Below are 72,089 nucleotides of genomic sequence, written 5' to 3'. Positions count from 1 at the left end.
TCGGATAGGGGCCCATCTGTCCACCGGACAACAGGTCATCTGATCCGGGCCCGTTTGCCCACCTGAAAATAGGTAATCGGATCGGGGCGCATATGCCCACTGGACAACAGGTCATTGGATCCAGTCCGTTTTCCCACCGGAAAACAGGTCATCGGATCGGGGCCCATCTGTCCACCGGACAACAGTTTGTCGCATTTAAGCCCATCTGCCCACCGGACAATAGGTCATCGGATCCAGTCCCGTTTTCCCATCTAAAAACAGGTCATCGGATAGGGGCCCATCTGTCCACCGGACAACAGTTCATCGGATCCGGGCCCGTCTGCCCACTGGACAACAGGTCATCGAATCGGGACCCATCTGCCCACCGGACAACAGGTCATCGGATCGGGGCCCGTCTGCCCAACGGACTATAGGCCATCGGATCCAGTCCCGTTTTTCCACCGGAAAACAGGTCATCGGATCGGGGCCCATATGTCCGCCGGACAACAGGTCGTCGGATCCGTGCCCGTTTCCCTACCTGACAATAGGTCATCTTATCGGGGCTCATATGCCCACTGAACAACAGGTCATTGGATCCAGTCCCGTTCCCACCGGAAAACAGGTCATCGGATCGGGGCCCATCTGTCCACCGGACAACAGTTTGTCGCATTGAAGCCCATCTGCCCACCGGACAATAGGTCTTCGGATCCAGTCCCGTTTACCCACTGGACAACAGGTCATCGGATCGGGGCCCATCTGCCCACCGGACAACAGGTCATCGGATCGGGGCCCATCTGTCCACCGGACAACAGGTTATCGGATCCGGGCCCGTCTGCCCACCGGACAACAGAACATCGGATCAGGGCCCATCTGCTCACCGGACAACAGGTCATCGGATCGGGGACCGTCTGCCCACCGGACAATAGGTCATCGGATCCAGTCCCGTTTTCTCATCTGAAAACAGGTCATCGGATCGGGGCCCATCTGTCCACCGGACAAGAGGTCATCGGATCCGGATCCGTCTGCCCACTGGACAACAGGTCATCGGATCGGGGCCCATCTGCTCACCGGACAACAGGTGATCGGATCCAGTCCCGTTTTCCCACCGGAAAACAGGTCATCAGATCGGGGCCCACCTGTCCACCGGAGAACAGGTCATCGGATCCGGGCCCGTCTGCCCACCGGACAACAGGTCATCGGATCGGGGCCCGTCTGCCCAACGGACAATAGGCCATCGGATCCCGTTTTCCCACCGGAAAACAGGTCATCTGATCGGGGCCCATCTATCCACCGGACAACAGGTTGTCGGATTGAAGCCCATCTGCCCACCGGACAATAGGTCATCGGATCCAGTCCCGTTTTCCAACCGGACAACAGGTCATCGGATCGGGGCCTATCTGTCCACCGGACAACAGGTTATCGGATCCGGGCAAGTCTGCCCACCGGACAACAGGTCACTGGATCGGGGCCCATCTGCTCACCGGACAACAGGTCATCGGATCGGGGCCCGTCTGTCCACCGGACAATAGGTCATTGGATCGGGGCCCATCTGCTCACCGGACAACAGGTCATCGGATCGGGGCCCGTCTGTCCACCGGACAATAGGTCATCGGATCCAGTCCCGTTTTCCCATCTGAAAATAGGTCATCGGATCGGGGCCCATCTGTCCACCGGACAACAGGTCATCTGATCCGGGCCCGTCTGCCCACTGGACAACAGGTCATCGGATCGGGGCCCGTCTGCCCAACGGACAATAGGCCATCGGATCCAGTCCTGTTTTCCCACCGGACAACAGGTCATCGGATCGGGGCCCATATGTCCACCGGACAACAGGTCATCGAATCCGGGCCCGTTTGCCCACCTGACAATAGGTCATCGTATCGGGGCTCATATGCGCACTGGACAACAGGTCATCGGATCCAGTCCCTTTTTCCCACCTGAAAACAGGTCATCGGATCGGGGCCCATCTGTCCACCGGACAACAGGTCATCGGAACCGGGCCCGTCTGCCCACCGAACAACAGGTCATCGGATCCGGGCCCATCTGCCCACCGGACAACAGGTCATCGGATCGGGGCCTGTCTGCCCACCGGACAATAGGCCATCGGATCCAGTCCCGTTTACCCACCGGAAAACAGGTCATCGGATCAGGGCCCATCTGTCAACGTGAGAAGAGGTCATCGGATCTGGGCCGTTTGCCCACCTGACAATAGGTCATCGGATCGGGGCGCATATGCCCACTGGACAACAGGTCATCAGATCCAGTCCCGTTTTCCCACCGGACAACAGGTCATCGGAGCGGGACCCATCTGCCCGCCAGACAATAGGCCATCGGATCCAGTCCCGTTTTCCCATCGGAAAACAGGTCATCGGATCGGGGCCCATCTATCCACGGGACAACAGGTCATCGGATCCGGGCCCGTTTGCCCACCTGACAATAGGTCATCGGATCCGGGTGCATATGCCCACTGGACAACAGGTCATCGGATCCAGTCTCGTTTTCCCACCGGAAAACAGCTCATCGGATCGGGGTCCATCTGTCCACCGTACAACAGGTTGTCGGATTGAAGCCCATCTGCCCACCGGACAATAGGTCATCGGATACAGTCCCGTTTTCCAACCGGACAACAGGTCATCGGATCGGGGCCCATCTGTCCACCGGACAACTGGTTATCGGATCCGGCCCGTCTGCCCACCGGACAACAGAACATCGGATCAGGGCCCATCTGCTCACCGGACAACAGGTCATCGGATCGGGGCCCGTCTGCCCACCGGACAATAGGTCATCGGATCCAGTCCCGTTTTCCCACCTGAAAACAGGTCATCGGATCGGGGCCCATCTGTCCACCGGACAACAGGTCATCGGATCGGGGCCCATCTGCCCACCAGACAATAGGTCATCGGATCCAGTCCCGTTTTCGAACCGGAAAGCAGTTCATCGGATCGGGGCCCATCTGCCCACCGGACAACAGGTCATCGGAACCGGGCCCGTCTGCTCACCGGACAACAGGTCATCGGATCCAGTCCCGTTTTCCCACCGGAAAACAGGTCATCAGATCGGGGCCCATCTGTCCACCGGACAACAGGTCATCGGATCCGGGCCCGTCTGCCCACCGGACAACAGGTTATCGGATCGGGGCCCATCTGCCCACCGGACAACAGGTCATCGGACCGGCGCCCGTCTGCCCACCGGACAATAGGCCATCGGATCCAGTCCCGTTTTCCCATAGGAAAACAGGTCATCGGATCGGGCCCCATCTGTCCACGGGACAACCGGTCATCGGATCCAGTCCCGTTTTCCCACCGGAAAACAGGTCATCGGATCGGGGCCCATCTCTCCACCGGACAACAGGTCATCGGATCCGGGCCCGTTTGCCCACCTGACAATAGGTCATCGGATCTGGGCGCATATGCCCGCCAGACAATAGGCCATCGGATCCAGTCCCATTTTCCCATCGGAAAACAGGTCATCGGATCGGGGCCCATCTGTCCACGGGACAACAGGTCATCAGATCCGGGCCCGTTTGCCCACCTGACAATAGGTCATCGGATCGGGGTGCATATGCCCACTGGACAACAGGTAATCGGATCCAGTCTCGTTTTCCCACCGGAAAACAGCTCATCGGATCGGGGCCCATCTGTCCACCGTACAACAGGTCATCGGATACAGTCCCGTTTTCCAACCGGACAACAGGTCATCGGATCGGAGCCCATCTGTCCACCAGACAACAGGTTATCGTATCCGGGCCCGTCTGCCCACCGGACAACAGGTCATCGGATCGGGGCCCATCTGCCCACCGGACAACAGGTCATCGGACCGGGGCCCATCTGCCCACCGGACAATAGGCCATCGTATCCAGTCCCGTTTTCCCACCAGAAAACAGGTCATCGGATCGGGGCCCATCTGTCCACCGGACAACAGGTTGCCCGATAGAAGCCCATCTGCCCACCGGACAATAGGTCATCGGATCCAGTCCCGTTTTCCAACCGGACAACAGGTCATCGGATCGGGGCCCATCTGTCCACCAGACAACAGGTTATCGGATCCCGGCCCGTCTGCCCACCGGACAACAGGTCATTGGATCAGGGCCCATCTGCTCACCGGACAACAGGTCATCGGATCGGGGCCTGTCTGCCCACCGGACAATAGGTCATCGAATCCAGTCCCTTTTTCCCATCTAAAAACAGGTCATCGGATAGGGGCCCATCTGTCCACCGGACAACAGTTCATCGGATCCGGGCCCGTCTGCCCACCGGACAACAGGTCATCGGATCGGGGCCCATCTGCCCACCGGACAACAGGTCATCGGACCGGGGCCCATCTGCCCACCGGACAATAGGCCATCGTATCCAGTCCCGTTTTCCCACCAGAAAACAGGTCATCGGATCGGGGCCCATCTGTCCACCGGACAACAGGTTGCCCGATAGAAGCCCATCTGCCCACCGGACAATAGGTAATCGGATCCAGTCCCGTTTTCCAACCGGACAACAGGTCATCGGATCGGGGCCCATCTGTCCACCAGACAACAGGTTATCGGATCCCGGCCCGTCTGCCCACCGGACAACAGGTCATTGGATCAGGGCCCATCTGCTCACCGGACAACAGGTCATCGGATCGGGGCCTGTCTGCCCACCGGACAATAGGTCATCGAATCCAGTCCCTTTTTCCCATCTAAAAACAGGTCATCGGATAGGGGCCCATCTGTCCACCGGACAACAGTTCATCGGATCCGGGCCCGTCTGCCCACTGGACAACAGGTCATCGGATCGGGACCCATCTGCCCACCGGACAACAGGTCATCAGATCGGGGCCCGTCTGCCCAACGGACTATAGGCCATCGGATCCAGTCCCGTTTTCCCACCGGAAAACAGGTCATCGGATCGGGGCCCATATGTCCGCCGGACAACAGGTCATCGGATTCGGGCCCGTTTGCCCACCTGACAATAGGTCATCGTATCGGGGCTCATATGCCCACTGAACAACAGGTCATCGTATCCAGTCCCTTTTCCCCACCTGAAAACAGGTCATCGGATTGGGGCCCATCTGCCCATCGGACAACCGTTATCGGATCGGGGCCCGTCTGCCCACCGGACAATAGGCCATCGGATCCAGTCCCGTTTTCCCACCGGAAAACAGGTCATCGGATAGGGGCCCATCTGTCCACCGGACAACAGGTCATCGGATCCGGGCCCGTTTGCCCACCTGAAAATAGGTAATCGGATTGGGGCGCATATGCCCACTGGACAACAGGTCATTGGATCCAGTCCCGTTTTCCAACCGGACAACAGGTTATCGGATCCGGGCAAGTCTGCCCACCGGACAACAGGTCATTGGATCGGGGCCCATCTGCTCACCGGACAACAGGTCATCGGATCAGGGCCCGTCTGTCCACCGGACAATAGGTCATCGGATCCAGTCCCGTTTTCCCATCTGAAAATAGGTCATCGGATCGGGGCCCATCTGTCCACCAGACAACAGGTCATCTGATCCGGGCCCGTCTGCCCACTGGACAACAGGTCATCGGATCGGGACCCATCTGCCCACCGGACAACAGGTCATCGGATCGGGGCCCGTCTGCCCAACGGACAATAGGCCATCGGATCCAGTCCCGTTTTCCCACCGGACAACAGGTCATCGGATCGGGGCCCATATGTCCACCGGACAACAGGTCATCGAATCCAGGCCCGTTTGCCCACCTGACAATAGGTCATCGTATCGGGGCTCATATGCGCACTGGACAACAGGTCATCGGATCCAGTCCCTTTTTCCCACCTGAAAACAGGTCATCGGATCGGGGCCCATCTGTCCACCGGACAACAGGTCATCGGAACCGGGCCCGTCTGCCCACCGAACAACAGGTCATCGGATCGGGGCCTGTCTGCCCACCGGACAACAGGTCATCGGATCGGGGCCTGTCTACCCACCGGACAATAGGCCATCGGATCCAGTCCCGTTTACCCACCGGAAAACAGGTCATCGGATCAGGGCCCATCTGTCCACGTGACAACAGGTCATCGGATCCGGGCCGTTTGCCCACCTGACAATAGGTCATCGGATCGGGGCGCATATGCCCACTGGACAACAGGTCATCAGATCTAGTCCCGTTTTCCCACCGGACAACAGGTCATCGGATCGGGACCCATCTGCCCACCGGACAACAGGTCATCGGATCGGGGCCCGTCTGCCCGCCAGACAATCGGCCATCGGAACCAGTCCCGTTTTCCCATCGGAAAACAGGTCATCGGAACGGGGCCCATTTGTCCACGGGACAACAGGTCATCGGAACCGGGCCCCTTTGCCCACCTGACAATAGGTCATCGGATCCGGGTGCATATGCCCACTGGACAAGAGGTCATCGGATCCAGTCTCGTTTTCCCACCGGAAAACAGCTCATCGGATCGGGGCCCATCTGTCCACTGTACAACAGGTTGTCGGATTGAAGCCCATCTGCCCACCGGACAATAGGTCATCGGATACAGTCCCGTTTTCCAACCGGACAACAGGTCATCGGATTGGGGCCCATCTGTCCACCGGACAACTGGTTATCGGATCCGGCCCGTCTGCCCACCGGACAACAGAACATCGGATCAGGACCCATCTGCTCACCGGACAACAGGTCATCGGATCGGGGCCCGTCTGCCCACCGGACAATAGGTCATCGGATCCAGTCCCGTTTTCGTACCGGAAAGCAGTTCATCGGATCGGGGCCCATCTGCCCACCGGACAACAGGTCATCGGGACCGGGCCCGTCTGCCTACCGGACAACAGGTCATCGGATCCAGTCCCGTTTTCCCATAGGAAAACAGGTCATCGGATCGGGGCCCATCTGTCCACCGGACAACAGGTCATCGGATCCGGGCCCGTTTGCCCACCTGACAATAGGTCATCGGATCGGGGCGCATATGCCCGCCAGACAATAGGCCATCGCATCCAGTCCCGTTTTCCCATCGGAAAACAGGTCATCGGATCGGGGCCCATCTGTCCACGGGACAACAGGTCATCAGATCCGGGCCCGTTTGCCCACCTGACAATAGGTCATCGGATCCGGGTGCATATGCCCACTGGACAACAGGTAATCGGATCCAGTCTCGTTTTCCCACCGGAAAACAGCTCATCGGATCGGGACCCATCTGTCCACCGTACAACAGGTTGTCGGATTGAAGCCCATCTGCCCACGGGACAATAGGTCATCGGATACAGTCCCGTTTTCCAACCGGACAACAGGTCATCGGATCGGGGCCCGTCTGCCCACCGGACAACAGAACATCGGATCAGGGACCATCTGCTCACCGGACAACAGGTCATCGGATCGGGGCCCGTCTGCCCACCGGACAATAGGTCATCGGATCCAGTCCCGTTTTCTCATCTGAAAACAGGTCATCGGATCGGGGCCCATCTGTCCACCGGACAAGAGGTCATCGGATCCGGGCCCGTCTGCCCACTGGACAACAGGTCATCGGATCGGAGCTCATCTGCCCACCGGACAACAGGTCATCGGATACGGGCCCGTCTGCCCACCGGACAACAGGTCATCGGATCGGGGCCCATCTGAACACCGGACAACAGGTCATCGGACCGGGGCCCGTCTGCCAACCGGACAATAGGCCATCGGATCCAGTCCCGTTTTCCCATAGGAAAACAGGTAATCGGATAGGGGCCCATCTGTCCACGGGACAACAGGTCATCGGATCCAGTCCCGTTTTCCCACCGGAAAACAGGTCATCGGATCGGGGCCCATCTGTCCACCAGACAACAGGTTATCAGATCAGGGCCCGTCTGCCCACCGGACAACAGTTCATCGGATCAGGGCCCATCTGCTCACCGGACAACAGGTCATCGGATTGGGGCCCGTCTGCCCACCGGACAATAGGTCATCGGATCCAGTCCCGTTTTCCCACCTGAAAACAGGTCATCGGATCTGGGCCCATCTGTCCACCGGACAACAGGTCATCGGATCCGGTACCGTCTGCCCACTGGACAACAGGTCATCGGATCGGGGCCCGTCTGCCCACCGGACAACAGGTCATCGGATCCAGTCCTGTTTTCGAACCGGAAAGCAGTTAATCGGATCGGGGCCCATCTGCCCCCCGGACAACAGGTTATCGGAACCGGGCCCGTCTGCCCACTGGACAACAGGTCATCGGATCCAGTCCCGTTTTCTCACCTCAAAACAGGTCATCAGATCGGGGCCCATCTGTCCACCGGACAACAGGTCATCGGATTCGGGCCCATCTGCCCACCGGACAACAGGTCATCGGATCGGGGCCCATCTGCCCACCGGACAACAGGTCATCGGACCGGGGCCCGTCTGCCCACCGGACAATAGGCCATCGGATCCTGTACCGTTTTCCCATAGGAAAACAGGTCATCGGATTGGGCCCCATCTGTCCACGGGACAACAGGTTTTCGGATTGAAGCCCATCTGCCCACTTTACAATAGGTCATCGGATCCAGTCCCGTTTTCCAACCGGACAACAGGTCATCGGATCGGGGCCCATCTGTCCACCAGACAATAGGTTATCGGATCCGGGCCCTTCTGCACACCGGACAACAGGTCATCGGATCAGGGCCCATCTGCTCACCGGACAACAGGTCATCGGATCGGGGCCCGTCTGCACACCGGACAATAGGTCATCGGATCCAGTCCCGTTTTCCCACGTGAAAACAGGTCATCGGATCGGGGCCCATCTGTCCACCGGACAACAGGTCATCGGATCCGGTCCCGTCTGCCCACTGGACAACAGGTCATCGGATCGGGGTGCATATGCCCTCTGGACAACAGGTCATCGGATGCAGTCCCGTTTTCCCACCTGAAAACAGGTCATCGGATCGGAGCCCATCGGTACACCGGACAACAGGTTGTCAGATTGAAGCCCATCTACCCACCGGACAATAGGTCATCGGATCCAGTCCCGTTTTCCAACAGGACAACAGGTCATTGGATCGGGGCCCATCTGTCCAACGGACAACAGGCTATCGGTTCCGGGCCCGTCTGCCCACCGGACAACAGGACATCGGATCAGGGCCCATCTGCTCACCGGACAACAGGTCATCGGATCGGGGCCCGTCTGCCCACCGGACAATAGGTCATCGGATCCAGTCCCGTTTTCCCACCTGAAAACAGATCATCGGATCGGGGCCCATCTGTCCACCGGACAACAGGTCATCGGATCCGGTCCCGTCTGCCCACTGGACAACAGGTCATCGGATCGGGGCCCATCTGTCCACCGGACAACAGGCCATCGGATCCGTCCCGTTTGCACACCTGACAATAGGTCATCGGATCGGGGTGCATATGCCCACTGGACAACAGGTCATCGGATCCAGTCCCGTTTTCCCACCTGAAAACAGGTGATCGGATCGGGGCCCATCTGTCCACCGGACAACAGGTCATCGGAACCGGGCCCGTCTGCCCATCGGACAACAGGTCATCAGATCGGGGCCCATCTGCCCACCGGACAAAAGGTCATCGGATCGGGGCCCTTCTGCCCACCGGACAATAGACCATCGGATCCAGTCCCATTTATCCACCGGAAAACAGGTCATCGGATCGGGGCCCATCTGTCCACGGGACAAGAGGTCATCGGATCGGGGCGCATATGCCCACTGCACAACAGCTCATCGGATCCAGTCCCGCATTCCCACCGGAAAACAGGTCATCGGATTGGGGCCCATCTGCCCACTGGACAACAGGTCATCAGATCGGGGCCCATCTGCCCACCGGACAATAGGCCATTGGATCCAGTCCCGTTTTCCCACCGGAAAACAGGTCATCGGATTGGGACCCATCTGCCCACTGGACAACAGGTCATCGGATAGGGACCCATCTGTCCACCGGACAACAGGTCATCGGATCCGGGCCCGTTTGCCCACCTGACAATAGGTCATCGGACCGGGGCACATATGCTCACTGGACAACAGGTCATCGGATCCAGTCCCGTTTTCCCACCTGAAAACAGGTCATCGGATCGGGGCCCATCTCTCCACCGGACAACAGGTCATCGGATCCAGTCCCGTTTTCCCACCTGAAAACAGGTCATCGGATCGGGACCCATCTGCCCACAGGACAACAGGTCATCGGATCGGGGCCCGTCTGCCCGCAAGACAACAGGTCATCGGATCGGGGCCCATCTGTCCACCGGACAACAGGTTGTCGGATTGAAGCCCATCTGCCCACCGGACAATAGGTCATCGGATCCAGTCCGGTTTTCCAACCGGACAACAGGTCATCGGATCGGGGCCCATCTGTCCACCGGACAACAGGTTATCGGATCAGGGCCCGTCTGCCCACCGGACATCAGGTCATTGGATCAGGGCCCATCTGCTTACCGGACAACAGGTCATCGGATCGGGGTCCGTCTCCCCATCGGACAATAGGTCATTGGATCCAGTCCCGTTTTCCATCTGAAAACAGGTCATCGGATCGGGGCCCATCTGTCCACCGGACAACAGGTCATCGGATCCGGGCCCGTCTGCCCACTTGACAACAGGTCATCGGATCGGGACCCATCTGTCCACTGGACAACAGGTCATCGGATCGGGGCCCGTCTGCCCACCGGACAATAGGCCATCGGATCCAGTCCCGTTTTCCCACCGGAAAACAGGTCATCGGATCGGGGCCCATATGTCCACCGGACAACAGGTCATCGGATCCGGGCCCGTTTGCCCACCTGACAATAGGTCATCGGATCGGGGCCCGTCTGCCCACCGGACAAGAGGTCATCGGATCCAGTCCCGTTTTCCAACAGGAAAACAGGTCATCGGATCGGGGCCCATCTGTCCACCGGACAACGGGTTATCGGATCAGGGCCCGTCTGCCCACCGGACAACAGGTCATCGGATCGGGGCCCATCTGCCCACCGGACAACAGGTTATCGGATCGGGGCCCGTCTGCCCACCGGACAATAGGCCATCGGATCCAGTCCCGTTTTCCCATCGGAAAACAGGTCATCGGATCAGGGCCCATCTGTCCACCGGACAACAGGTCATCGGATCCGGGACCCATCTGTCCACTGGACAACAGGTCATCGGATCGGGGCCCGTCTGCCCACCGGACAATAGGCCATCGGATCCAGTCCCGTTTTCCCACCGGAAAACAGGTCATCGGATCGGGGCCCATATGTCCACCGGACAACAGGTCATCGGATCCGGGCCCGTTTGCCCACCTGACAATAGGTCATCGGATCGGGACTCATATGCCCACTGGACAATAGGTCATCGGATCCAGTCCCGTTTTCCAACCGGACAACAGGTCATCGGATCGGGGCCCATCTGTCCACCGGACAACGGGTTATCGGATCAGGGCCCATCTGCCCACCGAACAACAGGTCATCGGATCGGAGCCCGTCTGCCCACCGGACAATAGGCCATCAGATCCAGTCCCGTTTTCCCATCGGAAAACAGGTCATCGGATCGGGGCCCATCTGTCCACCGGACAACAGGTCATCGGATCCGGGCCCGTATGCCCACTGGACAACAGGTCATCGGATCGGGACCCATCTGTCCACTGGACAACAGGTCATCGGATCGGGGCCCGTCTGCCCACCGGACAATAGGTCATCGGATCGGGGCTCATATGCCCACTGGACAAGAGGTCATCGGATCCAGTCCCGTTTTCCAACCGGACAACAGGTCATCGGATCGGGGCCCATCTGTCCACCGGACAACGGGTCATCGGATCAGGGCCCATCTGCCCACCGGACAACAGGTCATCGGATCGGGGCCCGTCTGCCCCCCGGACAATAGGCCATCGGATCCAGTCCCGTTTTCCCATCGGAAAACAGGTCATCGGATCGGGGCCCATCTGTCCACCGGACAACAGGTCATCGGATCCAGTCCCGTTTTCCCACCGGAAAACAGGTCATCGGATCGGGGCCCATATGTCCACCTGACAACAGGTCATCGGATCCGGGCCCGTTTGCCCACCTGACAATAGGTCATCGGATCGGGGTTCATATGCCCACTGGACAATAGGTCATCGGATCCAGTCCCGTTTTCCAACCGGACAACAGGTCATCGGATCGGGGCCCATCTGCCCACCGGACAACAGGTTATCGGATCGGGGCCCGTCTGCCCACCGGACAATAGGCCATCGGATCCAGTCCCGTTTTCCCATCGGAAAACAGTTCATCGGATCGGGGCCCATCTGTCCACCGGATAACAGGCCATCGGATCCGTCCCATTTGCCCACCTGACAATAGGTCATCGGATCGGGGTGCATATGCCCACTGGACAACAGGTCATAGGATCCAGTCCCGTTTTCCCACCTGAAAACAGGTCATCGGATCGGGGCCCATCTGTCCACCGGACAACAGGTCATTAGATCGGGGCCCATCTGCCCACCGGACAAAAGGTCATCGGATCGGGGCCCTTCTACCCACCGGACAATAGGCCATCGGATCCAGTCCCGTTTATCCACCGGAAAACAGGTCATCGGATCTGGGCCCATCTGTCCACGGGACAACAGGTCATCGGATCGGGGCGCATATGCCCACTGCACAACAGGTCATCGGATCCAGTCCCGCTTTCCCACCGGAAAACAGGTCATCGGATCGGGGCCCATCTGCCCGCAAGACAACAGGTCATCGGATCGGGGCCCATTTGTCCACCGGACAAAAGGTTGTCGGATTGAAGCCCATCTGCCCACGGGACAATAGGTCATCGGATCCAGTCCCGTTTTCCAACCGGACAACAGGTCATCGGATCGGGGCCCATCTGTCCACCGGACAACGGGTTATCGGATCAGGGCCCGTCTGCCCACCGGACAACAGGTCATCGGATCGGGGCCCATCTGCCCACCGGACAACAGGTTATCGGATCTGGGCCCGTCTGCCCACCGGACAATAGGCCATCGGATCCAGTCCCGTTTTCCCATCGGAAAACAGTTCATCGGATCGGGGCCCATCTGTCCACCGGATAACAGGCCATCGGATCCGTCCCATTTGCCCACCTGACAATAGGTCATCGGATCGGGGTGCATATGCCCACTGGACAACAGGTCATCGGATCCAGTCCCGTTTTCCCACCTGAAAACAGGTCATCGGATCGGGGCCCATCTGTCCACCGGACAACAGGTCATTAGATCGGGGCCCATCTGCCCACCGGACAACAGGTTATCGGATCGGGGCCCGTCTGCCCACCGGACAATAGGCCATCGGATCCAGTCCCGTTTACCCACCGGAAAACAGGTCAATGGATCGGGGCCCATCTGTCCACGTGACAACAGGTCATCGGATCCGGGCCCGTTTGCCCACCTGACAATAGGTCATCGGATCGGGGCGCATATGCCCACTGGACAACAGGTCATCGAATCCAGTCCCGTTTACCCACTGGACAATAGATCATCGGATTGTGGCCCATCTGTCCACCGGACAACAGGTCATTGGATCCGGGCGCGTCTGCCCACTGGACAACAGGTCATCGGATCGGGGCCCATCTGTCCACCGGACAACAGGTCATTGGATCCGGGCGCGTCTGCCCACTGGACAACAGGTCATCGGATCGGGGCCCATCTGCCCACCGGACAACAGGTCATCGGATCCGGGCCCGTTTGCCCACCTGACAATAGGTCATCAGATCGGGGTGCATATGCCCACTGGACAACAGCTGAACGGATCCAGTCCCACTTTCCCACCGGACAACAGGTCATCGGATCGGGGCCAATCTGTCCACCGGACAACAGGTCATCGCATCCGGGCCCGTCTGCCCACCGGACAACAGGTCATCGGATCCGGGCCCATCTGCCCACCGGACAATAGGTCATCGGATCGGGGCCCGTCTGCCCATTAGCAATAGGCCATCGGATCTAGTCCCGTTTTCCCACCGGAAAACAGGTCATCGGATCGGGGCCCATCTGTCCACCGGACAACAGGTCATCGGATCCGGACCCGTTTGCACACCTGACAATAGGTCATCGGATCGGGGCGCATATACCCACTGGACAACAGGTCATCAGATCTGGGCCCTTCTGCCCACCGGACAACAGGTCATCGGATCCAGTCCCGTTTTCCCACCGGAAAACAGGTCATCGGATCGGGGCACATCTGTCCACCGGACAACAGGTCATCGGATCGGGGCACATTTGCCCACCTGACAATAGGTCATTGGATCGGGGCGCATATGCCCACTGGACATCAGGTCATCGGATCCAGTCCCTTTTTCCCACCTGAAAACAGGTCATCGGGTCGGGGCCCATCTGTCCACCGGACAACAGTTTGTCGGATTGGAGTCCATCTGCCCACCGGACAATAGGTCATCGGATCTAGTCCCATTTTCCAACCGGAAAACAGGTCATCGGATCGGGGCCCTTCTGTCCACCGGACAAAAGGTCATCGGATCCGGGCCTATTTGCCCACCTGACAATAGGTCATTGGATCGGGGCGCATATGCCCACTGGACATCAGGTCATCGGATCCAGTCCCATTTTCCCACCTGAAAACAGGTCATCGGATCGGGGCCCATCTGTCCACCGGACAACAGGTTGTCAGATTGAAGCCCATCTGCCCACCGGACAATAGGTCATCGGATCCAGTCCCGTTTTCCAACCGGACAACAGGTCATCGGATCGGGGACCATCTGTCCACCGGACAACAGGTTATCGCATCCGGGCCCGTCTGCCCTCCGGACAACAGGTCATCGGAACAGGGCCCATCTGCTAACCGGACAACAGGTCATCGTAACGGGGCCCGTCTCCCCACCGGACAATAGGTCATCGGATCCAGTCCCATTTTCCCACCGGAAAACAGGTCATCGGATCGGGGCCCATCTATCCACCGGACAACAGGTCATCGGATCCGGGCGCGTCTGCCCACTGGACAACAGGTCATCGGATCGGGGCCCATCTGCCCACCGGACAACAGGTCATCGGATCCAGTCCCATTTTCCCACCGGAAAACAGGTCATCGGATCGGGGCCCATCTATCCACCGGACAACAGGTCATCGGATCCGGGCCCGTCTGCCCACCGGACAATAGGTCATCGGATCGGGGTGCATATGCCAATTGGACAACAGCTGAAAGGATCCAGTCCCGTTTTCCCACCTGAAAACAGGTCATCGGATCGGGGCCCATCTATCCACCGGACAATAGGTCATCGGATCCGGACACGTTTGCACACCTGACAATAGGTCATCGGATCGGGGCGCATATGCCCACCGGACAACAGGTCATCAGATCAGGGCCCATCTGCTCACCGGACAACAGGTCATCGGATCGGGGCTCGTCTGCCCACCGGACAACAGGTCATCGGATCGGGGCCCATCTGCCCACCGGACAACAGGTCATCGGATCGGGGCCCGTCTGGCCACCGGACAATAGGCCATTGGATCCAGTCCCGTTTTTCCCCCGGAAAACAGGTCATCGGATCGGGGCCCATCTGTCCACCGGACAACAGGTCATCGGATCGGGGCACATTTGCCCACCTGACAATAGGTCATTGGATCGGGGCGCATATGCCCACTGGACATCAGGTCATCGGATCCAGTCCCTTTTTCCCACCTGAAAACAGGTCATCGGGTCGGGGCCCATCTGCCCACCGGACAATAGGTCATCGGATCCAGTCCCATTTTCCAACCGGAAAACAGGGCATTGGATCGGGGCCCTTCTGTCCACCGGACAAAAGGTCATCGGATCCGGGCCCATTTGCCCACCTGACAATAGGTCATTGGATCGGGGCGCATATGCCCACTGGACATCAGGTCATCGGATCCAGTCCCATTTTCCCACCTGAAAACAGGTCATCGGATCGGGGCCCATCTGTCCACCGGACAACAGGTTGTCGGATTGAAGCCCATCTGCCCACCGGACAATAGGTCATCGGATCCAGTCCCGTTTTCCAACCGGACAACAGGTCATCGGATCGGGGACCATCTGTCCACCGGACAACAGGTTATCGCATCCGGGCCCGTCTGCCCACCGGACAACAGGTCATCGGAACAGGGCCCATCTGCTAACCGGACAACAGGTCATCGTAACGGGGCCCGTCTCCCCACCGGACAATAGGTCATCGGATCCAGTCCCGTTTACCCATCTGAAAACAGGTCATCGGATCGGGGCCCATCTGTCCACCGGACAACAGGTCATCGGATCCAGTCCCATTTTCCCACCGGAAAACAGGTCATCGGATCGGGGCCCATCTATCCACCGGACAACAGGTCATCGGATCCGGGCGCGTCTGCCCACTGGACAACAGGTCATCGGATCGGGGCCCATTTGCCCACCGGACAACAGGTCATCGGATCCAGTCCCATTTTCCCACCGGAAAACAGGTCATCGGATCGGGGCCCATCTATCCACCGGACAACAGGTCATCGGATCCGGGCCCGTCTGCCCACCGGACAATAGGTCATCGGATCGGGGTGCATATGCCAATTGGACAACAGCTGAAAGGATCCAGTCCCGTTTTCCCACCTGAAAACAGGTCATCGGATCGGGGCCCATCTATCCACCGGACAATAGGTCATCGGATCCGGACACGTTTGCACACCTGACAATAGGTCATCGGATCGGGGCGCATATGCCCACTGGACAACAGGTCATCGCATCCAGTCCCGTTTTCCCACAGGAAAACAGGTCATCGGATCGGGGCCCATCTGTCCAACGGACAACAGGTCATCGGATATAGGCCCGTTTGCCCACCTGACAATAGGTCATCGGATCGGGGCGCATATGCCCACTGGACAACAGGTCATCGGATCCAGTTCCGTTTTTTCACCTGAATACAGGTCATCGGATCGGGGCCCATCTGTCCACCGGACAACAGGTTGTCGGATTGGAGTCCATCTGCCCACCGGACAATAGGTCATCGGATCCAGTCCCGTTTTCCAATCGGACAACAGGTCATCGTATCGGGGCCCATCTGTCCACCGGACAACAGGTAATCGGATCCGGGCCCGTCTGCCCACCGGACAACAGGTCATCGGATCGGGGCCCGTCTGCCCACCGGACAATAGGCCATCGGATCCAGTCCCGTTTTTTCACCGTAAAACAGGTCATCAGATCGTGGCTCATATACCCACTGACCAACAGGTCATCGGATCCTGGCCTGTTTGCCCACTGGACAACAGGTCATCGGATCGGCGCCCATCTGCCCACTGGACAACAGGTCATCTGATTGGGGACCGTCTGCCCACCGGACAATAGGACATCGGATCCAGTCCCGTTTTCCCACCGGACAAAAGGTCATCGGATCCTGGCCGGTTGACCACCGGAAAACAGGTCATCGGATCGGGGCCCATCTGCCCACCGGACAACAGGCCATCGGATCCGGGCCCGTCTGCCCACTGGACAACAGGTCATCGGATCGGCGCCCATCTGTCCACTGGACAACAGGTCATCTGATGGGGGACCGTCTGCCCACCGGACAATAGGTCATCGGAACCAGTCCCGTTTTCCCACCGGAAAACGGGTCATCGGATCCGGGCCCGTTTGCCCACCTGACAATAGGTCATCGGATCGGGGCCCGTCTGGCCACCGGACAATAGGCCATTGGATCCAGTCCCGTTTTCCCCCCGGAAAACAGGTCATCGGATCGGGGCCCACCTGTCCACCGGACAACAGGTCATCAGATCCGGGCCCATTTGCCCACCTGACAATAGGTCATTGGATCGGGGTGCATATGCCCATTGGACAACAGGTCATCGGATCCTGGCCTATTTGCCCACCGGACAACAGGTCATTGGATCGGGGCCCATCTGTCCACCGGACAACAGTTTGTTGGATTGAAGCCCCTCTGCCCATCGGACAATAGGTCATCGGATCCAGTCCCGTTTTCCAACCGGACAACAGGTCATCGGATCGGGGCCCATCTGTCCACCGGACAACAGGTTATCGGATCCAGGCCCGTCTGCCCACCCGACTACAGGTCATCGGATCAGGGCCCATCTGCTCACCGGACAATAGGTCATCGGATCCAGTCAAGTTTTCCCACCTGAAAACAGGTCATCGGATCGGGGCCCATCTGTCCACCGGACAACAGGTCATCAGATCCGGGCCCGTTTGCCCACCTGACAATAGGTCATCGGATCGGGGCGCATATGCCCACTGGCCAACAGGTCATCGGATCCGGGCCCGTCTGCCCACCGGACAACAGGTCATCGGATCCAGTCCCGTTTTCCCACCGGAAAACAGGTCATCGTATCGGGAACCATCTGTCCACCGGACAACAGGTCATCGGATCCGGGCCCGTTGGCCTACCTAACAATAGGTCATCGGATCGGGGCTCATATACCCACTGACCAACAGGTCATCGGATCCTGGCCTGTTTGCCCACTGGACAACAGGTCATCGGATCGGCGCCCATCTGCCCACTGGACAACAGGTCATCTGATTGGGGACCGTCTGCCCACCGGACAATAGGACATCGGATCCAGTCCCGTTTTCCCACCGGACAAAAGGTCATCGGATCCTGGCCGGTTGACCACCGGAAAACAGGTCATCGGATCGAGGCCCATCTGCCCACCGGACAACAGGCCATCGGATCCGGGCCCGTCTGCCCACTGGACAACAGGTCATCGGATCGGCGCCCATCTGTCCACTGGACAACAGGTCATCTGATGGGGGACCGTCTGCCCACCGGACAATAGGTCATCGGAACCAGTCCCGTTTTCCCACCGGAAAACGGGTCATCGGATCCGGGCCCGTTTGCCCACCTGACAATAGGTCATCGGATCGGGGCCCGTCTGGCCACCGGACAATAGGCCATTGGATCCAGTCCCGTTTTCCCCCCGGAAAACAGGTCATCGGATCGGGGCCCACCTGTCCACCGGACAACAGGTCATCAGATCCGGGCCCATTTGCCCACCTGACAATAGGTCATTGGATCGGGGTGCATATGCCCACTGGACAACAGGTCATCGGATCCTGGCCTATTTGCCCACCGGACAACAGGTCATTGGATCGGGGCCCATCTGTCCACCGGACAACAGTTTGTTGGATTGAAGCCCCTCTGCCCATCGGACAATAGGTCATCGGATCCAGTCCCGTTTTCCAACCGGACAACAGGTCATCGGATCGGGGCCCATCTGTCCACCGGACAACAGGTTATCGGATCCAGGCCCGTCTGCCCACCCGACTACAGGTCATCGGATCAGGGCCCATCTGCTCACCGGACAATAGGTCATCGGATCCAGTCAAGTTTTCCCACCTGAAAACAGGTCATCGGATCGGGGCCCATCTGTCCACCGGACAACAGGTCATCAGATCCGGGCCCGTTTGCCCACCTGACAATAGGTCATCGGATCGGGGCGCATATGCCCACTGGCCAACAGGTCATCGGATCCGGGCCCGTCTGCCCACCGGACAACAGGTCATCGGATCCAGTCCCGTTTTCCCACCGGAAAACAGGTCATCGTATCGGGAACCATCTGTCCACCGGACAACAGGTCATCGGATCCGGGCCCGTTGGCCTACCTAACAATAGGTCATCGGATCGGGGCTCATATGCCCACTGGACAACAGGTCATCGGATCGGGGCCCATCTGCCCACCGGACAACAGGTTAACGGATCGGGGCCCGTCTGCCCACCGGACAATAGGCCATCGGATCCCGTCCCGTTTTCCCACCGGAAAACAGGTCATCGGATCGGGGCCCATCTGTCCACCGGACAACAGGTCATCGGATCCGGGCCCGCTTGCCCACCTGACAATAGGTCATCAGATCGGGGCGCATATGCCACTGGACAACAGGTCATCGTATCCAGTCTCGTTTTCCCACAGAAAAACAGGTCATCAGATCGGGGCCCATCTGTCCACCGGACAACAGGTCATCGGATCCGGGCCCTTCTGCCCGCCGGACAACAGGTCATCGGATCGGGGCCCGTCTGCCTATTGGACAATAGGTCATCAGATCCAATTCCTTTTTCCCACCGGACAACAGGTCATCGGATCCGCGCCCGTCTGCCCACCAGAACACAGGTCATGGGATCCGGGCCCATCTGCCCACCGGACAAGAGGTCATCGGATCGGGGCCCGTCTGCCCACCGGACAATAGGCCATCGGATCCAGTCCCGTTTTCCCACCGGAAAACAGGTCATTGGATCTGGGCCCATCTGTCCACCGGACAACAGGTCATCGGATCGGGGCCCGTCTGCCTACCGGACAATAAGTCATCGGATCCAGTTCCTTTTTCCCACCGGACAACAGGTCATCGGATCCGCGCCTGTCTGCCCACCAGACAACAGGTCATGGGATCGGGGCCTGTCTGCCCACCGAACAATAGGTGAACGGATCCAGTCCCTTTTTCCCACCGGACAACAGCTCATCGGATCGGGGCCCATCTGTCCACCGGACAACAGGCCATCAGATCCTGGCCTGTTTGCCGACCGGGCAACAGGTCATCGGATCGGGGCCCATCTGCCCACCGGACAACAGGTTGTCGGATTGGATCCCATCTGCCCACCGGACAATAGGTCATTGGATCCAGTCCCGTTTTCCATCCGGACAACAGGTCATCGGATCGGGGCCCATCTGTCCACCGGACAACAGGTCATTGGATCCGGGCCCGTTTGCCCACCTGACAATAGGTCATCGGATCGGGGCGCATATGCCCACTGGACAACAGGTCTTCGGATCCAGTCCCGTTTTCCCACCTGAAAACACTTTATCGGAGCGGGGCCCGTCAGCTCACAGGACAACAGGATCCGATGACCTGTTGTCAGGTGGGCAGGTGGCCTGATCTGGTGACCTTTTGTCCGATGGGCAAACGAGCCTGGATCTGATGACCTCTTGTCCAGTGGGCAGAAAGGCCCCGATCAGATCAGATGACCTGTTGTCCAGGGAGCAGACGGGCGCCGATCCGATGGCCTGTTGTCCGGTGGGCAGACGAGCCCCGATTCGATGACCTATTGTCCGGTGGGCAGATGGCCCCGATCCGATGACCTGTTGTCCTGTGAGGAGACGGGCCCGGATCCGATGACCTGTTGTCCGGTGGGCACATCGGCACCTGTTGTCCGGTGGGCATAGAGGCCCCGATCCGATGAGCTATTGTCCGGTGGGTATAAGGGCCTCGATCCGATGAGCTATTGTCAGGTGAGTAGATGGGCCCCGATCCATTGACCTGTTGTCTGGTGGGTATTCCGGCCCCGATCCGATGACCTGTTGTCCTGTGGGCATAAGGGCCCCGATCCGATGAGCTATTGTCCGGTGGCTATAAGGGCCTCGGTCCGATGAGCTGTTGTCTGGAGGGCAGATGGGCCCCAATCCGATGACCTATTGTCAGGTGGGCAAACGGGCCTGGATCCGATGATCTGTTGTCCGGTGGGCAGATAGGCCCCGATCCGATGACCTGTTGTCAAGTGGGCAAACAAGCCTGGATTCGATGATCTGTTGTCCAGTGGGCAGGCGGGCCCCGATCCCATGACCTTTTGTCCGGTGGGCAGACGGGCCCCGATCCCATGACCTGTTGTCCGGTGGGCAGACTGGATCCAATGACCCATTTCAACAAAAATGTCTGCGATGCCCCTATAAACCTATGGAAGGGGGAGCTGGAGGGAGAAAAAGCAGAGCACCGAAAAGGTAAATGCTGAGGCTTATAATGCAGAGAAAAAATGCAGGATACCCATCATATAATGTACACTCCCCATACATTCATGTACACTCAGGAGTGTATAATGAGTGGCAATTATTCCTTATATAGTACTCCTTATTCTAAAAAGTCATCTGAAAGTGCTGTTAAATCGTAAGGGAATCTGCCACCCGGTTTTAGATGCCCCATCTGAGAGCAGCATGATATAAGGGGTGACACCCTGATTACAGTGATATCTCACGCTTTTTGCTGCTTACTGCTAGTCTGTTGGGGCAGACGGGCCCCGATCCAATGACCTGTTGTCCGGTGGGCAGACGGGCTCAGATCCGATGACCTGTTGTCCGGTGGGCAGACCGGCCCCGATCCCATGACCTGTTGTCCGGTTGACAGACGGGCCCGGATCCGATGACCTGTTGTCAGGTGGGCATAAGGTCCTGGATCCGATGACCTGTTGTCCGGTGGGCAGATGGCCCGATCCGGTGACCTTTTGTCCGATGGGCAAACGAGCCTGGATCTGATGACCTCTTGTCCAGTGGGCAGAAAGGCCCCGATCAGATCAGATGACCTGTTGTCCAGGGAGCAGATGGGCCCCGATCCGATGACCTGTTGTCCGGTGGGCAGACGAGCCCCGATTCGATGACCTGTTGTCCGGTGGGCAGATGGGCCCCGATCCAATGACCTGTTGTCCGGTGAGCAGATGGGCCCCGATCCAATGACCTGTTGTCCGGTTAGCAGATGGCCCCGATCCGATGACCTGTCGTCCGGTGAGGAGACGGGCCCGGATTTGATGACCTGTTGTCCGGTGGGTGGCCCCGATCCGATGACCTGTTGTCCGGTGAGGAGACGGGCCCGGATCCGATGAGATATTGTCCGGTGGGTATAAGGGCCTCGATCCGATGAGCTATTGTCAGGTGGGCAGATGGGCCCCGATCCGATGACCTGTTGTCTGGTGGGTAGTCCGGCCCTGATCCGATGACCTGTTGTCCTGTGGGCATAAGGGCCCCGATCCGATGAGCTATTGTCCGGTGGCTATAAGGGCCTCGGTCCGATGAGCTGTTGTCCGGTGGGCAGATGGGCCCCGATCCGATGACCTATTGTCAGGTGGGCAAACGGGCCGGGATCCGATGACCTGTTGTCAAGTGGGCAAACAAGCCTGGATTCGATGATCTGTTGTCCAGTGGGCAGCCGGGCCCCGATCCCATGACCTTTTGTCCGGTGGGCAGACGGGCCCCGATCCCATGACCTGTTGTCCGGTGGGCAGACGGGCCCCGATCCGATGACCTGTTGTCCGGTGAGCAGACCGGCCACAATCCTATGACCTGTTGTCCTGTGGGCAAACGGGCCTCGATCCGATGACCTTTTGTCCGGTGGGCAGATCGGCCCCGATCCAATGACCTGTTGTTCGGTGGGCAAACAGACCTGGCCAGATCCGATGACTTGTTGTCCGGTGGACAAATGGGCCCCGATCCTATGATTTGTTGTCCGGTGGGCAAACGAGCCTGGATCCGATGACCTGTGTTCCGGTGGGCAGATGGGCCCCGATCCGATGACCTGTTGATCCAATGACGTGTTGTCCGGTGGGCAGAAAGGCCCCAATCCGATGGATGATCTGTTGTCCGGTGGGCAAACGAGCCTGGATCCGATGACCTGTTGTTCTGTGGGCAGATGGGCCCGGATCCGATGACCTGTTGTCCGGTGGGCAAACATGCCTGGATCCACCTGTTGTCCGGTGGGCAGATGGGCCCCGGATCCAATGACCTGTTATCCGGTGGGCAAACGGGCCTGGATCCCATTACCTGTTGTTCGGTGAAATGGGCCCCGATCCAAAGACCTGTTCTCCGGTGGGCAAACGTGCCTGGATTCGATGACCTGTGTCCGGTGGGCAGATGGGCCCCGATCCGATGACCTGTTTTCCGGTGGGCAAACGAGCCTGGATCCAATGACCAACTGTTGTCTGGTGGGCAGATGGGCCCCGGGATCCGATGACCTGTTGTCCGGTGGGCAAATGGGCCCGGATCACATCTTTTATCCGGTGGGCAAACGGGCCTGGATCCGATGACCTGTTATCCGGTGGGCAAATGGGCCCAGATCCAATGACCATGTTGTCCGGTGGGCAAAAATGCCTGGATCCGATGACCTGTTGTCCGGTGGGCAGATGGGCCCCGATCCGATGACCTGTTTGTTGTACGGTGGGCAAACGGGCCTGGATCCGATGAGCTGTTGTTCGTTCAGTGGGCAAATGGGCCCCGATCCAAAGACCTGTTCTCCAGTGGGCAAACGTGCCTGTATCCGACGGTGACCTGATGTCCGGTGGGCAGATGCGCCCTGATCCCATGACCTGTTTTCCGGTGGGTATAAGGGCCTCGATCCGATGAGCTATTGTCAGGTGGGCAGATGGGCCCCGATCCGATGACCTGTTGTCTTGTGGGCAGTCCGGCCCCGATCTGATGAACTGTTGTCCTGTGGGCATAAGGGCCCCGATCCGATGAGCTATTGTCCGGTGGCTATAAGGGCCTCGGTCCGATGAGCTGTTGTCCGGTGGGCAGATGGGCCCCGATCCAATGACCTGTTGTCCAGTGGGCAAACGAGCCTGGATCCGATGACCTGTTCTCCGGTGGGAAGATGGGCCCCGATCCAATGACCTGTTTTCCGGTGAGCAAACTGCCCTGTTCCGATGACCTGTTGTCCGGTGGGCAGACAATGACCTGTTGTCCGGTGGGCAAACGAGCCTGGATCCGATGACCTGTTGTCCGTTGGGCCGATGGGCCCCTATTCGATGACCTGTTGTCCAGTGGGCAAAAATCCCTGGATCCGATGACCTGTTGTTCGGTGGGCAAATGGGCCCCGATCCAAAGACCTGTTCTCCGGTGGGCAAACGTTCCTGGATCCGATGACCTGATGTCCAGTGGGCAGATGCGCCCTGATCCGATGACCTGTTTTCCGGTGTGCAAACGAGCCTGGATCCGATGACCTGTTGTCTGATGGGCCCCGATCCGATGACCTGTTGTCCAGTGGGCAAATGGGCCGGATCCGATGACCTGTTGTCCGGTGGACAGATGGGCCCCGATCCGATGACCTGTTGTCCGGTGGAAAAAGTGGACTGGATCCGATGACCTATAATATAGTCTGTTGGGGCAGACGGGCCCCGATCCGATGATCTGTTGTCCGGTGGGCAGACGGGCTCAGATCCGATGACCTGTTGTCCGGTGGGCAGACCGGCCCTGATCCCATGACCTGTTGTCCGGTGGACAGATGGGCCCCGATCCGATGACCTGTTGTCCGGTGGGCAGATGGGCCCCGATCCGATGACCTGTTGTCTGGTGGGCAGTCCGGCCCCGATCCGATGAACTGTTGTCCTGTGGGCATAAGGGCCCCGATCCGATGAGCTATTGTCCGGTGGCTATAAGGGCCTCGGTCCGATGAGCTGTTGTCCGGTGGGCAGATGGGCCCCGATCCAATGACCTGTTGTCCAGTGGGCAAACGAGCCTGGATCCGATGACCTGTTCTCCGGTGGGAAGATGGGCCCCGATCCAATGACCTGTTTTCCGGTGAGCAAACTGCCCTGTTCCGATGACCTGTTGTCCGGTGGGCAGACAATGACCTGTTGTCCGGTGGGCAAACGAGCCTGGATCCGATGACCTGTTGTCCGTTGGGCAGATGGGCCTCTATTCGATGACCTGTTGTCCAGTGGGCAAAAATGCCTGGATCCGATGACCTTTTGTCCGGTGGGCAGATGGGCCCCGATCCGATGACCTGTTTGTTGTCCAGTGGGCAAACAGGCCTGGATGCGATGACCTGTTGTTCGGTGGGCAAATGGGCCCCGATCCAAAGACCTGTTCTCCGGTGGGCAAACGTGCCTGGATCCGATGACCTGATGTCCGGTGGGCAGATGCGCCCTGATCCGATGACCTGTTTTCCGGTGTGCAAACGAGCCTGGATCCGATGACCTGTTGTCTGATGGGCTCCGATCCGATGACCTGTTGTCCAGTGGGCAAATGGGCCGGATCCGATGACCTGTTGTCCGGTGGACAGATGGGCCCCGATCCGATGACCTGTTGTCCGGTGGAAAAAGTGGACTGGATCCGATGACCTATAATATAGTCTGTTGGGGCAGACGGGCCCCGATCCGATGATCTGTTGTCCGGTGGGCAGACGGGCTCAGATCCGATGACCTGTTGTCCGGTGGGCAGACCGGCCCTGATCCCATGACCTGTTGTCCGGTGGACAGATGGGCCCCGATCCGATGACCTGTTGTCCGGTGGGCAGATGGCCCCGATCCGATGACCTGTTGTCCAGTGAGGAGACGGGCCCGGATCCGATGACCTGTTGTCCGATGGGCAGATCGGCACCTGTTGTCCGGTGGGCATAGGGGCCCCGATCCAATGAGCTATTTATTGTCCGGTGGGTATAAGGGCCTCGATCCGATGAGCTAAGTCAGGTGGGCAGATGGGCCCCGATCCGATGTGTTGTCTGGTGGGCAGTCCGGCCCCGATCCGATGACCTGTTGTCCTGTGGGCATAAGGGCCCCGATCCGATGAGCTATTGTCCGGTGGCTATAAGGGCCTCGGTCCGATGAGCTGTTGTCCGGTGGGCAGATGGGCCGGATCCGATTACCTATTGTCAGGTGGGCAAATGGGCCTGGATCCGATGATCTGTTGTCCGTCCGGTGGGCAGATAGGCCCCGATCCCATGACCTTTTGTCCGGTGGGCAGACGGGCCCCGATCCCATGACCTGTTGTCCGGTGGGCAGAAGGGCCCCGATCCCATGACCTTTTGTCCGGTGAGCAGACCGGCCACAATCCTATGACCTGTTGTCCTGTGGGCAAACGGGCCTCGATCCGATGACCTTTTGTCCGGTGGGCAGATAGATGGGCCCTGATCCGATGACCTGTTGTTCGGTGGGCAAACAGACCTGGCCAGATCCGATGACTTGTTGTCCGGTGGACAGTTGGGCCCCGATCCTATGATCTGTTGTTCGGTGGGCAAACGAGCCTGGATCCGATGACCTGTGTCGGAGTGGGCAGATGGGCCCCGATCTGATGACCTGTTGATCCAATGACCTGTTGTCCGGTGGGCAGACAGGCCCCAATCCGATGGATGACCTGTTGTCCGGTGGGCAAACGAGCCTGGATCCGAGATCAGTGATGTTCAGCTCCTCCACACTGTTTACATCTGACCTCTGCCGAAGCTGCAAACAGCTGATTAGTGGAGGTGCCGTGTGCTGGACCCCCACAAATCTGATATTAATGACCTAACCAAGGGATAGGCCATCAATATGTTTGTCCAGGAAAATCCCTTTAAGGCCCACCTGCCCATACTCTATGTATATAATATATATATATGGCAGATGGGCCCCGATTCGATGACCTGTTGTCCGGTGGGCAAATCGGCCCGGATCCGATGACCTGTTGTCCGGTGGGCAAACATGCCTCGATCCAGCTGTTGTCCGGTGGGCAGATGGGCCCCGGATCCAATGACCTGTTATCCGGTGGGCAAACGGGCCTGGATCCGATGACCTGTTGTTCGGTGAAATGGGCCCCGATCCAAAGACCTGTTCTCCGGTGGGCAAACGTGCCTGGATTCGATGGTGGGCAGATGGGCCCCGATCCGATGACCTGTTTTCCGGTGGGCAAACGAGCCTGGATCCAATGACCTGTTGTCTGGTGGGCAGATGGGCCCGGGGATCTGATGACCTGTTGTCCGGTGGGCAAATGGGCCCGGATCCGATGACCTGTTATCCGGTGGGCAAATGGGCCCAGATGTCCAATGACCTGTTGTCCGGTGGGCAAACGAGCCTGGATCTGATGATGACCTGTTGTCCGGTGGGCAGATGGGCCCCGATCCAATGACCTGTTTTCCGGTGGGCAAACGGGCCTGGATCCGATGACCAACATGTTGTCCGGTGGGCAGACGGGCCTGGAACTGATGACCTGTTGTCCGGTGGGCAGATGGGCCCCGATTCAATGATCTGTTTTCCGGTGGGCAAATGGGCCCGGATCCGATGACCTGGTGGGCAAACATGCCTGGATCCAATGACCTGTTGTCCGGTGGGCAGATGGGCCCCGATCCGATGACCTGTTGTCCGGTGTGCAAACGGGCCTGGATCCGATGACCTGTTTGTTGTTCGGTGGGCAAATGGGCCCTGATCCAAAGACCTGTTCTCAGGTGGGCAAACGTGCTTGGATGCGATGACCTGATGTCCGGTGGGCAGATGGGCCCCGATCCGATGACCTGTTTTCCGGTGGGCAAACGAGCCTGGATCCCATGACCTGTGTGACATGACTGTGCTCATTCCTCCTGTACTGACATTGCTGTGTTCATTACTCCTGTACTGTGACATCACTGTACAGACGTGCTCATTACTCCTGTACTGACATCATTGTGCTCAATACTCCTCCTGTACAACATGTGACATCACTGTGCTCATTACTCCTGTACTGTGACATCACTGTGCTCATTCCTCCTGTACTGACATCATTGTGCTCATTACTCCTGTACTGTGACATGACTGTGCTCATCTGTGACATCACTGTGCTCATTATGTTGTCTGGTAGGCATGGGCCCCGGGATCTGATGACCTGCTTTCCGGTGGGCAAACGGGTCTGGATCTGATGACCTATTGTCCGGTGGGCAGAAGACGGGTTTTAATCCGATGGCCTGTTGTAAGGTGGGTAGACAGGCCCAGATCCGATGACCTTTTGTCCGGACGGTGGGCAAACGGGTCTGGATCAGATGACCTGTTGTCCGGTGGGCAGATGGTCCCCGATCCAATGACTTGTTGTCCGGTGGGCAAACGTGCCTGGATCCGATGACCTGTCCTCCAGAGAGAGACTCTTTTTATAACTCCCCATTGATGATGGGACCTGAATGGGGAGACCCCTCTATTAACTCAGAATTGCCAAAGAGGGTATTTGAAAACATTTTTTCCAAACCAGACAAGAAATTGTACTAGAGGAACTTGGGGTAAAAATCTGTCACTTTGGTATTTGTAGATCATGTATGAGACCAAATGATTTATTTTCACTGGAAAATATAATCTTCAGGGTCATGTTCTAAAGATGACCTCCTAATTGTACTTTTGTACTTTTTTTCATATGTTGTTGTAGCTATCCATGTAATGAATGACATGAAAGTACTGCACTGGCTTTACGAGCCATTGTATAAAAGCCCCCTGCCCATGTTACAGCAGCCCCCTCATAAGTATTGACAGCCCCAGCTTTACAACCTGCACTAGGGATTGTCAGTGTGAAATTATCACTTTTACACAGTATGTGTGGGCCGTCTTTAGCTGTTTTGTGGTCAAGGGTGGGCAAACGGGTCTGGATCAGATGCACTCAAGAAAGAAGGAATTCTGCGGTGTTAGTGAAGCGCTAGAACAACTAGACAGTGGATTAGGTTATAACACACAAACCTTTTATTGTTTAGTACGCTCTCTAACGCCACGACGCGTTTCGATAGCAGACGCTATCTTCCTGGATCAGATGCACTGCTGTTGAGTGGGCTAACTAACGGGCCTATCCGATGACCAAATGTTGTCCGGTGGGCAGATGGGCCCGGATCTGATGAACTGGTGTCCGGTGGGCAGATGGGCCCGGATCCGATGACCTGTTGTCCGGTGGGCAGATGGGCCCCGATCCGATGACCTGTTGTCCGGTGGGCAGATGGGCCCCGATCCGATGACCTGTTGTCCGGTGGGCAAACATGCCTGGATCCGATGACCTGTTGTCTGGTGGGCAGTTGGGCCCCGATCCAAAGACCTGTTCTCAGGTGGGCAAACGGGCCTGGATCCGATGACCTGTTGTCCGGTGGGCAGATGGGCCCCGATCCAATGACCTGTTGTCCGGTGGGAAAAAGGGCCTAGATCCAGACAACAGGTCATCGGATCAGGGCCCATCTGCCCACCGGACAACAGGTCATCGGACCCGCCCGTCTGCCCACTGGACAACAGGTCATCGGATCAGGGCCCGTTTGCCCACTGGACAACAGGTCATCGGATCGGGGCCCGTCAGCCCACCGGACAACAGGTCATCGGATCGGGGCCCGTCAGCCCACCGGACAACAGGTCATCAGATCGGGGCCCATCTGCCCACCGGACTACAGGTCATCGGATCCAGGCCCGTTTGCCCACCGGATAACAGGTCATCGGATCGGGACCCATCTGCCCACCGGACAACAGGTCATCGGATCCAGGCCCCTTTGACCTGTTGTCCGGTGGGCAGATGGGCCCATTGTCCAGTGGGCAAACAGGCCTGCATCCGATGGTCTGTTGTCTGGTGGACAGATGGACCCCGATCCGATGACCTGTTGTCCAGTAGGAAAACTGGTTTGGATCCGATAACCTATTGTCTGTTGGGGCAGACAGGCCCCGATCGAATGATTTGTTGTCCGGTGGGCACACAGACCCCGATCCGATGACCTGCTGTCCAGTGGGCAGACGGGCCCCGATCCGATGACCTGTTGTCTGGTGGGCAGACCGGCCCCGATCCGACGACCTGCTGTCCGGTGGGCATAAGGGCCCCGATCCGATGACCTGTTGTCCAGTGGGCAAATGGGCCTGGATCCGAAGACCTGTTAGATAGGCCCTGGATGACTTGTCCAGTGGGCAAACAGGCCTGGATCGGATGACCTGTTGTCCGTGGGCTGACGGGCCCCGATCCTTTGACCTGTTGTCCGGTTGGCAAATGGGCGACCTGTTGCCGGGGGACAGACGGGCCCCGATCCGATGACCTGTTGTCCGGTGGGCAAATGGGCCTGGATCTAATGACCTGTTGTCTGGTGGGCAGAAGGGCCCTGATCCGATCGATGACCTGTTGTCCTTTGGGCAGATGGGCCCCGATCCGATGACCTGCTGTCCGGTGGGCATAAGGGCCCTGATCTGATGACCTGTTGTCCGGTGGGCATAAGGGCCCCGATCCGATGAGCTATTGTCCGGTGGGTATAAGGGACTCGATCCGATAACCTGTTGTCCAGTGGGCAAAAGGGCCTGGATCCGATGGCCTTTTGCCCCGGTGGACAGATGGGCCCTGATCCGATGACCTGTTGTCCGGTGAGCAAAAGGACCTGGATCCGATGACATTGGGTCTGGTGGGCAGATGGGCCCCGATACGATGACCTGTTGTCTAAGGGGCAGATGGGCCCCGATCCAAAGACCTGTTCTCCGGTGGGCAAACGGGCCTGGATCCGATGACCTATTGTCCAGTAGGCAGATGGGGCCCCATCCGATGACCTGTTGTCCGGTTTGCAAACAGGCCTGGATCCGATGACCTGTTGTCCAGTGGGTGGGAAGATGGGCCCCGATCCAATGACCTGTTCTCTGGTGGGTAAACGGGCCTGGTTCCGATGGCCAACATGTTGTCCAGTGGGCAGATGGGCCCAATCAGATGACCTGTTGTCCGGTGGGCAAACGGGCCTGGATCAGATAACCTGCTGTCGAGTGGGCTAACTAACGGGCCTCGATCCGATGACCTGTTGTCTTGTGGGCAGACAGGCCTGGATCCGATGACCTGTTGTCCAGTGGGCAGATGGGCCCCGATCCGATGACCTGTTGTCCGGGGGGCAGATGGGCCCCGATACGATGACCTGTTGTCCGGAGGGCAGACAGGCCCGGATCCGATTGTTTGTTGTCTGTCCGGTGCACAGATGGGCCCCGGGATCCGATGACCTGTTGTTTGGTGGGCAGACAGGCCCCGATCCGATGACCTGTTGTTTGGTGGGCAGACGGGCCCCGATCCGCAGACCTGTTGTCCGGTGGGCAGACGGGCCCCGATCCGATGACCTGTTGTCCGGTGGGTAGACGGGCCCCGATCCGATGACGTGTTTTCCGGTGGACAGACCGGCCTCACTGTATGTAGTGCTCATCAGTCACTGTATATAGTGCTCATCAGTCACTGTATATAGTGCTCTGCACTCACTGTATATAGTGCTCATCTGGTATATAGTGCTCTGCACTCACTGTATATAGTTAGTGCTCATCTGTCACTGTATATAGTGCTCAGCAGTCACTAGCTCATCAGTCACTATGTACAGCACGATCCGATGACCGACTAGTCGTCCGGTGGACAGACCGGCCATGATCCGAACAACAGCATCGGATCGGGGCCCATCTGCCCACCGGACAACAGGTCATCGGATCGGGGGCCATCTGCCCACCGGACAACAGGTCATCGGATCCGGGCCCATCTGCCCACCGGACAACAGTTCATCGGATCCAGGCCCATCTGCCCACCGGACAACAGGTCATCGGATCCAGAACCGTTTGCCCACCGGACAACATTTGGTCATCGGATCCAGGCCCGTTAGTTAGCCCACTCAACAGCAGTGCATCTGATCCAGGCCCGTTTGCCCACCCTTGACCACAAAACAGCTAAGGACGGCCCACACATACTGTGTAAAAGTGATAATTTCACACTGACAATCCCTAGTGCAGGTTGTAAAGCTGGGGCTGTCAATACTTATGAGGGGGCTGCTGTAACATGGGCAGGGGGCTTTTATACAATGGCTCGTAAAGCCAGTGCAGTGCTTTCATGTCATTTATTACATGGATAGCTACAACAACATATGAAAAAAAGTACAAAAGTACAATTAGGAGGTCATCTTTAGAACATGACCCTGAAGATTATATTTTCCAGTGAAAATAAATCATTTGGTCTCATACATGATCTACAAATACCAAAGTGACAGATTTTTACCCCAAGTTCCTCTAGCACAATTTCTTGTCTGGTTTGGAAAAAATGTTTTCAAATACCCTCTTGGGCAATTCTGAGTTAATAGAGGGGTCTCCCCATTCAGGTCCCATCATCTATTGGCTGGCAGGGGAGCTATAAAAAGAGTCTCTCTCTGGAGGACAGGTCATCGGATCCAGACCCGTTTGCCCACTGTCCGGACAAAAGGTCATCGGATCAGGGCCCGTCTGCCCACCTTACAACAGGCCATCGGATTAAAGCCCGTCTGACGCCCACCGGACAATAGGTCATCGGATCCAGGCCCGTTTGCCCACCGGAAAACAGGTCATCAGATCCCGGGGCCCATCTGCCTACCAGACAACATAATGAGCACAGTAATGTCACAGAGTAATGAGCACAGTCATGTCACAGTACAGGAGTAATGAGCACAATGATGTGAGTACAGGAGGAATGAGCACAGTGATGTCACAGTACAGGAGTAATGAGCACAGTGATGTCACAGTACAGGAGTAATGAGCACAGTGATGTCACAGTACAGGAGTAATGAAAACAGCGTTGTCGGTACAGGAGGAATGAGCACAGTGATGTCACACAGGTCATGGGATCCAGGCTCGTTTGCTCACCAGACAACAGGTCATCGGATCCAGTCCCGTTTTCCCACCGGACAACAGGTCATCGGATCGGGGCCCATCTGCCCACCGGACAACATGTTGGTCATTGGATCGGGGCCCATCTGTACACCGGACAACTGGTCATCGGATCCAGGTCCGTTTGCCCACCGGAAAACAGGTCATCAGATGGGGGCCCATCTGCCGACCGGACAAAAGGTCATCGGATTCAGGCCAGTTTGCCCACCGGACAACAGTTGGTCATTGGATCGGGGCCCATCTGTACACCGGACAACTGGTCATCGGATCCAGGTCCGTTTGCCCACCGGAAAACAGGTCATCGGGTGGGGGCCCATCTGCCGACCGGACAAAAGGTCATCGGATTCAGGCCCGTTTGCCAACCGAACAGCAGGTCATAGGATCGAGGCCCTTATACCCACCGGACAATAGCTCATCGGATCGGGGTCCTCATGCCCACTGGACAACAAACAGGTCATCGGATCAGGGCCTGTCTGACCTCCGGACAACAGGTCATCGGATCGGGGCCCGTCTGCTCACCGGACAACAGGTCATCGGATCCGGGCCCGCCTGACCTCCGGACAACAGGTCATGGGATCGGGGCCCTTCTGCCCACCAGACAACAGGTCATTGGATTGGGGCCCATCTGCCCACCAGACAACAGGTCATTGGATTGGGGCCCATTTGCCCACCGGACAACAGGTCATCGCGATGATCGGCGCCTGTCTGCCCACCGGACAACAGATCATCGGATCCAGGCCCGTTAGCCCACTCGACAGCAGGTCATCTGATCCAGGCCCGTTTCCCCACTGGACAACAGGTCATCGGATCGGGGCCCATCTGCCCACTGGACAACAGGTCATCGGATCCAGGCCCGTCTGCCCAACAGACAACAGGTCATTGGATCAGGGCCCATCTGTCCACCGGGCAAAAGGTCATCGGATCCAGGCCCGTTTGACCACCGGACAACAGGTCAAAGGATCGGGGTCCATCAGCCCACGGACAACATGTTGGTCATCCAATCCAGGCCTATTTGCCCACTGGACAAGTCATCGGATCAGGGCCCATTTGCCCACCAGACAACAGGTCATCAGATCCAGGCCCATTTGCCCACCGGAGAAGAGGTCATCAGATTCAGGCCCATTTGCACACCGGACAACATGCTCATCGTATCAAGGCCCTTATATCCACCGGACAATAGCTCATCGGATTGGGGCCCTTATGCCCACTAGACAACAGGTCATCGGATCTGGGCCCTTATGCCCTCCAGACAACAGCTCATCGGATCGGGGCCCATCTGCCCACCGGACAACAGCTCAACGGATCGGGGCCCTTATGCCCACCAGACAACAGGTCGTCGGATCGGGGCCGGTCTGCCCACCAGACAACAGGTCATCGTATCGGGGCCCGTCTGCCCACCAGACAACAGGTCATCGGATCGGGGCCCGTCTGCCCACCGGACAGCAGGTCATCGGATCGGGGTCTGTCTGCCTACCGGACAACAGATCATCCGATCGGGGCCCGTCTGCCCCAACAGACAATAGGTCATCGGATCCAAACCAGTTTTCCTACTGGACAACAGGTCATCGAATCGGGGTCCATCTGACCACCGGACAACAGTCCATCGGATGCAGGCCTGTTTGCCCACTGGACCACAGGTCAACGGATCGGGGCCCATCTGCCCACCGGACAACAGGTCAAAGGGGCCTGGATCCGATGATCTGTTATCCGGTGGGCAATCGGACCTGGATTCGATGACCTGTTGTCCGAGTGGACAGAAGAGCCCCGATACGATGACCTGTTGTCCGGTGGACAAATGGGCTTGGATCCGATGACCTGTTATCTGGTGGGCAGATGGGCCCCGATCCAAAGACCAGTTCTCCGGTGGGCAAACGGGCCTGGGTCCGATGACCTGTTGTCCGGTGGGCAGATGAGCCGGATCTGATGACCTGTTGTCCGGTGGGCAGATGGGCCCCGATCCGATGACCTGTTGTCCAGTAGGCAAACGGGCCCCGATCCGATGACCTGTTGTCCAGTGGGCAGACGGGCGGGTCCGATGACCTGTTGTCCGGTGGGCAGACGGGCCCTGATCCCATGACCTGTTGTCCGGTGGACAGACCGACCACGAACCGATGGCCTGTTTTCCGGTGGGCAGACGGTCCCTGATCCTTTGAGCTATTGTCCGGTGGGCATAAGGGCCCCGATCCGATGAGCTATTGTCCGGTGTGTATAGAGGCCTCGATCCGATGATATGTTGTCCTGTGGACAGACGGGCCTGGATCCGATGACCTGTTGTCCAGTGGGAAAATGGGCCTGGATCCGATGACCTGTTGTCCGGTGGGCAAACGGGCCTGGATCCGATGACCTGTTGTCCGGATCTAGGCCCGTTTTCCCACCGGACAACAGGTCATTGGATCGGGGCCCATCTAGATGCCCACCGGACAACAGGTCATCGGATCCAGGCCCGTTTGCGCACCTGAGAACAGGTCTTTGGATCGGGGCCCACCTGCCCACCAGACAACAGGTCATCAGATCCAGGCCTGTTTGCCCACTGGACAACAGGTCATCAGATCGGGGCCCGTCTACCCACCGGACAACAGGTCATCGGATCCAGGAATGTTTGCCCACCGGACAACAGGTCATCGGATCGGGGCCCATCTGCCCACCGGACAACAGGTCATCTGATCCAGGCCCATCTGCCCACCGGACAACAGGTCATCTGATCCAGGCCCGTTTGCCCACCGGACAACAGGTCATCGGATCGGGGCCCATCTGCCCACTGGACAACATGTTGGTCATCGGATCCAGGCCCAATTACCCACCGGAGAACGGGTCTTTGGATCGGATCCCATCTGCCCCTTAGACAACACATCAGATCCAGGCCCGTTTGCCCACCGGACAACAGGTCATTGGATCGGGGCCCATCTTCCCACCGGACAACTGGTCATCGGATCCAGGCCCGTTTGCCCACCGGAGAACAGATCTTTGGATCGGGGCCAATATGCCCCATAGACAACAGGTCATCGAATCCAGGCCTGTTTGCCCACCGGACAAGTTGTCATTGGATCAGGGTCCATCTGCCCACCGGACAACAGGTCATCGGATCCAGGCCCATTTGCCCACCAGACAACAGGTCATCGGATCCAGGCCCATTTGCCCAACGGACAACAGCTCATTAGATCAAGGCCATTATACCCACCGGACAATAGCTCATCGGATCGGGGCCCTTATGCCCTCCGGACAACAGGTCATTGGATCGGGGCCCGTCTGCCAACCGGATAACAGGTCATTGGATCGGGGCCCGTCTGCCCACCGGACAACAGGTCATTGGATCGTTGCTCGTCTGCCCACCGGACAACAGGTCATCGGATCGGGGCCTATCTGCCCACCGGACAAGAGGTCATCGGATCCGGGCCCATCTGCCCACCGGACAAGAGGTCATCTGATCCAGATCCCATCTGCCCACCGGACAACAGGTCATTGGATCGATGCCCATTTGCGCACCAGACAACAGGTCATCGGATCGGAGCCCGTCTGCCCACCGGACAACAGGTCATCGGATCCAGGCCCATCTGCCCACCGGACAACAGCTCATCGGATCTGGGCCCGTCTGCTCACCGGGCAACAGGTCATCGGATCCAGGCCCATCTGCCCACCGGACAACAGGTCATCGGATCCAGGCCTATTTGCCCACCGGGCAATAGCTCATCGGATCGGGGCCCTTATGCCCACCGGACAACAGGTCATCAGATCCGGGCCCTTATGCCCACCGGACAACACGTCATCGGATCGGGGCCCTTATGCCCACCGGACAACAGGTCATCGGATCCGGGTCTTTATGCCCACTGGACAACACGTCATCGGATCGGGGCCCGTCTGCCCACCGGACAACGGGTCATCGGATCGAGGCCCATCTGCCCACCAGACAACAGGTCATCGGATCAGGGCCCATCTGCCCACCGGACAACAGGTCATCGGATCGAGGCCCTTATACCCACCGGACAAAAACCTAACTGTTTGTCAATGACATACATGTGGATAAGGACTGAGAGACTGAACCACTAATAGACACAGAAACATGGGAAGCAAGATGAAATAGACTTTCCAGCTCAGGCAAAAGGTGGCCACCCACCGGACAACAGGTTATCGGATTGGGGCCCGTCTGTCCACAGGACAACAGATCATAGGATTGAGGCCCGTCTGCCCACCGGACAACAGGTCATCTGATCGGGGCGCATCTGCCCACCGGACAACAGGTCATCGGATCCAGGTCCTTTTGCCCACCGGACAACAGATCATCGGATCGGGGCCCATCTGCCCACAGGACAACAGGTCATCGGATCCAGGACCGTTTGCCCACCGGACAACAGGTTATCAGATCGAGGCCCTTCTACCCACCGGACAAAAACCTTACTGTTTGTCAAGTGATATACTGTGGATAAGGGCTGAGAGACTGAACCACTAATAGACACAGAAACATGGGAAGCAAGATGAAATAGACTTTCCAGCTCAGGCAAAAGGTGGCCACACCCTTATATGCACTTGTGCACATTAGACTGAAAAAAGCTGAAGGACTGAACTGGAATGTAAATTGGTGTACATGCTAAAAGTAAGAGCATGTTCACACATGGTCACTAAACGGAAAAAAAACAAATATAGAAACACAATACACAAATACCCTGCCTGGTCGGACGACTGCTTTCTGGTAGCGTATATGGCTTCAGGGGAGGGAACGATTACAGAGCAAAAGAAACAGGACTATTACATTTTATATTTAATCCAAAAGAGGCCGTGCTTATGAAAAATATACAAAAGGTTTTATAAAATGGGACATTTACAGTACAGAATATACAGCGTCACTGGTGTTATATATGAGGGGATGTATGTGTCACTTAGGTTGCTAGCCTGTGTGAACGGAAACCTACATACTTTCCGCCAGCATATTATATGCTGGGGGCTAACTCACTAAAGGGTGTGTTTTTTTGTGAATGGCAAAGAGGGTGGGACACCATTCACACTACCTCGCCTCAGGGTGTGGCTGAGCAAGCTTAAATACACAGTCACTGTTTTTTTTTCTGTTGTGTTTGGAGAGGCAAGGTCTCCAGACTGAGAAGCCATAGCTCAGGAAGGAGCTGAAGGCTGTGCTACAACCTGTGTGGGCAAACCACACACTCCTATGGACTGTGCTGTCGTTTATCTTTTGCTTTGTCATTTTGCCAGTAAGGTCGTGTTTATTTTTAATGGAGCTGCGGGGCTTTATGCCATATAAAAAAGCCTGCAGAGAAAACCCGGTTCCTGAGTCTACTTCCGAAAGTGGACAAGTGAGTCGTCTTACCACAACAGTTACACAAAATAAACAGGATTACAGAAGACTTACTATAAAGATCGCTGAGATGATTCGGTATAGGTGGAGGGGAGGTGCCTCAATTATTGATTTGACCGTTCTCGAACAGGATCCGTTGCTTATAGAACCTATACCCCCCGGCAATGAATACTGACCCCCCTTTGACTGTGTCCTTTATGCCGAAGGTGGAGACCTGCCCACACACCCCACGTGATGACCTCACGTATGCTGGGCTCCAGCCTTCATATTTTTATTAGAATCTCTAATTTCTGGCATAACTTATCGCTGGTTGATCGCAGAAGCCCCAAAGTGATACCATATTTTCCATTATGAATTTAACTCTCTTTAGAGACCACAGATGACTTAGTTGCGGTCTGTTATTTTGTTACTTTTCCATCACAGCTTCCCGGAGGGGCTTACAGCTATGGAAAAATATCCATATTACTCCTTAGCTGACCCTGCAACTAAAAATATGGGTCCCATTATTATCAGAAGTATAGCACTTCAGTTATTCCATATTTTGTGTCGGTGACAAAAATCCTGCAGTTTGCAGCTGGGAATTGTCCTGGTTATTGTGAGTGTGTTTGAAATGGGAGAAAGATACCCCGAACCGTTCAGGGTGATCGGAAGGCTGTATCCCCAGTCGGTCAGGGTGGTGGGCGAGCTGGGTCCATATCTCGTCAGACCACTAGGAAAAGGTGGTTATCCCCCAGGGAAAGGGCAGGAATAACCAACCGCAGATATGTCATGTCTACTCTCTAAAGAAAGTTAAATTGATAATAAAAAATATGGTATCACTTGCGAACTTATGCGATCACATGGCCCCACTCACGCCTCAAAAGTCACATGTGTACCATCGTAAATGCCATCTGTATCGCTCCTGGTTTCAGTTACAGCTGCGAGACGTGCAGTCCTGCCTCATCTGCGCACAGCACAACCCAGGTTAGACAGTAAAAGTCCCTTAGAAAGCGACACCAAGGCCTCTCTACCCACTTCAGAGACTGCAGAGAAAAACAAACACACTCTAATACATCACTAGTATTTTGTTGCACCACCTCTGTCTTTAATAACAGCTTGCAGTCTCTGAGGCATGGACTTAATGAGTGACAAACAGTACTCTTCATCAATCTGGCTCCAACTTTCTCTGATTGCTGTTGCCAGATCAGCTTTGCAGGTTGGAGCCTTGTCATGGACCATTTTCCTCAACTTCCACCAAAGATTTTCAGTTGGATTGAGATCCGGACTATTTGCAGGCCATGACATTGACCTTATGTGTCTTCTTTCAAGGAATGTTTTCACAGTTTTTGCTCTATGGCAGGATGCATTACCATCTTGAAAAATGATGTCATCATCCCCAAACATCCATTCAATTGATGGGATAAGAAAACTGTCCAAAATATTAATGTAAACTTGGGCATTTATTGAAGATTTAATGACAGCCATCTCCCCAGTGCCTTTACCTGACATGCAGCCCCATATCATCAATGACTGTGGAAATTTGCATGTTCTCTTCATGCAGTCATCTTTATAAATCTCATTGGAACGGCACCAAACAAAAGTTCCAGCATCATCACCTTGCCCAGTGCAGATTTGCGATTCATCACTGAATATTACTTTCATCCAGACATCCACAGTCCACGATTGATTTCCTTAGCCCATTGTAACCTTGTTTTTTTTTCTGTTTAGGTGTTAATGATGGCTTATGTTTAGCTTTTCTGTATGTAAATCCCATTTCCTTTAGGCGGTTTCTTACAGCTCGGTCACAGGCATTAACTCCAGCTTCCTCCCATTCATTCCTCATTTGTTTTGTTGTGCATTTCCTGTTTTGGAGACATATTGCTTTAAGTTTCCGGTCTTGACGCTTTGATGTCTTCATTGGTCTACCAATATGTTTGCCTTTAACAACCTTCCTGTTATGCTCGCGCCCGGACTGACTAGCGTGAGCGTGATTAGTGATCCAACTGTACCATGAACCGAGGAGTGCCTGGAGGGGCGTAACTAAGTATCAACCCGATCCAACCAAGGTCGCATGGCGGCTAGTCGACTCCGTGGACCAAGGAGGAACCGAGCAGAGGGACCAGGTGCGACTCCAGGTCAGACCCCGGTCACAGTTGTTGACCCACACCGGGGAATGCAGGAACAGGCAGGTTAGATTGGCATACAGGCAGGTGGGTATTGGCAAGTACGGCTGGTATGCAGACAGGTGGGTACTGGCAAGTACGGCTGGTATGCAGACAGGTGGGCACTGGCAAGCACGGCTGGTATGCAGACAGGTGGGTATTGGCAAGTACGGCTGGTATGCAGACAGGTGGGTACGGGCAAGCACGGCTGGTATGCAGACAGGTGGGCACTGGCAAGCACGGCTGGTATGCAGACAGGTGGTCACTGGCAAGCACGGCTGGTATGCAGATAGGGAGATACTGGCAAGCACGGCTGGAGTGCAGACCGGGAGGTACTAGCAGGTTGGAGCGCAGGCTGGATAGGGTCCAGTACAGACTGGGAGACAGCTACAGAGCCGCAGATGCGGTAGAAAAGCAGAGTAAAGCGAAACCGCCAGAGCGGAGGACAAGGCAGAGCAGAGAGGAACTGCTGGTGCGGTGAGCAAGGCAGAGCAAAGAGAAGCCGCCGGAGCGGTGAGCAAGGCAGAGCAGAGAGAAGCCGCCGGAGCGGTGGGCAAGTCAGAGCAGAGAGAAACCGCCGGAACGGTGGGTAAGGCAGAGCAGAGGGAAAACGCCGGAGCGGTGGGCAAGTCAGAGCAGAGAGAAACCACCGGAGCGGTGGGTAAGTAAGAGCAAAGAGAAACCGCTGGTGCGGTGGGCAAGGCAGAGCAGAGAGAACCCGCCGTAGCGGTGGGCAAGTCAGAGCAGAGAGAAGCCGCCGGAGCGGTGGGTAAGGCAGAGCAGAGGGAAGCCGCCGGAGCGGTGGGCAAGTCAGAGCAGAGAGAAACCGCCGGAGCGGTGGGTAAGGCAGAACAGAGGGAAACTGCCGGAGCGGTGGGCAAGTCAGAGCAGAGAGAAACCGCCGGAGCGGTGGGCAAGACAGAGTAGAGCGAAACCGCAGGTGCGGTGGACAAGGCAGAGAGGACAGGGCTCTGTTCACATGGAACAGACTGGAAAATACAGGAAGATACGGAGGAAGGGAAAAGGGACAAGCAGAACCAGATACACACAAGGTACTTCCTATGACAGATAACAGGTCTGGGTATGCAACCAGCCCCCAGAGATGGCGGGAACAGACAAGAAGCAGAACTGGACCTGGCAACTTCAGAGTCAAGGAGTACACTGAATGTTAGTGCTGCTCAGGCACCTCCTACTGTGTGGAGGGGGTTTAAATATCCAGTGACTCACAGCAATAGGCTGGAGACGCATTAGGGGTGCGCCCACAGCAGCTATAAGAATCAGGAAGTAACCGGGCCGCCGCCCTAAGCAGTCAGTCAAGAGACATGCACACAGCATGAACTGGAGCAAGATTTGCAGGCTGGACTGACTGGTAAGATTGCGGTCTTGCATAGTGGGAAGTGGTTCACTATGCAAGCACGCCGCCAGGGATGTTACACTTCCCATGTTGTTTGTATTTGGTCCAGAGTTTAGACACAGCTGGCTGTGAACAACCAACATATTTTGCAAAATTGCGTGATGATTTACCTTCTGTTAAGAGTTTGATAATCCTCTCCTTTGTTTCAATTGACATCTCTCGTGTTGGAGCCATGATTCATGTCAGTCCACTTGGTGCAACAGCTCTCCAAGGTGTGATCACTCCTTTTTAGATGCAGACTAATGAGCAGATCTAATTTGATGCAGGTGTTAGTTTTGGAAATGAAAATTTACAGGGTGATTCCATATTTTTTTCCTCAGAATTGAGTGATTCCATAATTTTTTCCCTCTGCTTGGTCTGAAAAAAATTATCCTTACTGAGTACCATATTTTTTATCTTGATTTCTTTTAGTGTTTCTTAAAGCCCTAAAGTTGCCATTTGAAATGACTTTAGTTTTGTGCCATGTCTGTGATCTGCTTTTTTTCAACAACATTAAACAACTGAATGAACATCCTCCGAGCCCGGTGATTCCATAATTTTTGCCAGGGGTTGTATGGACTAGGACAACAAATTTATTCAACATCATGCTTTTCTTATAAAAGATATGGAAGGAGAAAAGCCGAAGGACTGTTGGATTTGAACACACAGCCCAGTATCTGCAAAGACTATGCCGTACTTAGCCTTACCTCTGGAGCCAGGGGAGGTATTAACACCACACTGCAAACACAATGAGAAAAACCTACAAGATGCAAAATGAACATAAACCCTGCTGTAAATAAATAAAAAGCAAGTGCATTTAAATAAAATAGGGTTCTTAGTAACACTGTTTTTGATCAAAAATAGTATAAAAGATTTCCCACTGCGACAAGGTGAACCCGTTCAGGAAAGTCATACACTGTCTAATATAAATTGACTTTCCAGAACAGCAGGGTTTATGTGGGTGAAACGCACGTAGGGGCGCGAGGACACACAGCTCATATTCACCCTTCACTATAAGTATATGTAACTACCTATTAGGATGATATCTTATACATGAATATATTAAGTCAGTGGTGAGGTGCGCAATTTTTGCTTACATTTATCTCTAGGGTCATCCTATTTAGGATTCAGACATATCTATTGGTATGTAGGACCATATACATTCCCCATTTAGCCCTTTTAGGTGTATTACTATTAGGACTAATTAAATCATTTTGATCCAGTTTTGCACAAAGCACATGTCACTTTATAAAGGTATTGGGGATATTTAATTGTGGTTTGATAAAAACTTTTTTACTTGATTTGTAACTGTAAAAAATATTCAAGATGATCCCTTGTCAATCATTGTGCCCTGTTGGCGGGCTTATAGAGCTCTTCTAATGTACAGTGTAATCCAACACTTCTGCAAGGGAGGGGGCCGAGAGGCAGGGAGTGACAAATGTCTCATAGCAGCTCTCAGCCCAGAAGCTGCCATAGAAAGACCTCCTGTGGACCCCAGCCATGTGGTCTTTTATGTCTGACCATTATATTTCAACACCAAATAGATTTTTGGAAACACACAAATTGGATGAATCTCACCCTTCCTTTCAGCACAGTCCAGCGTGTAGGGAAAGTGAGATACACGACACAGCCTTGCGAGAGCCCCTAGGGCCCCGGTGCTTGGTTTCCACGCATAGCAGAAGCCCGGCCGGATCCGATGACACCAGAACCGGCTCCCTAGGTCCGTCCATTAAGGAAGTATAGCTGTTTTAGTTTTAGAGTTTTTAGCTGAGAGAGGCCAGGGGTGGAGATTCAGGTCCAGCCAGGGGGCAGAAGGGGGAGTGACCAAGAGGGGTTAAGAGCTCCAGCAGCCCTAGATCCATTGTCTTTTTCCCTGGGAGGTCGTGATGACACATCATGTGTGGGAGAAGTCCTGCAACAAAGGGGACCACAAGCCTCCCATGTGGCAGCCCCTCCCTCACAAGCCAGCTCTTCCAATTGACTGGTGACTGATTCTTAATAACTGCTTTATATCTTTTGTACTCCTACTATTGTGTTTGTTTCTCTGATCATTATGTAAATGTAACCCTTATGTATATAGTGTAATGTCTAGTGTGCCCTTACGGCGATTAAATATATGATTTAACCTTGGGCTGCTCTGTTATCTTGATCCATGAACTCATATGTCCGTTGTTTGGCTTAATCCTCATGCTACCGGGGCAGGTTTCTGGCCCCATATAATTCCCGTTAACGGACCGGGGATTTATATCTAATAGAAACTGGTGGCAGCTCTACCAGGCCAACAAGGTTCTGCTTCACTGGGGCTAGTGAATGGGCCTCTCAGCCTGTCAGGGGTGTGAGCGAGTGTGATGCCATGTCAGTGACTGAGTGGGCCACCTCTTCTCACTCCCGGTGCCTTCTTGTACCCGTGTGAACAGGAGGTGTCTGTGTAGAACTGTACCAATCTGAACTTATGCATCCTCGAGGGGGTTCAGAACGTAACGTTGGTGCAAGGGGCAGATCCTTATCACGTGATCTGTCGGACGTAATTGTGACGTCAGGTGGGTTACGAGGTGTGGATCTATCACAAGTGGTGGCAGTGGTGGGATTCTGCGGGGTCCCTCTGGTGCCATTTCTTCACATTGGTGGCAGCGGTGGGATTCTGCGCGGTCATTTAGTGCCATTCATCACAAGTGGTGGCAGCGGTAGGATTCTGCAGTGTCCCTCTGCTGCTGTTTCTTCACAGTACCCTATTAGCACCTTATAAGGACAAAAGGAGTTATGAAATGATCTGTGTCTCCTCTGTGTAGCACTGTGTTATTTTAAATTTGTTAGATGTGTTTAATAAAGATATTTTTTGGTTTAAAAAGAACTCTGGTCATCTGGGCTTTCTTTTTTAGGCCCACTCTTCATGTTAATTATGTGTTGTTTTGGAGTTTAAAAAACATGACATTGTTACCTTATGAGTATAATGTTGAAGATGCATACAAGCAGCACACAAGCTGCACATCGAAAACATACAAGCTGCATACAAGCCACATACAAACTCCATAAAAGCAGCATACAAGCTGTATACAAGATGCATTCAAGCTGCACACAATCTGTATCCAAGATGCATAAAAGCCGCATACAAGTTGAATTTAAGCTGCATACAAGCAGCAAACAAAGCCGCATACAAGATGTACACAAGCTGCATACAAGCAGCATACAAGATGCACACAAGGCACATACAATCTGCACACAAGCAGCATACAGGATGCATACAAGCTGCACACAAGGCACATACAATCTGCACATAAGCAGCATACAGGATGCATACAAGCAGCATATAAATTGCATACAGGTAGCACACAAGTTGCATACAAGCTCCATACAAGACACATACAATCTGCATACAAGCATCATTCAATCTGCATTCAAGGCACATACAATCCGCATACAAGCTGCAAACAAGGCACATACAATCTGCATACAAGCCGCATACCATCTGCACACAAGCAACATACATGATGCATATAAGCTGCACACAAGCAGCATACAAGGCACATACAATCTGCATAGAAGCAGCATACAATCTGCATACAAGCAGCATACAATGGTACATACAAGATGCATTCAAGCCACATATAAGATGTATACAGGATACATAAAAGTTGCATACAAGGCACCTACAAACTGTATACAGGATACATACAACCTGCATAAAAACCGCACATATAGACACATACAAGCAGCTGTATAAAGGATACATCCATGTTGCATGCAGGATACATAAAAGGCACATACAAGCTGCATACAAGCCGCATATACGTTGCATACAGGATACAAACACGGCACATACAAGCTGTATACAGGATACATACATGGCACATACAAGCTGTATACAGCGTAGGGATTTGTACTCACTGAGCCGCGTTGTAGGTAGGCACAGGTTCACATAGTGATGCAGTCCGCGGGTTCAAACAAACTGGTGGTTTATTTAGTGCCCATACACCAGTGAGGAAACAAAAGTAACAGCCTTTTCCTGGCACAAAAAAGGAATAACAGAACAAAGCTCAAAATAACAAGTCCATACAGCACGGCCTCAGCCGTTTAAACAAAGTGCCTTCCTCTGCCTCCTGCAGAGTCTAAGCAGCACATGCAAGGTCTGCTCACCTTATCCAACACAGATGTGACACCCCAGGGGTCTGGTTGCCACAGTGATAGAGATATTACGTCTGAGAGCAGGTGGGAGGTCTCTTGGTCAGGAATCCTATGCATGCCACACCTCCTGCACAGTCCTGGGAGGGGAAGAACTTCCCCTATATAAAACTGTGGCTGAGGCAGGGTTAGTGAGTAGAGAAGAAGTAGAGACAGAGAAAAGCAGCAGATATAGGAGAAGAACATCAGGAGCTCTGTGGGAGCAGTGCTATAAGGAGTCAGGGGCTGGCAGCTGCAGAGCTCGCCCTGACTGAGAAGCTATCACCGGACCCGGAGTCCGAGGCTGTGGGGACTAATCTTTACCCAGCAGCAGAAACCGCCCGGCAGGGGATTTCAGGTCCTCTGGCCAAGAAACCCGAAGGCACGGTCACACGCGTGGGACCAGCACCGCCGTCGTGGAGCGGACGCCACTAGAAGGCCCCGAGTCACCGGCCATACGGGTGAGCACCACACGGTACACTCAGGGACGTGGGCTACTTATACCCGCCTCTAGCAAGGTAGCCAGAAGAGTACAGTCAGTTTGGGAGGCCTACAACTCCGCCTGGCCAGGGGAGATCCCATCTGCTCAAGGACTGACCAGGCCCTGATCGCTAGCCAGTACTCCGGGAGGGTCTATCTTTATCACCAGCAAAGACCCTGAACTACACCGCATCGTCTCTGAGTGATTCCTGCTACCCCCATCATCCACGTCGGCTGCCCTGAGGCCATACCCCTCCCGTTGGGGGTGATACTACCACACTGCACAATCCTACCACCGGCCTCAGCGGTCTGCCCTGCAGCGGCAGCTCCTTCGCTGCATTCAACGGGTGGCGTAGTCGTCCAACATCTACCGCTAATACAATGCCACTTAGTCTGACTCCCTGGGCACGGACCGGGTCACCGCCACGAGACTACAACCCTCAACAGATCCGGCTCCGGGTAAGCTCCTGCATGCGCAACGCTGTGCGACACAGGCCCAGGGGTGCGTCACAGACAGACTGTGAGACAGGCGCAGCTGTCTTAAATCAGCCTTCCAAGACCTGGACTGGATGTACTGTAAGTGAGCAGCTGTTCCCCCCTCAGCTCTTTCAGCTGCTCGTAAAACCCGGCTCTGTAATCTGGGCCCATTAAACTCCTCTCAGCACTATGTGTGCTGGAGCCTGCTTCTCCGGGTCCTACATCACCGAAGCTTGGCACTTCAGGGACACATACCTCCCGTCCACGACCTGTCCAGCAGCCACCTTATATACCCCCCCCCTCTGCCCAAAGCCGGGGGGCTTGGCACCTTCTGTCACCATACAATAAACCCTTGACAAGGCATCAGCATACCCATGTTGTTTCCCAGGCCTATGTTCTACCCGGAAACAAAAATCTTGTAGAGCCAGGAAACACCTAGTCACTCTGGCATTGTTCCCCTTCTTTTCACGCATCCACCTCAGTGGGGCATGGTCTGACACTAGCCTGAACCTTCTACCTAACAGGTAATACCTCAGACTGTCTAACACCCACTTAATGGCCAAACATTCTTTTTCTACAATGGAGTAGTTCTTCTCACAAGTGGAGAGCTTCTGACTGAGGTATATTACAGGGTGTTCTTCTCCGTTAATCTCCTGGGACAAGACTGCTCCCAGCCCAACATCCGATGCATCCGTCTGGACCACAAACTCCTTGGAGAAGTTGGGCGCCACCAAGACTGGCTGTTTACAGAGGACCAGTTTCAATTCCTGGAAGGCCGCTTCTGCTTCCGGGGACCACTTGGCCATAGCCGACTTCGTCCCTTTCAGAAGATCCGTCAGCGGGGCTGCTATCAGGGCAAAGTTAGGGACAAATCTTCGATAGTAGCCCACAATGCCTAGAAACGCCCTGACCTACTTCTTCGAGAGGGGCTGTGGCCAGTTCAAGATCGCCTCGACCTTATTTATTTGTGATTTTATTTCCCCTCTACCAACCACGTACCCTAGGTACTTGGCTTCCTCCATCTCCATGGCACATTTCTTTGGGTTGATAGTAAAGCCCGCCTTCCTTAGGGCATCAAGTATGGCTTGAACTTTGTCCAGATGACTTTCCCAGTCCTGGGTGAATATGACGATGTCATCTAGGTAGGCCGCTGCATACTTTTTGTGGGGTGCTAAGATCCGGTCCATGGCTCCCTGGAAGGTGGCCAGAGCTCCCTGCAACCCAAACGGCATCCTGACGTATTGATAACATCCGTCTGGCATCGAGAAGGCTCTCTTCTCCTTGGCCTCTTTGGACAGGGTAATTTGCCAATATCCTTTGGTGAGGTCCAGAGTGGTGATGTACCTAGCAAGTCCTAGCCTTTCGATAAGCTCATCTACTCTAGGCATTGGGTATTTGTCGAACTTCGAGATCTTGTTCAGCTTCCTATAGTCATTGCAAAACCACCATTCCCCATCTGCTTTTGGCACTAAGACTATAGGACTGGATCATCCACTTTTGGACTCTTCAATGACTCCCAGGTTAAGCATCCTCCTCACTTCTTTTGAGATCACCTCTCTGCGGGCCTCGGGGATCTGGTATGGTTTTAGATTGACGCGAACATGAGGCTCTGTGAGAACCTCATGCTCTATGACCTGAGTGAGTCCTGGCAACTCCGAAAACAGATCTTTATTTCGCTGTAGCAACTCTTTGCACTGTTACTTTTGGGCACGTGACAGTGACTCTGCCACCTTGACCTCTTTCACATCGGCCTCAGCCACTAAACAAGGAGCTTCCATTGGCTCTCTATCTTGCCATGGCTTAATCAAGTTAACATGGTAAATTTGGTAGGGCTTCCTCTTCCCCGGTTGGTGGATTTTATAGTTGACTTCCCCCACTTTCTTTACCACCTCATAGGGGCCCTGCCACTTGGCCATGAACTTGCTCTCCACTGTCGGCACTAGCACAAGCACTCGATCTCCTGGGTTGAACGATCTCACCCTGGCTGACCTATTGTACACCCTGGACTGTGTCTCTTATGCCTTGAGGAGGTGCTCCCTCACGATGGGCATCACGTGGGCAATCCTCTCTTGCATCTGGGCAACGTGCTCCACCACGCTTATATAGGGCGTGGTTTCAGCTCTCCAGGACTCTTTCGTCACATCCAGGAATCCTCGAGGGTGTCGTCCATAGAGTAGTTCAAACGGGGAGAAACCTGTAGAAGCTTGGGGAACTTCCCTGATGGTGAACAACAGATAGGGAAGCAGACAGTCCCAGTCTCGGCCATCCTTTTCCACTGCTTTCCTCAACATTGCTTTCAAGGTTTTGTTAAACCTCTCGACCAGTCCGTCCGTCTGGGGATGGTACACGGAGGTTCTCAGTTGTGCTATCTGCAATGTCTTGCACAATTCCCTCATGACCTTCGACATAAATGGAGTTCCTTGGTCTGTTAGGATCTCCTTAGGCAACCCCATTCTTGAAAACATGAGGACTAACTCCCGGGCGGTACACCTGGCGGAGGAGTTTCGTAGTGGTACAGCCTCCGGATACCGTGTAGCATAATCTAATACCATCAGGATATACTGATGCCCTCAGGCGGACTTGACCAGAGGCCCCACTAGATCCATTGCTATGCATTCGAATGGAACCTCGATGATGGGTAGGGGCACTAGGGGACTGCGGAAGTGGGCCACTGGGGAGGTTATCTGGCATGTGGGGCAGGAACGACAATAACTCTTTATTTCTCCATAGCAACCTGGCCAGTAGAATCTCTGGAGGATCCGTTCCTGAGACTTTTCTGCACCCAGGTGACCACTCAACACATGAGAATGAGCCATGTCTAACACCCTGAGTCTATAGGGCTCTGGCACCAGCAACTGTTCTATTACCTCACCCCTGGGCTTGGTTACTCTGTACAGCAAATCCACATTCACAGCAAACTGAGGAAACCGAGTGTCAGCCCCCGGTTCCTGAGGCACCCCATTTAACACAGTAACATTTTCAAAGGCCTCTTTCAGAGTTAAATCCCTGAGTTGGGCAGTTCCAAAGTTTCCCTCGGACACCTCCAGCTCAGGGATATTGGCCTCAGGGGATGTTGCGTCATCCTCATCGCCCACAAACACACACATGGGAAACTCATCTACCATGTTCTGCGGGTAAATTTCCTTAGGGGCGATCTGGCTGTTGACCGAGCAACCAGGTGTCCCCGCTTTCCCCCACATTTCCCAGAATAATGTAAAGTCACGTTCAATTATTATGGGATGCAATAGGTCCTTAACGACCGCCACTTCATGAGATGTGCCACAGTCTGTGTTTACATCCACCTGGGCCACAGGATAGTTTTAGCATCCCCATGGATACACCAGACACCCACCACCTTCCCAGGAACCAGTCGATGAGGGAGTGTGGCCCTTATCAGGGTCACCAAACTTCCTGAGTCCAATAGTCCAGAGACTTGTACCCCGTTTACTGACACTGAACATGCCTGAGGGCCCTCGCCATGTTGAGGAACCGTGCTGCAGGCGGGGTAAGCAAAATAGGAGCAACGCCGGCCCATGTTGCAGTCCATTGGCTCAGAGTTTATGGGACACCGGGCGGCAATATGGCCAGGGGTATGACATCTCCAACACACTATATTATGGGGTGTGACCTTGGGCAGCAACTCAGACCCCTCCTGAACTCTAGGACGCCCCTCAGGTGTGGCGCTAGCTCCATTCTTTTGGGTGTCCGCCTCCTTTTGGGAACCTTTTGGGAACCCCAGTATTGAGAGGCTATGACCCCTTGTTTTCCCAACGAACTCTCAACCGCCTGGTATCTTTCCACCAACCCCACCAAGTCATCAGCATTATGGGGATCTCACCGACTTCGGGAGAGAGTGTATAAACCTGTGTATAATGACCTTCTCCACCATCTGTGCTGGGGAGGAAGATTCAGGTTGCAACCACTTTTGGACCAGGTGTAGGAGGTCGAACATCTGGGACCGGGCATGTTTGTCACTGCACTAGGCCCAGTGGTGCACCCCTTGCGCCCTGACAGTAAGATTCACTCCCAAGCATGCCAAAATCTCAGTTTTCAACGTAGCGTACTCTTTCGCGTCCTGAAAGGCCAAGTCATAATAGGCCTTCTGTGGATCGCCTATCAAATATGGCGCCAGCACCTCCATCCACTGCTCTGGAGGCAATTTCTCCCTCTCTGCCACCCTCTCAAAGATCGTCAAGAACGCCTCAACGTCATCACCCAGGGTCATCTTTAGTTATGCTCTTCTTACCGTCTTCCTGACGTGTGAGTCATCACCTGGATCTGATGATGTGGCGATCGTCCTGCCACGGATCTGCTCTGCCAAGATTTCCATTTGTCTTTGCTAATGTTGGATCTGCTGCATCAGAAGTTTATCTGCTTCCTGCTGCTGCTCCCGTTGCTGCTGCCTGCTCTGCAGGTACTACTGCTGGAACTGCGCCTGCTGTTGCTGAATTTGCTGCTGGTGCTGCACTTGTTGCGCCTGCTGTGCCTGTAACAGATGTTTAAGCAGTTCCTCCATTTTGTCCGGCGACACTTGCTGGCTTATTGCCGACTTCACCCGAAGTGCCCGAGCTTCTACCGCTACTGGTTTATTTAGTGTCCATACACCAATGAGGAAACAAAAGTAACAGCCTTTTCCTGGCACAAAAAAGGAATAACAGAACAAAGCTCAAAATAACAAGTCCATGCAGCACGGCCTCAGCCGTTTAAACAAAGTGCCTTCCTCTGCCTCCTGCAGAGTCTAAGCAGCACATGCAAGGTCTGCTCACCTTGCCCAACACACACAGACAGACTGAGACAGGCGCAGCTGTCTTAAATCAGCCTTCCAAGACCTGGACTGGAGGTAAGTGAGCTGCTGTCCCCCCCCCAGCTCTTTCAGCTGCTCGTAAAACCAGGCCCTGTAATCCGGGCCCATTAAACTCCTCTCAGCACTATGTGTGCTGGAGCCTGCTTCTCCGGGTCCTACATCACCGAAGCTTGGCACTTCGGGGACACATACCTCCCGTCCACGACCTGTCCGGCAGCCACCTTACAGCAGGATACATGCAAGGCACATACAAGCTGTATACAGGATACATACACGCTGTATACATGATACATACAAGGCACATACAAGCTGTATACAGGATACATACACGCTGTATGCAGGATACATACAAGTTGTATACACGATATATACAAGCTGTATACAGGATACATACAAGCTGTATACAGGATATACACAAGCTGTATACAGGATACACACAAGCTGTATACAGGATATACACAAGCTGTAAGTAGGACACACACAAGCTGTATACAGGATACATACAAGTTGTATACAGGATACATACACACTGTATGCAGGATACATACAATGCACATACAAGCTGTATACAGGATACATACACGCTGTATGCAGGATACATACAAGTTGTATACACGATATATACAAGCGGTATACAGGATACACACAAGCTGTATACAGGATACATACAAGCTGTATACAGGATACATACAAGCTGTATACAGGATACACACAAGCTGTATACAGGATACTTACAAGCTGTATACAGGATACACACAAGTTGTATACAGGATACACACAAGCTGTATATGTAATAGTGGGGAAGGATGTAGCCTTCCCTAGGCACTGAAGTAGTTAAGGAAAATGGTCCCTTAGTTAATCCTCTCTGAACTGTGGTAGGCCAAGCTAAGGGGTTAGCTTCAGTGGTCCAGTCAGTAGAGTAGAGTCGGAACTTAGTGCCCGGATCAAGCCTTGAGTGATATAGAGCTTGTTCCTGGCATAATTCATTGTGGGCTGCAGTACCTGTAAACAGCCACAAGATGCCACTGTCCTGGGTGCAGATGTCAGGTTGAGTCTGCTAGCAGTGTTACAGACAAGGATGAGTTAATGCTGTGTGATGACAGCTCACTGAGGGTGGGCACATTAGGAAAATCTCTGTTTAGTTTCCAGAATCAGGAAGTGATTCTTCAGTAAGAGATTGGACAGCAAATCGTTCAGGCAGCCTGACTATAGTGGCTGCTAGGGTAGACGGGAGCTCCATACCTTCAGACAGTGGGATCACCATTGTGCAAGTCTCCCCACACAAGAGCACGAGTCCTGTCAGCCGGCCGGGGAAACTCATCAAAGGTAGTGAGGACCCAGGGCACTTCTAGTCTGCAGGAAGCAGAGGAAGATAAATAGGACTCCAGGCTAAGATGTGGGGGAGAGATATCGGATCCAGGTCACTGTCAGTATTACAGAAGAGTCTCTTGGGCCAGAGATTAGAGTCACAGAGATGCTTCACTTAAAGAGGGAACCAGGGCAGAAGGAGTTACCAGCGCCTGTGAGAGAGATGATAACCTGTCGGGCCTTATCCATTATATCTGCCTGTAAATATTGTATATATTCCTCTTACCCAAGTAAAGTCCAAGTTCTGGTTAAGAACCTCGTGTCCTCTGAATTTATTGCTGCCCTGGTCCCAGAAGAGAAATGCCTGGAGACAGCCGCGATGGGATGGCTTGAAGTAAGTGAAGAGCACTACATACACAGCAACACTTCAGAGGGAGGACACGTATTGTCTGTAGGGTGCCATAGCGAGAGGGGGCTACAGCTCGCCCACGACTACCTCGCTGGGGCACCTTACATATACACGATATATACAAGCTGTATACAGGATACACACAAGCTGTATACAGGATACACACAAGCTGTATACAGGATGCATACAAGACATAACAAGCTGTATACAGGTTACATACAAGCTGTATACAAGACACATACAAGCTGTATACAGGATACACACAAGCAGTATACAGGATACACACAAGCTGTATACAGGATATATACAAGCTGTATATAGGATACACACAAGCTGTATACAGGATACATACAAGACACATACAAGCTAACATACCATTGGTCAGAATTCCACGAGGACAGCAGATCAGAGAAGAAGGGGATGGTCAGAATAAGGTCCAAGGTCAGGCAGCAGAAGATCAATAAACAGAACAAGGCACAGAGAACAAACCACACACTAGCTGAATGTACAGTACAGACCAAAAGTTTGGACACACCTTTTCATTGAAAGATTTTTCTGTATTTTCATGACTATGAAAATTGTACATTCACACTGAAGGCATCAAAACTATGAATTAACACATGTGGAATTAAATACTTAACAAAAAAGTGTGAAACAACTGAAAATATGTCTTATATTTTAGGTTCTTCAAAGTAGCCATCTTTTGCTTGGATGACTGCTTTGCACACTCTTGGAATTCTCTTGATGAGCTTCAAGAAGTAGTCACCGGAAATGGTTTTCACTTCACAGAGCGAGGGAGGCTGCGTGCACCAGCAGCAGCTGCAGGGAGGCCAGAAGACGGCGGAGCAGGACCGCGGCGGTAAGGGGGACGGCGTCTCTGCCGGGTAGGAGGCAGAGACGCCGATGCTACAGTACCCCCCCTTTACGCCCCCTCTTTTTCAGGCCAGCAAGAAATTTTTTAAGGAGAAGCGGGGCGTGGATGTTCTCACTGGGTTCCCAAGTTCTCTCCTCTGGACCAAACCCCTTCCAATCCACCAGAAAAAAGGTTTTTCCTCTTGCCCTCTTGGTGGCCAGAATGTTCTCTACCTCATAGACGTCCTCAGTGGAGACCGAAGCTGGGGAGGTACCAGGATTGTCGGAAAAAGAATTAAGCACAACTGGTTTGAGGAGAGATACGTGGAAGGAGTTGGGAATCTGTAAGGTGGCCGGGAGTTTTAACTTGTAGGCTACTGGGTTGATTTGCTTGAGGACTTCAAACGGACCGATGAACCGTGGACCCAACTTATAGGAGGGTATTTTGAGACGAACATGTTTGGAGGAGACCCGGACGGAATTGAGGTGGATCCAGACATCTCTTATCAGCATGCTTCTTCATCCGCTCGGAGGATTGAAGAAGTGTGGATCTAGTGTCCTCCCAAATAGTGGAAAATTCGCTGACCAGAGACTCCGCGGCCGGGTTGTCCACTGAAGCGGAGATGGGAAACGGAATCCGGGGATGTTGACCGTAGACCACAAAGAACGGGGACTTGGAAGAAGATTCGCTCTCATGGTTTTTGTAGGAGAACTCGGCCCATGGTAGGAGCTCCACCCAATCGGTATGGTGAGCATTGACAAAGTGCAGGAGGTAGCTGGTAAGGATCTGGTTGATATGCTCCACTTGGCCAATGGACTGTGGATGATAAGCGGAGGAGAAATCCAGGGTGACATCCAGCAGCTTACACGTAGCTCTCCAGAAGCGCGAAGTGAACTGGACCCCTCGATCAGACACAATGTGGAGGGGTAGGCCGTGGAGACGAAAGATGTGATGGATGAAGTCCTTAGCCAGCACAGATGCAGATGGGAGACCAGGCAGAGGGATGAAGTGGGCCATTTTAGAAAAGCGGTCAGCGACCACCCAAATGTCTTTACAACCGGCAGAAACAGGGAGATCCGTAATAAAGTCCATAGCAATGTGTTGCCACGGGGCAGCAGGTATGGGAAGAGGCAGGAGACGGCCGGCAGGGAGATGTCTGGGAACCTTGTTGCGGGCACAGGACGAACAGGCCGTGACAAAGTCTACCACATCCTGGCGCAGGGTAAGCCACCAGTAATGCCGGGTAATAAGCAGGAAGGTCTTCTTCTGGCCAGCATGGCCGGCTAATTTGGATGAATGACCCCAGTGAAGAACCTTCTTACGATCCGGGACCGCTACAAACGTCTTACCGGGTGGGAGACGAGACAGATCCAAGGGGGCCACATTCATCACTTTGGAGGATCGATGATATGCATAGGCTCCTCCTCTTGATCAGAAGACAGACAGGATCGGGACAAGGCATCTGCTTTAACCTTCTTGTCCGCCGGGCGGTAATGTAGGGTAAAGTTAAAGCGGGCGAAGAACAAAGACCACTGGGCCTGACGAGAATTGAGTCTTTGGGCATTCTGAAGATAAGCCAAGTTTTTGTGGTCAGTATAGATGACCACCGGGTGCAGAGTCCCCTCGAGCAGGTAACGCCACTCCTCCAGCGCCAATTTGATGGCTAGCAGTTCTCGGTCTCCTATGGAGTAGTTGCGCTCAGACGAGGAGAAGAGCTTGGAGAAGAAGCCGCAGGTTACCATTCTCCCGGATGGAGATTTCTGGGTGAGCACCGCTCTGACTCCGGAAGAGGAAGCATCAACCTCCAGAAAGAACTGTTTGTTGCTATCCGGAGTTGCTATCCGGACGGTGCAGCACAGGGGCAGAAGAGAAGGCTTGTTTTAAGAAGAGGAAGGCCTCCTCCGCTTCGGACGGCCATTCCTTAGGATTTGCTCCCTTTCGGGTGAGCGCAGAGATGGGAGCAGTCAGGGAAGAGAAATGTGGGATGAAGTGATGGTAGTAGTTGGCGAAGCCTAGGAATCGCTGAATCGCCTTCAACCCCTCCGGACGGGGCCACTTTAAGATGGCAGAGACCTCCTGGGGGTCCATCCGTAGACCTGTCTTAGAGATAATATAGCCCAGGAACGGAAGAGAGGACTGCTCGAAGAGGCACTTCTCAAATTTTGCATATAGGTGATTCTGCCTGAGCCTAAGCAGGACCTGACGATGTGAGGGAAGATCCGGAGAGAAGACCAAGATATCGTCCAGGTACACCACCACGCAAGAATATAAGAGGTCACGGAAGATGTCATTAACTAATTCTTGGAAGATGGCGGGAGCATTACAGAGACCGAAGGGCATCACACCGTATTCATAGTGACCGTCCCGGGTATAGACTTCCGTCTTCCACTCGTCTCCTTGATGGATCCGGACCAGGTTATACGCCCCATGAAGATCGAGCTTGGTGAAGATCTTCGCGCCTTTAAGGCGGTCGAACAGCTCAGAGATGAGCGGCAGGGGGTATTTGTTTTTGACAGTGATTTGGTTGAGTCCTCTATAATCGATAAATGGACGTAGTGAACCGTCTTTCTTTTTAACGAAGAAGAATCCGGCTCCAGCCGGGGAGGAAGATTTCCGGATGAAACCCCTAGCCAGATTTTCTTCGATGAACTCCGACATGGCCCGAGTTTCGGCCAACGACAACAGGTAGATACACCCATGGGGTGGAGTGGCACCGGGTATCAGGTCGATAGAGCAATCATATGGCCTATGGGGTGGCAGAGTCTCTACCTCCTTCTTGTCGAAGACATCAGCATAGGACCAGTAGGGTGCCGGAAGACCGGGTAAATTAGTCTGAGTCAACTGGGGTCGAGCTGGGCAAACCGGAATCAGACAGATCTCATGGCAATCCTGCCCCCATTGGAGCACCTCACCGGATTGCCAATTCAGAACGGGTTCATGTTTCTGTAGCCAGGGTAGACCTAGCAAAAGGGGGTGAGAGAGTCCGGAAAGCACATGGAAGGAAATCCTCTCTGAGTGCAGCATTCCCACCTGCAGGGTTACAGGCTCAGTGATGAGCAAGATGGTCACCGGAAGGAGTCTTCCATCCACGGAAGTGACTGCCAATGGTTCGGCCAGAGGTTTGGTAGGAATCTGATACTTCTCTACAAGGGACAGGGATACGAGATTCCCAGCGGCTCCGGAATCCAGATGTGCGGTTTCGAAGAAGTGGTTCTCTCCACAGGAGATAGAGACGGATAAAGTCAAGAACGGAGAGGATTTACTTTTGCCTAGGACGACCTCTTCGAGTGGTCCTAGACACTGGAGTTTCCCGGCTTCACCGGGCAGGAACGGATCAGGTGCTCCTTACTACCACAGTAGAAACAGCTCCCCCCGGCTCGGCGTGTCTCTTGGCGAGATTTGACCACCTTGGTCTGGTCGATCTGCATAGGTTTGGGCGAGCGTGCCCGGGGAGCTGTTGATTGAGAGACCGGTTTCTGGAAAGCAGGAGCAAGACGAGGAAATCTTCTCTCCCGGGTAGTCTCCTTAGCATGTTCTGGGAAACGGCGATCAATTCGGGTTTCTAGCGACACCAGGTCATCCAGGGTGGTAGGAACGTCCCGGCCGGCTAACTCGTCCTTAATCCGACCGGAACAGCCCTCCCAGAAGGTGGACACCAGGGCCTCGTTGTCCCAGGCAAGCTCAGAAGCGAGGGTATGGAACCGTATGGCATACTGTGCCACGGTGAGACTCCCTTGGCGGAGAGGTAGCAATGAGGAGGCAGTAGAGATCCTTTGTCCGGGTTCATCGAAGACCTTCCGGAAGGTAGTGAGGAAGGCCGGAAGATCGGACACCAGGGAATCCCCTCTCTCCCATAGAGGGTTTAGCCATGCCAATGCTTCCCTGGTGAGGTGAGACATGATGAACGCCACCTTGGCCCGGTCGGAGGGAAACTGATGTGGCAGAAGTTCAAAGTGCAGTGTGCACTGGTTCAGAAAGCCCCGACATAGGACGGGGTCACCTCCAAAATGAGGAGGCGCAGAAAGCCGGGGTCCTAAGCTGGATGCCGTGGTATTGGTAGGTTGCGGCGCTGCCAGAGTGGGTGACGCTCGACTTGAGGCGGACACAGGTGGGACAGGCAGCGTGTGCAGGCGAGTGTTGACAGACCGCAGGTAGGTCAGGATGGTTTCCTGTTGGGATCTCTGACGAGAAACCTCCTGGTACAGATCAGCAAGTGAAGGGGCCTGGGGGCCACCGGGTTCCATGGCCCGTGCAAACTGTTACGGATCCGGGTGGTGGAACCTGTGTGCTGCAGTGCAAGGAGGGACCAGAGGGGTGTAACTAGGTATCAACTCGGACCGACCAAGGCCGTACGGCGGCTCAATTGACTCCGTGACCAGGGAAGGACCGAGCAGAGGGACCAGGTGCTACTCTGGGGACCGACCTTGAATGAGAGCAGGTGACTCTCACGGGTCAGAAGGCAGGGACTGATCGGTACAGCAGATGAGCACGGCTGGCAGGCTTACGGGTGACCCGGGCAGACGGACTGGCAGGCACGGCAGGTAACAAGCAGGAGCCTCCAGGTAGGCGGGCCGGTAGGCTCGGCTGGTAACAGGTAGGTGCTTCTAGGTAAGCGGGCTGGTAGGCACGGCAGGTAACAGGCAGGTGCTTCTAGGTAAGCGAGCTGGCAGGCACAGCAGGTAACAGGCAGGAGCCTCCAGGTAGGCTGGCTGGTAGGCAAGGCAGGTAAAAGGCAGGTGCTTCTAGGTAAGCGAGCTGGCAGGCACGGCAGGTAACAGGCAGGAGCCTCCAGGTAGGCTGGCTGGTAGGCACGGCAGGTAACGGGCAGGTGCTTCCAGGTAAGCAGGCGGACAGAGCCCATAGACAGACTGGCGGACTGGACTGTAGACAGACTGTCGGGCTGGAGAGTAGACAAGCAGACGGACTGGACTTAAAGTCAGGTTGGCGGACTGGACTTGTAGTCAGGCTGGCGGGCTGGACTTGTAGTCAGGCTGGCGGGCTGGACTTGTAGTCTGGCTGGCGGGCTGAACTTGTAGTCAGGCTAGCAGCGGGACCTGAGGGCTGAAGCAGAGTATCAAACACAAAGCTACAACCTTGCACGGGCACCTCCAAATTGGAGGAGGTGCCTTATATAGGGGAAGTCCTCCGGCCATTGGCCGGGGACTTTTTAGGAAGGCGCGCGCGGCCCCTTTAAGAGGGAGGGAGCGCGCACGCACGCCCTAAGCACAGAGCCAGGGAGGCTGCGTGCACCAGCAGCAGCTGCAGGGAGGCCAGAAGACACCGGAGCAGGACCGCGGCGGCAAAGGTGACGGCGTCTCTGCCGGGCAGGAGGCAGAGACGCCGATGCTACACTACCGCCCAGATAGCAGTTTTCCCATCAGACAGAGGCAAATCTGTGATGAAAACCATGGACAAATGAGTCCATGGTCTTTCTGGAATTGGCAATTGAGCCAATTCCCCGGCCGGCTTTGACTGACTTTAGAGCGTGCGCAGACCTCACAAGCAGATACAAAACTTTGATATCATTATGCATGGACAGCCACCAAAAAGTCTGGCAATGGCTTTCCGTGTAGCAGTAACCCCAGGATGACCACTGAAAACGGAATCATAAAATTCCTGTAACACATGTGTGGCACCCCAGGGGTCTGGTTTCCACAGTGACAGCGATGTTATGTCTGAGAGCAGGTGGGAGGTCTCTTGGTCAGGAATCCTATGCATGCCATACCTCCTGCCCAGTCCTGGGAGGGGAAGAACTTCCCCTATATAAAACTGGGGCTGAGGCAGGGTTAGGGTGTTCAGAGGGAGAGTTCAGCCAGGAGGGCTGACAGGGAGCTGTGGCTCCGGCTGGGCCCAGCTCCTGGGCCATGCTCGAAGTAGAGACAGAGAAGAGAAGCAGCTATGGGAAGAAACATCAGGAGCTCTGTGGGAGCAGTGTTACAAGGAGTCAGGGGCTGGCAGCTGCAGAGCTCGCCCTGACTGAGAAGCTATCACCGGACCCGGAGTCCGAGGCTGTGGGGATTAACCTTGACCCAGCAGCAGAAACTGCCCGGCAGGGGATTTCAGGTCCTCTGGCCAAGAAACCCGAAGGCACGGTCACACGCGTGGGACCAGCACCGCCGTCGTGGAGCGGACGCCACTAGAAGGCCCCGAGTCACCGGCCATACGGGTGAGCACCACACGGTACACTCAGGGACGTGGGCTACTTATACCCGCCTCTAGCAAGGTAGCCAGAAGAGTACAGTCAGTTTGGGAGGCCTACAACTCCGCCTGGCCAGGGGAGATCCCATCTGCTCAAGGACTGACCAGGCCCCGATCGCTAGCCAGTACTCCGGGAGGGTCTATCTTTATCACCAGTAAAGACCCTGAACTACACCGCATCGTCTCTGAGTGATTCCTGCTACCCCCATCATCCACGTCGGCTGCCCTGAGGCCATACCCCTCCCGTTGGGGGTTATACTATCACGCTGCACAATCCTACCACCGGCCTCAGCGGTCTGCCCTGCAGCAGCAGCTCCTTAGCTGTACTCAACGGGTGGCGTAGTCGTCCAACATCTACCGCTGATACATCGCCGCTCAGTTTGACTCCCTGGGCACGGACCGGGTCACCGCCACGAGACTACGACCCTCAACAGATCCGGCTCCGGGTAAGCTCCCGTGCGCGCGACGCCGCGCGACGAAGGCCCAGGGGTGCGTCAGCTTTTGGCGTAGTCGGCAGGATCTCGTGCCCGCAACCACCGGGTACTGCGTGCCTGAAAAAGACTGTTCAAACTTACCAGTGGTGAAGATTCCCGCCATCCGGCGCCATCTTCTACCTTCTTCCCGCCATCCGCGAAGTTTTCCCGCCATCCGGCGCCATCTTCTGCCTTCTTCCCGCCATCCGTGGAGTTTTCCCGCCGTTGGACGCCATCTTGAAGACGCCGCGCGGGAAGAAGAGGGGCGTGGACTCCGAAAGCGCGCGAGAACTGAAGCCCCGCCTCACGTCCGGACGTTGCGTAAGGTCCTGGAAGGAGCCCAGCAGACGCCGACGTCACAGGAGCGCGACGGAAGGTCCTCAACCCTGACGATCCACTGCGGAGCCGCGGCCTACGGAAGAGGATCATCGCAAGGTAGGCCACGGTCCACTAGGGGGGAGGAAGATGTCGGATACGGAGGAGAGCTTCACTGCCTCAACCCCCGCCAGCGCCACCGCTGCTGCAGTCATGCCTTTCACCATGCCCTATATCCCGGGAGCGGCCTGGCTACCCCAGTACTCAGGGGAGTCACATACCCTGCATGACTTTAGAGAAAAGCTGGATAGCCTCTTCCAGGTGTACCCCCTCACAGAAGAGCAAAAAGTGAGCATCCTGGTGGCCCAATTAACCGGGGCAGCCCAAAGGGAGGTAAAGTCCTGGCCACCTGGGAGGAGGACTGTCGCAGAGATACTAACCCAGCTAACCGAGGAGGAGCTGCAGTACTACCAATACGAGGAAAGCCAAGAGGACCCGGACGGGTCTGAGGACTACCCTCAGGAGAGAGCACAAACAGGACATAGCTACTGAAGGGAAGTAGCGTGAATAAAGAGCTGTAAATAGTTACCCGTAAGGGTACAAGGACTGCTGCTAATTAAAATATGGTCCCCGTTGGGATTAGTGAATTGTTCCCCATGTGCCCCTATCTTAAAACAGGCTGAGGACTGTGAGCAGCCATCCCTTATTCCCACTGACCGAGGACTGAGAGCGGTCGTTCTTTCCCTCTACCTGGCCGAGGACTGAGACCGGCCATATCCTGTAAATAATTATGTGTTTCTAGTAATTTATGGGAGTCTTTGGTGGATTTACCGGGAATCCTTTGTACATAGTTGGAGCGTAACCCAGGACGGACTAAAGACTGTTAAGGACTCGGGGCAGGACAGACCCCTACCTGGTTACGTCTCCCTGTTTTGGTGAAATGGACACCTTGCTTTTCTTCAAAGACTGCACCCGGTTACGGACATGTCGTGACCACCTTTATGTGTTTTTCTTATTGTATCATTATTGTTATACCTTGTTATGTTTTTCTAAAAATATGTTTAGTCCCGGAGTACTAAATTTCACTAGGGGGGAATGTGGCACCCCAGGGGTCTGGTTTCCACAGTGACAGCGATGTTATGTCTGAGAGCAGGTGGGAGGTCTCTTGGTCAGGAATCCTATGCATGCCACACCTCCTGCCCAGTCCTGGGAGGGGAAGAACTTCCCCTATATAAAACTGGGGCTGAGGCAGGGTTAGGGTGTTCAGAGGGAGAGTTCAGCCAGGAGGGCTGACAGGGAGCTGTGGCTCCGGCTGGGCCCAGCTCCTGGGCCATGCCCGAAGTAGAGACAGAGAAGAGAAGCAGCTATGGGAAGAAACATCAGGAGCTCTGTGGGAGCAGTGTTACAAGGAGTCAGGGGCTGGCAGCTGCAGAGCTCGCCCTGACTGAGAAGCTATCACTGGACCCGGAGTCCGAGGCTGTGGGGATTAACCTTGACCCAGCAGCAGAAACCACCCGGCAGGGGATTTCAGGTCCTCTGGCCAAGAAACCCGAAGGCACGGTCACACGCGTGGGACCAGCACCGCCGTCGTGGAGCGGACGCCACTAGAAGGCCCCGAATCACCGGCCATACGGGTGAGCACCACACGGTACACTCAGGGACGTGGGCTACTTATACCCGCCTCTAGCAAGGTAGCCAGAAGAGTACAGTCAGTTTGGGAGGCCTACAACTCCGCCTGGCCAGGGGAGATCCCATCTGCTCAAGGACTGACCAGGCCCCGATCGCTAGCCAGTACTCTGGAAGGGTCTATCTTTATCACCAGTAAAGACCCTGAACTACACCGCATCGTCTCTGAGTGATTCCTGCTACCCCCATCATCCACGTCGGCTGCCCTGAGGCCATACCCCTCCCGTTGGGGGTTATACTATCACGCTGCACAATCCTACCACCGGCCTCAGCGGTCTGCCCTGCAGCAGCAGCTCCTTAGCTGTACTCAACGGGTGGCGTAGTCGTCCAACATCTACCGCTGATACATCGCCGCTCAGTTTGACTCCCTGGGCACGGACCGGGTCACCGCCACGAGACTACGACCCTCAACAGATCCGGCTCCGGGTAAGCTCCCGTGCGCGCGACGCCGAGCGACGAAGGCCCAGGGGTGCGTCACATGTAATTTTAGATACAAAGGCACAAATAATTTAGACCCTGGAGTAGCAGGAGGAGCTAATGACTGGGCATTACGGATCTCCTCCTCCAATTTTGAGGTTACCATAGAAACCACAATACCCTGAGGAATAATTAATGGAGGATGGAGGTTCTGGAGGAGAAACTGGATCGAAGCTACGAGACAATATGTCAGCTTTCACATTCTTAGACCCCGGTCTGAATGTAATCGAAAAATTAAACCTTGAGGAAAACAAGGACCATCTGGCCTGTCTGGGAGTTAACCTTTTAGCTGACTCAATATAGGCTAGATTCTTGTGATCAGTGACCACAGTAACTGGATGAACCGCTACCTCAAAAAAATGCCTCCATTCCTCAAAGGCTAATTTTATAGCAAGTAACTCACGATTCCCAACATCATAATTTCTTTCCGCCGGCGAAAATTTCTTAGACAAAAAAGCACATGGACGCAAGTTAGTCAGAGTTTTAGGCCCCTGCGACAAAACCACCAGTACTCCGACCTCCGAAGCATCCACCTCTACAATGAATGGTTCTTGGAGATCTGGTTGGATCAGAATGGGGGCAGACATGAAACACTCTTGTAAATTTTCAAAACCCCTGATAGCACTCAGTGAGCATACCTTGAGATTAGTCCCCTTACATGTCAGGTCAGTAAGAGGTTTAGCAATCTGAGAGAAACCCTTGATACATTTCCTATAATAGTTGGCGAATCCCAGAACTCGTTGTAAAGCCTTAAGATCACGAGGCTGAACCCAGTCAATTATGGCCTGTACCTCCCCAGGGTCCATCTTAAACCTTTCTGTTGACAAGATGAACCCCAAGAATGAAATTTCCTGAACAGAAAAAACATATTTCTCTGATTTAGCAAACAAGGAGTTGTCCCTTAACCTTTGTAACACAACCCGGACATGTTCCTGATGAGAATCCAAGTCTGGACAGAAAATTAGAATATCATCCAGGTAAATCATAACATATCTTCCAATGCAAACAGAGAAAATATCATTCATAAGATTTTGAAACATAGCAGATGCATTGGACAACCCAAATGGTATGACAAGGTTTTCAAACAGACCCTACGACGTTAGAAACGCTGTCGTAGCACCGGCGTATCTGCCTCCTGCCGGGCAGAGACGCCGTTCCCCTCGCCGTCGCGGTCCCAGTGTCTTCCTGTTCTCCCACTGCTAAGGCGCGCACTGCACGCAGCTTCCCAGGCCGTGTGCTTAGGGTGCGCATGCGCGCTCCCTTTTAAAGGGGCCGTGCGGCATTCTAAAGAGTCCCTGGCCAATGGCCCGAGGACTGCCCCTATATTAAGCACCTCCTCCAAAATGGAGGTGCCTGTGCAAGGTTGTTGATTGTGTGCTAACACTCTCCTCGGCCCTCAGGTTCCCTGCCCGCCAGCCTGTCTAACAGTCCTGCCAGCCAGTTTGTCTAACAGTCCTGCCCGCCAGTCTGTCTACAGTCCTGCCCGCCAGTCTGTCTATCAGCCGTGCCCGCTAGTCTGCCAGTTACCTGCCATGCCCGCCAGCCTGCCTACCTGGAGCACCTGCCAGATTACCTGCCATGCCCGCCTGCCTACCCGGAGCACCTGCCAAGTTACCTGCTGTACCCGCCTGCTCATTAACCCGGAGTACCTGTCTGGCTATCTGCCTTACCCACCTGCTCATTTGCCCAGAGTACCTGTCTGGCTACCTGCCGTACCCGCCTGCTACCTGCCGTGCTCATCCGCTGTACCGGTCAGCTCCTGTCATCTGACCCGTGGGAGTCACCTGCTCTCACACAAGGTCGGTCCCAGAGTGTCATCTGGTTCACCTGCCCAGTCTCTCCTTGGTTCAGGGAGTTGACTAAGCCGCCGTGTGACCTGGGTCGGTTCGAGTAGGCACTTAGTTACGCCCCTCTGGTCCCTCCTTGCATCAAAGCACAGAGGTTCCACCACCCGGATCCGTAACAGCCGTTTTCCACTCATCACCCTCCCGGACGCGTATCGAATTGTAAGCCCCTCTAAGATCAAGTTTAGAAATCACCCTGGCCCCTAGAAGATGATTATATAGGTCAAGAATGAGTGTAAGTGGGTAAGTATTTTTAACCGTGATTTTCTTTAGTTCTCAGAAATCGAGACAAGGACGGAGACCCCACCTTTCTTTTTTACGAAGAAAAATCCGGCAGCTACCAGAGAGGAGGAAGGACAGATATGACCCTTCCGTAATCTTTCAATATAATATTCTTTCATGGCGGTCCGTTCAGGCCCAGACAAATTGTAAAGGCGAGGTTTAGGCAATTTGGCACTAGGAATAAGATCAATAGCACAATCATAAGGACGATGGGGAGGTAGTATCTCCGCCTCTTTCTCCGAGAACACATCTCCGAAGTACTTCAGGTACCCCTGCAGACCCTTCAGACTGGCGGAACATATTTGTACAGTTTTTAGACATTTCTTGCAACAATTGGAGCTCCATTTAACAATCTCCCTCTGACACCAATCAATCACAGGATTGTGAATCTGCAGCCATGGAAGCCCCAGTACCAACCCAGCAGGCAAATTATCCAATACAAAACATGAGATGCATTCAGAGTGGAGAGCGCCTACTTGAAGCGTGAAATCCACCGTTGCCTTCTTGACCAAATTCCGGGATAATGGTGTCTTGTCAAGGGCGAAGATTTGCATGGGTCTTTCTAAACTAACTGTCCCTAACCCTAACTTCCGAACCAGTCCCGAATCAATAAAGTTAGCAGCAGACCCATAGTCAATGAACGCCAATGTTGATAACACCTGGTTCTCGAAGGATAACACAGTATTTATCAGTACTTTAGTAGAGAAAGAAAAAGGTACCTGGGAGTCTGGGTGACCTCCTTTTCCATCACCCAGACTCAAACGTTCTCCTGCTGGTTTGCCAGCCTGAGGAGGAGTAGGGCAATTCTTGACAAAATGTCCAGAGAGACCACAGTACAGAGTACAGCGTCCAAGATGTTGTCCATGTTTTTTCTCTACCACACGAAGAGTGGCGACTCTAATCTCTGATGGCTCCACCTCCGGTAAATGGACCTGCTCCGGGGAAGAATAATGGGCAGCCTGCTCTTCATCCCGCCTCTCACGGATTCTATGGTCCATTAGTATGGCCTGGGTCATGGCCTCCGCCAGAGAACAATGGGCATCATGCAGGACCAGGCCGTCCTTAAGGGTTTCGGAAAGGCCTTTGTGGAACAGGCACCTGAGAGCTGCATCATTCCACAGAACTGCAGTGGACCACTGCCGTAACTCAGTACAGTAGTCCTCAGCTGTGCGACCCCCTTGTGCCAGGTTCGTGATCTTAGCCTCAGCGACCTGGATCCTGTCGGGTTCGTCATATATTAGTCCTAAAATGTCAAAGAAGGCGTCAACAGAAAACCGTTCTGGGCTTGTGGGGACAAGGAAAATGCCCAGGTCTGAGGGCCCCCTCACAGTACGGACATGATTAATCCCAACCGCTGGAACTCCTCCCCTGATGATCGGGGGAGCAGGGTAAAAAATAACCTACAGCTCTCTCTAAAAAGTCTAAACTGGCCTTTCTCTCCAGAAAATTTATCAGGGAGGGCTATTACAGGTTCGGGAGAGACCAACTGTACATCAGAGGATACTGACGTCACAGCCACTGCCGGCAGTGGAGGGCTATGGGAGGTCTTCATTAAATTAGTTATCTGACCCTGCAACTGACATTGTGATAACTCCAGACTCTGGCATTCCTTAGCCAGATCCTGAGTCATCTGCTTCAGATTCGCCACCTGATCACAGAAAGTGTGGACAGTCTCCATACTGGCGAAAAAGAAAAACGTATGGGCCAGACATAATGTGACGCTGAGTCACTTTTCACGGCCAGGCCGTGAGACGCGATAGTCAAGGAGACCGGAGTCAAAGCCAGGACAGTACGTCATAAACAGAGGGAAGAGGCAAAGGCTTAGTCAGGTAACATACCATTGGTCAGAATTCCACGAGGACAGCACATCAGAGCAGAAGGGGTTAAACAGACGGATGGTCAGAACAAGGTCCAAGGTCAGGCAGTAGAAGATCAATAAACAGAACAAGGCACAGAGAACAAACCACACACTAGCTGAATGTACGTCTGGCAGAGATCTGTGACACACAGCTCAGTTAAGTAGCTAGACATTAACCTGGGATAATGAACACCTGAAGATAGCCAGGAGGAAGATACACCATTGTGGTGTCCGTTGACCACCATAAAAGCGAGAGAACAAGATCACCCCTTGTCTATTCAACAACTACCAAAAGGGAAAATCCGTAGAGCACAACGGGAAGATCAGATAATTGGTAGAATACTACTTTATGTGGATCAAAATCGATTTGCAAGTAAACAGGAAAGCGACAATGAGTCACCAGCAGTATCTGTTTTAATTACAGAATGGACGAAGCTCTACCTCAGTGAAGATGGTATCCTGTATCGTAAAGGAGGACAAAACCGGCAGTTGGTACTACCCAGAGTATTCCGTAGGTTGGTCTTCAAAGAGCTCCATGAAAACATGGGACACCTGGGAGTGGAAAGGACAACAAATTTGATCCGTGAACATTTCTTCTGGCCGTACATGCAGAGAGATATTGAGACGTACGTGACCAGGGAGTGTTGGTGTCTGAAAGATAAACGTCCCAACACATCAACCCGGGCACCTATGGGCAACATCCAAACTACATACCTGTTTGAGATGGTCTCAATAGACTTTCTACATCTCGAGATGTGCAAGGGTGGTTACGAATACATCTTGGTGGTGATGGAACATTTCACTCGATTTGCTCAAGCATATGCCACCACCAATAAATCGGGTCGAACAGCGGCAGAGAAGATCTTCAATGATTTTGTCTTGAGGTTTGGGTTCCTTACGAGGTTATACCACGACCAAGGAAGAGAATTTGAGAACCAGCTCTTTGACAAGCTAGGAAAGTACTGTAGAATTCAGAGATCCCACACAACGCCCTATCACCCAGAGGGTAATGGACAAGTGGAATGTTTTAACCGGACATTATTGTCGATGTTGCGCACTTTAGCAGCTGATGAGAAGAAAAACTGGAAGAGTTCTCTGTCAAAAGTGTTACATGCCTATAACTGTACAAAGAGCGATGCAACGGGTTACTCACCCTTTTTCATATTGTATGGACGATCGCCAAGACTGCCAATCGACATCATGTTCGAAACTCCGGTGTAAGAGACTTACAGAACATATCCGGAGTACGTTCGGAAATGGAAGGAACGGATGGCAGAGGCATACAACATAGCGTCCAAAGTGGTTACGCAAGGACAGAGCAGGAGTAAGGAGTACTATGATCAAAAATGTTATGGAGCAGAATTGGCACCGGGAAGCCGGGTGCTAGTCAAGAGCGTACGTGAGAAAGGTGGTCCAGAAAAACTTCGTTCGTACTGGGAAGACAAGGTGTATGTGGTCGTAAGGAGGAAAGCTGATGACAGCTCAGTGTGTGAAATCCGATTGGAAACGGGAGAAAAGAAAAATAGAATAGTCCACTGGAATTTACTATTACCCTGTGATTATCTCCCACCACAACAAGACTTCCCAGAAGTAGACTGACATGGTCCGCGATCAACTAAGGGACCACCACAGACTGAAGCTCCGGAGGTGGATAGTGACCTTGAAAGTTTCGATGGAGAAGAACACACCGTTGTATTTCTCGGACCGGCAAGGAGAGGGATGTACCATCCTCAGGAAAGTGAATTAAGTCCTGAGGTTCCAGAGTTCGTTCCAAGGAGTACAGATGAAGTCCAATTCAGATCTGATGATCGAACATCGGCCCCTGAAGAGAACGATCGACACTCATGAGGAGTGGAATTACCAGATCGTGCGGAAACAAGCGATTTAGGAGAAGTACAGGAACTTACATAGGCAGGTCCAAGAGCATCTGAGGAAGCATGGGAAAGGAGTGCGGAGGAAGAAATTCCTGTGACCTAAGAACCCCGGGTGTCTGAGGAACAACTCACAAGGAGGATGTCGACTCGAGAAGTGAGGAGGCCCGTGATGCTGACGTATGAGACACTTGGTGAACCAAGTCAAGTGCCAAGGACTGTCAACTAGAAACAAGTATCTATGGCTGCGGACCAGGTAAGCCCACTTGAGTGGTATTCACCACCGAGAAGCAGTATGGAAGATACTGTAGTAGTGGAAAGACTTGTTTTCATGCTTTGATTTTCCTTAGGCTGTGTGCCCACGTAGCATTTTTCAAGCGTATATGCTGCGGAATTTCCGCAGCGTAAACGCTTGAAAAACGCATGTATATCCGCACCCCATGGTCCCCAATGGGATTCCGCAAGTTCTATGCACATGCTGCGGATTTTTCCGCAGCGTTTATGCCGCGTTCAAAAATCCGCAGCATGTCATTTAATTTTGCGTTTCCGCAAGCGGAATTGCCTTTGTCCAATGCATAAAAAACGCAAGGCAATTCCGCATGTGGAAAACGCGTGATAAACGCGCGAAAAATGCGCGATAAACGCGTGCGGAATTCCGCATGCGTTTTTCCGGGAGAGGACTTGCATTTATGCAACAGAAATTTTCTGCTTCATAAATGCAACGTGGGCACATAGCCTTAAAAGACTTTGTAGAAACAAAGAACTGTTAAAGCCTAGTTAGAGAGAGCTGGTTGAAGACGTTTGAAAAGCTCCAGCTGAAGAGATGCTGATTGTTTTAATTGTATTAATTGTTTATTTCTTACAGGCATCCTACAAGAAAAAGGTCATAAGAATAGGTTGTTATCAATGTTTATGAATGTTATACCAATTGGACAATGCCAATTTGTATATAAAGTTATTCAACTTTCATCACTGTCTCAGAATTAGTCAGATTGACCAATTAAGACTAATGTCGAGGACGACATTCAAAAAGGAGGGAAGAGTGTGATATGCAGAAGTAGTGCTGTTGCTTTAAAAGCATCCAGCAACTATTAGAAGTAACACAAGCACAGGAGACAGTAAGTGTTGTGCTCCAGAAGCATTCAGCAACTACAGGGGTTAACAGAGTCACAAGAGACAGGGAGTGTTTAGCAGTGCCCCAGGGGGATTGTGGGGAAGTTGTTTACTTTCTGGCTGGAGTGGAAGAGAAAGGTGGTGTGTAATCTGTATCTCACGGAAGGCAAGTAAATAGAATTCAGGTCAGGAGGGAAGCTAAACACAGGTCAGATAGACGCCATGAAGTAACAGTGCAGAGTATTATCGGGCAGAAAGATAAGACTGAAAGGAATCATGTCACAAGGATAATGTCCCTCATCAAACCCTCCCTCCCTCCATCTCCATGCAGGATAAAGGATGCTGTGTACTTTTGAGTCCTTGTGAAGGAAAAGACTGTGGTTATGTATGCACAGAAGTGTGCTGCTAAGAGATCTAATCTGTGCTGAATTATGCTACTGAAGAGACTGATGATACTGTGCCTGCTTTATTAAATTGTACTGTAATGAAGATTGTTGTTGTAATATTCCTGAATTGTACTGGCCGTGCTTCAGATTAAATTCCACTGTTAAACTGTTGAAAAAGACTCTTGTCAGATGTGTCTGGTCAGCAACTGAATCTATCGTGTGTCTGAGAGAAGCTGCAGCCTCTGGTCGCCCAAAGTAACGATCTCCCCAGGATTCCAACAAATTCACGAAACCAGTCTCGCCCTATCTGAACCTAACGGCGTGTGTGTAACACAGAGACATAGGGCTTTGAAACCCGTCTCGCCCTATCTGAACCTAACGGCGTGTGTGTAACACAGAGACATAGGGCTTGTTAGTATCCCTCACTAACCCCTCTGCTGAGTATTTTGTAGATGGTTCCAGAGCTCGGGACAGTGAACAAGGACGGTTCATCACCGGGCATGCAGTAGTCCACAATGGTAAGGCAGTAATGCATGAACCACTCTTCTCCAGCTGCTCTGCGCCAGAGGCTGAGCTGAAGGCGCTCGCTGCAACGTGTAATCTGGGAAAAGGTAAAGAGATTTATGTATTTTCAGACTTCAGATATGTTTTAAAGGGTCGCACATGATTTTGGCGCCATTTGGCGGAGTCGTAATTTTCTGACCTCTGCTAGCAATCCCATGAGGCAGTAGAGCAGCTACTCACAGCACTCACCATTACCCGAAGGGCAGCTACCGGCGCACACACGGGAACAAACGCCCCTTGCTGTAGGGAATGCCTTGGCCGACCAGGCGGCTAAGGAAGCAGCACAACTACCTCTGACTGAAATACTGGCCATAGCAGACACGGCCCCGCTAGGGGACGCAGTGACCGAGAGTGCGGTAAGCTACCTTTTCACAGAGGAGACTGTCACCGCACCGGCCTCAGTGGCCGTTGATCGTGAACTGCTGCAGGTCTTCCAGACCCAGGCTCCCCAACACGAACAGAACGCATGGGCCAAAGCGGGTGCTGTACGGTCAGAGTCAGTGGTATGGCAAGTAAACACCAGGATTTGCCTCCCACGCTGCGTGTTCCCCATGATGGCTGCCCTAGCACATTCCTCCGATGCACAACTCAAATGGTGTTATGTGTGCAGTGGTGCTACAAAACCGGTGCGCCCCAGGGTTTCCGAATGCGGCTACAAAGTGTGTCTCGTTTGTGCAAAATATAACCCCGGTAGATCTATTCAAAGGTCCCACAAAATGAACGCCAAAACCAGATTACCCATTTCAGAGACTACAGGAGGACTACATACAGCTACCTAAGGTGGGTACTTATGAATAAGTCCTGGTATGCACCAATCTCTTCCCTTGGTTGGCTGAAGCTTGGGCCGTGACCAAAGTTAACACAAAAAAGA

This window comes from Phyllobates terribilis, unplaced genomic scaffold, assembly GCF_046119375.1.
Source record: "Phyllobates terribilis strain yellow unplaced genomic scaffold, ASM4611937v1 Scaffold_10__3_contigs__length_209671492, whole genome shotgun sequence".
Lineage (NCBI taxonomy): Eukaryota > Metazoa > Chordata > Amphibia > Anura > Dendrobatidae > Phyllobates > Phyllobates terribilis.
This window is presented reverse-complemented; position numbering follows the sequence as displayed.